Source organism: Folsomia candida, unplaced genomic scaffold (assembly GCF_002217175.1).
Source record: "Folsomia candida strain VU population unplaced genomic scaffold, ASM221717v1 Fcan01_Sc005, whole genome shotgun sequence".
NCBI classification, from domain to species: domain Eukaryota; kingdom Metazoa; phylum Arthropoda; class Collembola; order Entomobryomorpha; family Isotomidae; genus Folsomia; species Folsomia candida.
In genome coordinates, this window is record NW_019091197.1 from 9,605,416 (window position 1) to 9,677,504 (window position 72,089).

A 72,089-nucleotide genomic window follows, 5' to 3' on the forward strand; every position below is an offset into this window, starting at 1 on the left:
CTGGTAACAATTTCTTGCCGGGTAGTGATGAATTTAAATTTCGCAGAATTATTTGTTACTCTTTGGCGACGAAATCGTAACCACCGCGATAGAGCATCATAGTTACTACACGCGGTGATGATTTTATTACCAAATTATTTTGTGTGTGGGCAAACTTTCCGGATCAAATTTGTCAATCGTAGCAGGAGGTACAAACTCTTTACATTTTCCATACACATTTTATTCCAGGGTCAAATTTCCATTTACACCGGCCGAGGAATTGTGGTAAGCAACTAATCCGCAAATGCTAACAGTAAACAACATATAATATCAGCAAAACTTAATTTCTCCAGGTCGGTGCCACTGATGGGCCTGTGTGGTAAGTTATTGCTTAAATAAATCAGTTTCCATTCCCACTCACGAACTAATTGTAATCGTTCCGAAGGTTCTACGGGACCCAGTCAGAGCACAATGTGCTCTCACAGTACCAAATTTCTGGCGCCAAAAACGTTTTCCTGACCATGATCCAATCTGAAACTGCATACTGGTAATCCTCTAATATTCTACAAGTTGATGAGCTCTGTAACCAGTGTTGCAAGTGGTATAAACCACTTTTTACCAGACAGTGGGAAAAAGTGCCTTTTTCCCACCCACCAAAATCAGTGGGAAATGGGAAAAAGTGGAAAACAGCTAGTTCTTATGCAGATTACACTAGATGGCGCTCCATTTTTCCCACTTCCCAGTGGGACAAAGTGGGTGGGTAAAAGACACTTTTCCCACTGTCCTGGGAAACACTGTTTTGGACGGGAAATATGCAACACTGTCTGTAACCATAAAAAATTACTTTGAAGGCAATCATCCCCTCCTGCCCCGGCACCTTACACCCCAAATGCCGCCTTTGACGACCCGACCTACGCCCACTGCACTCCAGGTGATGTCCGCTGCCCAATGTCGTACGCTGTAACTGTCCGCAACTCTGAGAATGTGTACATCTACGGTGCAGGGATGTACAATTTTTTCAACAATTATGATCAGACTTGCTTAAACACGGAGGACTGCCAGACTTCAATGATCAATGTGGAAAACAACAGCAATTTCTATATGTTCAATGCCAACACCAAGGCTGCCATTAACATGGTGGTGGAAGGAAATACAAAAGTGTTGGCTAGATCGGGAGATAACACGAATGGCTTTTGTCAAACCATTAACGCATTTTTGGCACATGTTTAAACAATAAAGTTACCAGGATATATTTAATTGGAACGCTTTTGTAATATGTACCTTCATTACGTAAAACCACTAATTTCCCTTGTCATCCCATTCCCCCACTCAAATTTTTGTAAAATATTTATGCTTCACTAATCTTTACAATTCCAGAGTTTCGTAAAGATTCGATCAAAAATAAAATTTTTACGAGAGTTCAAAGTGAGGATCTCAAGAAAAGAGTTCTTTAAGTACAAAAATGCGTTCGGAAAGAATAAAAGATATTTGCAGAACAATATCATCAGCTATGGATGACAAATGAATTTCGGTAGTTCCAATTTTTATTCTGCAAATGTCTTTACTATTTCATATCCATTAACTCGTACAAGTCATTTGTGCACTGCATATAATGCGGCGTAGTTACGCGGGTGTAAATATCTTGGTGTAAATTTGTCACCGCTCGGTGTAAATTTTTCACCATATTGGTGCAAGTTTGTCACCACGTGGTGTAAATTTGACACCATGGTGGTGACAATGATTTACACCGCGACGGGGGAATCATATATGCACCCCGCACGGTGTTGAATTTACACCGGAATTTTTGGAGGTATGGATGAGCAAATAAAAGAGTGAAATGCATAAATTTCGAGACGCTCATAGCCTGGCACACTCAAAATAATTTGGAGACAAAAATTATTACCTTGATCGCATAGTGCCGGAGACAAGCGACACTAATGTTGCGGAGAAGAAATTATGTACAACCGCGTAGTAAAGTTTTGCTACCGACCAATAATAAAGTTGTCATCCGGCAGTAACAATTATCATTGCGCGGATGCAATTTCATTACTGAACTGATATATTTTCTTCACAGCGTTAGTGTCGCTTGTCTTCGGCCTTGTAGGCACTATGCGATCGAGGTAATAATTTTTGTCTCCAAATTATTAAGAGTGCAGTATACTTAGGAGTAGAAGGTCGCAGGTTGTCAACGCCAGATTTTGATGCCTTTTGGATATGTTGGAGGTCTATATGAGTGTACGAAAAGTGAAGAAGGGTTTTACTCCATGGCCCCATTTGCGCCCGCCACACCCTCTCAAAGGTGCAAAAACAGCGAGAATTTCCGCACTTAAAAAATCGCCAAAAATCGAGTTTTGTTCAGATTTTGGAAAAATTTACATTTTTGTGGTCCCAGATAGTTGCTTAATCATATCCAATAGCAAGCTCAACTTTTTTGAAATTTCGCATTTTTTCAAGTCAAACCCTTGCTCAGGAAATTTTCGAAAATAGTGAAAATTTTAAAAAGTAGAGATTGCTATTGAACATGATACAGCAACTATCTGGGATCAAGAATATGTAATTTTTTGAAATCCGAGCAAATTTAATGATCTATGTCAGCAGGAAATGAGCTTCGTTATAATTATCTGTTCAACAACCTTTAGTCTACGCCAAAAACGAATTGCACAGTAGAAAGATCCACAAATGAGAGAAAGTCGAGACAAACTGCTAAGACGACAAGGCGAAATTAGTGGGATAGCGACGACTGTCAAGGTCACAAAAGAAGGTTTTACTTGTTGGCAGAATGGTTGCGACATGATCGTAAAAATAACAAGTGAACGCATTATTAACAACCTTTTGAAATACTATTTGAATTTAGAGTAAATTAAAGTTGACGGATTATTAACAAAATTTCTCTTTGTTTTCAAAATTCCAAATCAAATAGTATGCTTAACGGATTCATTTTAACAACGTTTATTTATTAGTAACACACCAGGTTTGCAACCTATGCTTACACCTAATGTGTACATAACGTGTCTAATTTAACAATACGTTAATAACTAAATTCCATGTTTAGAAGTGAGTAACTTAATTCCGAATTATTTATAAAATTCCTATTTAGTAATAATTTGTTTACAGAATCTCTTGTACCATAAAAATTCATATCAACTCGATTAGTTATACTCCAATAGGTTCAAGCAGTACCCTACAATAGTTGTTACTCGAATTTGTCAGGAGGGTATATAAATTCAAGGCAGTGGCCAAATATTTTACCAAACGTCTTCTGATGTATTAACCACGTTTCGAGTTGTTATCAAAATTTTGAATTATTAGCAAAAATTTACTCAAATTTTTGCTGATAAAAAATTTCCTCAAATTTACAGAAGCTCATCATGTTAATCTTGTCAAATAACGGTAACTAAAAGTCAAATCTCATGCACACATAGAATTGGCCAACTAAATTTTTACTAATTATGGCTATCATTGAACAATACGTTAATAACGTTAAATAAATTACATAATTCGATCCTGTACTAATTAATACGAAAATTGAAATTATTTTGCAAAATTCTGCAAATTGGAAATTGGGGGCCCAAATTCAAGGCAGTCGCCAAATTCTGGTCCACAATAAATTTTAAAATTATTCCTATTGATATTTCACCCAATTTTGAGACAAAAATCAAATTTCTCAAAATTCGAAAAAACTTCGCACATTTTGTCTCCTAGCTCAAAATCCATCAATGCGCCCCCAATATTATTACGGATTCTTCATGTACACAAATTTACGCAAATTTTAAGCTATCATACATGAAAATCGACCGAAGCCGAAAAAACATATGGAAAAAAAACCTATCTATACCATGCTTAGATGGTATAGATAGGTACTAACGAGGTGAAATTATATAGACTAGTAAAATGGTGCCAGACAATACTGAGAAAGGCGGATTTTAGTGAGTTTTCCATTCTAACAAGGCAGAATTCTGTGTACACGTATCTCATGAACAATTATTACGCCATTTTTTAGTATAAGGCGCATTGGATAACCATTTGTATGAATAGGTAGCATTTCTGGGTTTCTTCGAACACGACGAATCATTTCATAACTTGCGAGGTGTTAAAACTCGTGGAGTATAGTAATATGTTCTTGTATCTACGTTCTTGTTCTTGCAGAACATAGTAATATGTTCTGCAATTTGCAAGATGTAGGAATGCAAGATGAAGTTCCACTTCTTCTTTCGTAAAGGTTAAACCGAGTGGAAGGTATTATTTACGAGTGGTATTTTCGTCATTTCCTGTTATTTTAGTTTACCAGTCTGTTTTTCTAAGAGTTATTTTCTGAGGTAATGAGCAGGGTAACGGTATACCAAGTAATGCATGGGTAAAACCAGGTATTGAAACCAACACTTTGTAAACCAAGTTACATTAGCTTATAAATGTTGACATTCTAATAAAGGATTACTTGACTTGATTTGTGCATTTTATGTATTATATTACTTCGGAACGTTATGGTGCAAATTTTCGCCAGATAAAGCCAGTATCTCCGTATAAGCCAGTATAGGGTTGGTGGCTGGTTAAAACCATTATACGCTACTACATATGAAATATATCTCATCAGCAAATAAAGAGCATAAAGCACAATATTCACTAAAAGATCGGAATACCACTGGTAATACCAGTCAGGTAATAAATATACCAGTTCGGCGGAGTTTAAGAACAAAAGTTAAAGATTGCCAAAAATCTACCCTGATCACTTAGCCTGAGCACCTTGGCAATTTCCATTAAACTCCTCCACGCAACACCAAAATGTAATTATCCAGGGTACGATGAATACCCAAATGTTGAATACATCGCATATTCATATTCTCATCTAGTTCTCCGTAATTGTGTTATTATTTACAGGTTTGAGAAAAACTAATTTTTCTTAGACGTTTAATCTGATGATACACATACACCAGCATTTACTAATTATAACATAGATCTATTCTATCGATTTATGTTACCAACATTATACAGTGGGTTGTCAAAAGTATTGGTGGTGTATTTTTCGTTCGATACCGTTTAAGATATCTTCGCCAAGGGATATCCATGGAATAAATCCTGGCTGTGGTTTATAGCCACACTAATGAGCTAGAAAGTACATTTAACAGAATTTGAAAATCTCACTCATTTCCCGGGAAATTAAGGAAAAACTGCAAAAATTTCATTAACAAAACGTTCCAAAAGTATTGGTGGTTTCTTATTTTTTATATCTAAAAGCCACAAACTTTTGAATTCGGAGTCACCAAGTTAATATAATATTCTTTATTGTTCATTTCAATTAAAATTGTTCTAGATTGGTCAAAGCACGCAGGATGTGCATGGCTGAGAAGACGGGTCTCATCCACATTCATAAAAGTGGCATTGGACCCACGAAAATCAATCTCCGGACCCCTGTTCAACTTCAAACAGTTCGGAATGTAATTATTAAGTGGAATTAGACTGATTCGGTGGTCAGCAAAGCTAAATTAGGCCCACCAATGGCAAATCCACCATGCCAAAGCCAAAAACTTATATTTAGCAGCGAGGGCAACCGTTTTGGGAAGGTCTCCGAGGTCATTAACACGTGTGTAGCGATAAATTTGTTTTGTCTTTGTAGTAAGAATGAAAGAAGGGTTCCACAGCTCCATTTGACAACATAAATCCCCACGCCATCACTAAAAAGATAAGGACGGCATTAGACTCCTCCAATATCATTGTATAAAGCACAAAAAATACCACCACTTTGAAAAATTACTGACATAAGATCCTCTGGTCCGATGCGGGTAAATTATGTTTTGTTGGAAGGGTAAACCTCACCATGTTTAACCAAAATCATATTACCGAATCAGAACAGATTTTGCCTCAAAAAAATGTGAAATAAGCTGGTGGTATTTTTTGTCCTTTATATGATACAATATGAGGAGTCTTCCTCAATCTTAAACGGTATCGAACGAAAAATACACCACCAATACTTTTGACAACCCACTGTATGTACATTCCAATAAATAAATTTTAAAACATACAGCTTTGCAAGGAAGAACTTCATGACTTTGTGGTGGCGGTCAGCAACGAACACTAATTAAAACAAAAATAATACTGCATAACATAATGTCGGATAACATACGTATGGATAGCATATCCCCATATGGATAACATAACATAATGTTTCGAATTTCTTTAAGTAAACACGAAACATCGGTTTGACAACTTAACCACCAGGGTAAGGGAAATCCCGGGGTTTTGCTTTTGAAAACTTACACCATCAATATATTTGGATAAAACTTGAAACGCTGGGTAAAATTTAAGAGAATTTGTAAAACAGTTTTATCCAACGTGACTAAATACTGCACCAAGTTTAAAGGGGTATCACTATAGTATTGGACAAAACGCTGAGGCGGAATTTGAAAAAAAACTATTGATAATTTTCCGAAAATAATTTTAATTTCCGATAGTCCAATTCAAGAGCTTTCTAACGGTGTAGGTATGTATGTAATTTCAGTGTGGGCTGGCTCGAAAGCCCACCCGTAGCGGTATCACATTTAAGGATAATTGCTCCCTTAAGTTACAGCTTATAAATTACAACTTTTGCCTTCGCAGAAAGTAGTTAATGCCAGCCATGCATTTAAACCGTGATACATAGAAATTACCATAATTTTACATTCCGAGTTGGCACCGATCATTAAATAATTTAATATCTTGGTTTCGGACCTCAACACAGAATTGTAAATAATGTAATATATCAATTTGATATTAATGTTGAAATATTTCGTGTAATAATGGACAATTATTCCAAGCGGTGTCTACGTCAACATTGTCAAATCTTACTTTCTAATTTATGCTGTCTCTGCTCTGCGAGAAAGCTTGTCGGACTCTTGCTCAGTTCCCAGCATTCTTTACATACATCCTAACAACATTGTGGACACCGTATATAGTTTACCAAAATGAGTAAAATCTTAATTTTCCAGCGAGTACAGCAGCACTTAAAATTAGGGAACCAATTTCACTGCATATTTGTAAAATTTGATAAGACCTCTGGAAAAATAACCATGGTTTCTAAAAGTCAGGCATTGATTGTACATAGCTTCACAATTTTGCAATTTCTGGTCATCACGGTAAAAATATGGTCTATCACTACAAGTGTGACGAGTCTTATGGAAGAAATCCTGGGAATTTCGCTTGCATCTTTGGCCCTTGTAACGTTTCTGTTACGATTTAACACATTCCCTGATTACGCACAAGCGCAATTGCTTAATTATATATTTATCACAAAAGGTTAGCCTTCTAAAAAATCCAAATATATAAATACTGAGGGTATTCAGGATTCTATCGAACTTTTAGAATTCTTGGTAAAATCAACAAATAAATAAGTACGCCGATCCCCAGATTTTGCAAGAATGTAAGATTTGTCATTCAAAATCATACAACCAAGCTTGTAGATACTTTCTAAGAACCTTGACCACATAATTTTTATTCAATTATATGTATGAATACGAAGAGAAATCTGAATACCCTCAGCATCTTCGATTTATCATCTTAAGTTTTGTATTCCTATGCATATAAAAAAATTTTTGGTCTGCAGATGACAAAAGAGGCAATAAGAAGAACAATTTTCTCGCCTTTCTCGCCATATTCTTCAAATGGGTCCATCTTGCGTACTTTAGCGTCTCCACGGCACACGCTTTACTAGTAATGTTCCTCCCCTGCCAACCTGGACTGTCCAGCTGGATGCTCTGTCCGTCAGGAAAAGCTTCCCCAAATTGCGCCATTGTAACACCTCTCTTTGCGGCGTTAGAGTTTCTGATCTTCATGCAAGGCGCAGTAAGCGCGGGATACTACCTCCAGACGATTCTCCTACTAGGAGCCACTTTTCTTTGGATTGAGTGTGGCACATTTATAAAACAATATGAAGCGGAAATAGGTCAATATTCAGGCTATAGGAGGGTGCAAGTTTTCGAAAAAGTATTGAACGCCTGCACTCGGGAGAAAATTTTTTTTAGGGCAGCCATTCTGATACCTACCCTGCAAATCGTGATTTCCTTCGCGGCAATTAAGATGCTGTACTCGGGTCATGTATTGATTGCGGGGGTGTTGCTGTGGAGCTATGCGGTAGCCCTCTGTTTCACCCTGCTAATGTTTTCCGTAGCTGCGAAGGTTTACGGAATGAGTCAAAAGTGGATAACACGTTGTCAGGGAGGTAACAAGAAGAAATATGCCAAAAAGGTGCACAAGTCGTTACCGCCAGTAAGGTTGCAGTTTGGTAATAATTTTGTCGAAGTGCTTACACCTCTCGTCGTTCAGGAATTCTGTTTGAGGCAAATGGTATCCTTTCTACTTGTCACGAAATGAGTAAATCACTAGGGGGCGATACTACATATGTAAAGTTGGCTGGAAAATATACGGGAAAATATCGTACATGTAAAAAAAAACGTTAAGTCGTAAACTTCCAAATTCGCAACAGAAGAAGTAGAGATACATAAATTTATTTATTTAGCAAATGCCAAACCTGCATTTGCAAACAATACAATCATGCATATGTACATTTGCAGGTATAATGGTTACTACCATCTTATATATAATATGTACACTCCTAGAAACCTGGAATTAAATTATTGCTGATAAGCGTGCACACATATGACTCTACCAGGATGGTAGTAACCAACATTAAATACGATTCAGTAATGCTGTGGTAAAGAATAATATACATAGATCGGAGTCCTCCGGGCTTGGAGTACGTACTCCGGCCTCCGGAGGCCGGAGTACGCAGCTTTTTCTGGAGGCCGGAGTACGCGGAGGCCGGAGTACACGTGGCCAGCCGGAGGCCGGAGTACGCGGAGGCCGGAGTACGCACGGCCGGCCGGAGGCCGGAGTACGGAGGCCGGAGTACGCAAAATTTCCGATCGCATAGATAGGAGAATTCCGGGCTTGGAGTAGGTACTCCGGCCTCCGGAGGCCGGAGTACGCGGAGGCCGGAGTACGCGTGGCCAGCCGGAGGCCGGAGTACGCGGAGGCCGGAGTACGCAAAATATCCGATCTATGATAATATACCCCTCAGAATCATACTACTTACTACCAACCTCTTAGGGAATTAATACTAAATAAATTCCAGTATGGGGCATAAATTTGGCAGATTTTTAGCAGTGTAGCACCCTTACTTTTGAGCAAATTAAAAAGGCTTTGCTCAAGTTTGAATATATACCTCGGTAAATACATATTCCTCGAAATAGACGGAAATTATTATCTGGGAATGGAAGTCTGTAATTATCGTAGAGTCCGTTTCATTTTCATAGCCAAATTTACCATCGCCTGGGTACAACTCATAATTATCTGTGTATATTATTATAAAGTGTGCAATCCTCCTTGAGAATTTAAGAATCTACTCATATTTAGAAAAGAAGTTTGTAATATGCAATGCAGATAGTATATTGATTCCCCAACCAACCAAGTGCAGTGGCCGAGACCATGTGTTAATTATAATTGTACACTAGCATCAGAAATTAGAGATTTAAAATGTAATTTTACGTTAAAAGCTTATCACAGCTTGGTTAGGAAGGCATTTGGCACATTGCCAATTACAAATTATGCTACAGCCAATTAATTTTAACCAAAAAGTTTTTACTTAAAACTACAAATAAAAATAAATTTAGAGGAGCTCATGCAAGAGCAAACCAACTTGGTTAGCGCGCAGACGGGGAATGAATTCATTTGACTTATTACATATTACATTGGATGATAGTGCGTGAAAATAAATTTATTGTCATTTCCATGGAATTTTCTGTGATGTCAGATTCATTTTTTACTTCATTTTTTACTCATTCCATTTTTTACCGTATGCTTACTACATGGAGCAATGCAAAAATGAAGTCCGATCAAGAGAAATGAAATGAATTTGAAGGAAAAAGACTTTCTGTGAATGATAATCTTTGGTCAGAAATTGGATTGCGGAGTATTGAATAAAAAATTGAATCCGTAGAAACTACATAATGTAAATCCGGGGGTCTCTTTACTTCGAAGTTGGCTTTGGTTCACGTACTTTACAAGTGTCACAATTGAGTGCATTACAAAGAAAAGAGCAAATTAAATATATACATTTTAAAATGAGGAAATGATATTTATGCTTTACATATGTACATTTATCAGACCTGGCCAAATTAGTAATTAACAATAACAATTAAAATTACAAATTAGTAATTGTAATTGTAACCATATTTGTAATTTCAATTACTTCATTTCAAAAATGTAATTGTAATTTGTATTTAATTGAGCTAAATTACTAGAATGTAATTGGTAATTTGTAATTGCACATTTCAACTAGGTGTAATTCTATTACTTCTTCAATTACAATTATTCAAACTCCATCTATTATGAAAGAAATCAATCAAAAATCTCAGATTTTGTCAAATCCGGTTTACATATTTCATTCAACCTGAAAATTTCATATCACTTTTTGGATTCATCCTCAGATAAATACATGGATGGGCAAAATACATTGTTCAATTACAGTATTTTGATCTCCGTTCTTCCAATGGTTTGGACTTTCAGGGCCCTTAAAGCTACAAAAAGTCGAGAAACTACATGGAGAATACAACCGTCATACCAAGTTACAGGTTTTTTGAAGAAATTAACTTTTTATCGCGGTCCAATTACATTTTTTTCACGATTTTCTAAAAATAATGTAATTGGACCGCGATAAAAAGTTAATTTCTTCAAAAAACCTGTAACTTGGTATGACGGTTGTATTCTCCATGTAGTTTCTCGACTTTTTGTAGCTTTAAGGGCCCTGAAAGTCCAAACCATTGGAAGAACGGAGATCAAAATACTGTAATTGAACAATGTATTTTGCCCATCCATGGATAAATATATTGCTCCGTGTTTGTGAATTTCTTCGTGGTAATCTAATAAATTACTAGGGCTTATTAGTAAGTCCTTCGATTCCAGTAAAAATAAATGATTAAATTAGCAATTAAAATGGAAAGTCCTAATCGACAGGATTACGTATTCACTTATCTTGTAAAGGCAGTGTGCAGATATTTTGAGATTTGGCAAAATCAATTGCTGCAAAATGTCAATTTGAGCTACATAACGACAGGGCGTCTTTTTAATCATGAAAAAATGAGTCTTAATCCAAAGCGCATATAGATGTCTCAGAGACCGAAATTTTGAAAATAATAGATTGTTAAAAGTGAATAAGTACGGAAATTATTTGAAATTATAAGATGGCTGTTCATTAAAAAATCTCAAATGTAATTTGGAATTTGTAATTGTAATTGCAGATAAAATTTTTCAAAGATGTAATTGTAATTGCTAATTGCTAATTGAGTTTTTTTCAGTAATTGTAATTTGTAATTGTAGTTGAGGGAATGCTGTGATTGTAATTATAATATGTCATTTGACAACCAAGTAATTTGGCCAGCTCTGAAATTTATGTAGGTAGTAGCGTTGGCAGGGGGCCGTACATGTATTAGGTATGTTATTAGTTAGACTGTGTTCTTCCTTATTCGCGGAAAAGTTTAGTTGGAAATCCAGAAATACATAAATTCTGCAAAATATACATAAGGGTCGGATAATACAGATAATAAAGATATTTGAACCCATATTTATCGCAAACCAAAAATAAATCTAGATAATGCGTAATTTACCATTCTGCATCAATCCTACATGGATGTAGGATTTTTGCATGTAAGTATACATTTTTTAAATATCTACATGCGTAAAGTGCGCTTGCGCCTCTGACATCGTTACTCAAAAATTGAACATCTGAGGGTGAAAAATTGTCTCCCACTTAAGTATTTATAATGTGCTCGAAATAATTGACAATCTATAAATCATTATTACCAGTGAAGTATACTTTAGGCTAACATTTCAACCTAAATCTTTTTGTCGAGAACCTCACAAAATCGCACAATTTTTCCAATGCTATTCACATATGTCGCCTAAAGCCTTCGAATCGATGTAATGAAGTTTATAAAATGTAGATAATAAACCTGCAATTTTGTGAATAAACACAAAGTGGTGCAAGTGGGGAAATTAAATTAATACCATAGTCCAAGACCTTCCTATTTAATTTTGGAGGTTTTGCCTCAGAACCCGGCTAATAAAAGATACCGCTATGTAGGTCTACATAAATTAAAATGATCGTTTACGATACATGAGCAAATTGCGGAACAAAAAATGAAGTAAACCGTTTACGCTATGTAGGTTTTTCACAGCTTGTGAAGGTCAATACTTTGAACACACATTAAAGTATCGTTTCCCATTAGTTTACCTGCTACATATGCCAACTTACTAGTTTGTGCTTATCTGCATTCTAAAATAACTGTGACAAACGTTTCTTGTACAAATCAAACCTGACCATATTTAAAGAAATTTAGTATTTTTATCGGTATACCAGTTTTGTGTTGTCGACATGTCGAAGTATAGAGCATGTGATCAATTAAATTTAATTAATCAATTAATTAATTAATTAAATTTATTTATTTATTTATTTAATTAATTAATTTATTTAATTAATTTATTTATTTATTTAATTAATTACTTTAATTAATTAATTAAATTAATTTGAGCTTTACAGCGCAAATTAATTCTCAGCATTCTCAGCATTATTGCGCTACTTATGTATCGTGCTTTGCCGCACTTTATTTGTATATGCAATGCTAACCTAGAGTTATCTTCTTTAGTTTTAGTCATTTGTACTTATATCTCATGCTCATATAAATCAGTATAATAAATATTATTATTATTATTATGATTATTATTGCCATTTTTGCGAAGTATTTCTCTCAATTTAAGCCTTTAATCAATGTCCTTTTGAGATAGTAATGGTTCCTGATTTAACTTCTGTAACCGTAATTTACGGGTTTTACAAACTCATTCGCTCTAGTACTGGCAATTTTTTTATTCTTAGTTTTGGATCGTTTTGAGGCAATTGACTCTCTTGTAGAATTAAGTACTGAACTATCAATTTTCGGATGAATATTGAGCTTAGTCATTCTTTTTGTAGTAGGTCTCATCTTCATGCATCGCAGAGACCGATTTTTGTACATGCAAAAAAATTCTGCTGTTCCTCAGCCTTATTGTTTTCTCGTCACATCCCACTTTCTTTAAAATTTCTTCAAGTTTTATTTGTTGTTCAACTAAAATTTGTATCTGAACTCTACGATGCTCATAAGTGACTTATGCCCTAGGTCCACTCATGATAAGAATTTCAATTCAAAATATTCTCGGGATCAACATTCACAACTAGTTTTGCCTCGAGCGCGCGCCGAAAAATGAGTGTGATCGAATTAATGGAACACCCCTTATTACATGGCAACGCTATTGAAACAATTCAAATAATTTGGACACAAATCGTCAAATGACGGAGGAGTACAGTACGACACCATTTTTAGGTAATGATTAAGGCAAAGTCACTAATAGGCAATAATTCAAACAATTGTGAATTAATGAGACATGACGACGTTATTTTTAAGAAATTAATATTTTCGTTATCTGAGCGTAAGAATTTTGATATCAATGATGTCAATTGCTTGGTGCATGAGTTTTTGACTTATTTTCCATTGTTGACGAAAATTTCACCTCAATCATTACACAAAAACCTTCCAAATCATTACACAAAAAAAGTGTCGAAACCTTAATCAAATGAGCATTACTACTGTAAATTCAACTTTTCAGACCCATTGAAAGTGATGGCTTCTCTTATCCACTGGCTTATCTACAATACCTATTTAGCTCACAATGCATTACAGAATAATTATGATTTACGCCAAGTAGGAGATGCAATAACAGTGCTATTTTTCAAAACCGGTATTTTCGACATTAGAGCCTTCAGTAATACCGGTATTAAATATTATATTATTTAAAATAATTTTAACCTTCAAAACCAGACATTAAACTGACATGTTGGCCTGTATACATTTTGGATACTTTGACCCTTAAGTTCACATATTTATGTTATTTGGATTTTTGATTCTTTGGTTGAATTGTTTTATATTATGATTGGAAACGTAAAACCAAATGGTTGCAAGCGCAATACATAAATAGTCACGAAAAATATTATTTTTTGGTTGGAACGAAACAGATTTTCGTTGGGGCCTATGAAATATCATAGATTGGAAATCTATGTGTTAATAAACGAATAGATTTCCAATCTGACCGACACCTGCGTTACATGTTTGGCGGATATACAGCAGTATATTTACCATCCAGTGAAAAAATAAATACCACAATGCAGTGGCGTACCAACGATGGTACACGGTGGTACCAAATACCAGGCCCGGGCCCGCAGGGGCCCGGGCCAGGTCGCTCGCTTTACACTAGATATTATGGCCTTCTTGACAATTGACGATTTTACAAAAATATATATTTCTAGGGCTTAGAATGTAGGCTAATTATATTCATCAAAACCGTAATATTGAGTTTACAGATTTTGTATTGAGCGATTCTTTTAATTTTTGAGTACTTTTCCATGGGCCTGATACATTCTACGAGATAGATTCAATGATCAATACGTCGAGAATGTCCTTCTATTTTATTATAATTATTTAGCGTTGATTTAAATTAAATCCGAAACAAAATTCCACCTTCCTGACTGGTCGATCTTTGGAATTTGAAGTTGATCTCACTAGTCATTTGCGCAATATTACTAAAACGACGTGTTAATTAAACAATGGCAATATCACATTTTTTTAAATTGTAAGTTAATGTTTTTTCGAAACATTTGTATTTTTCCATAAATTTGTTCAAGAAAGTGAGACTTGCTAATAATTTAAATTTCAATGTAAACGCTGTTTGATAAGATTCATTGCAAACAAGAAGCAAGCGACTTCTTGAAAGAAAAGAAATAAAAATGTCTTCTTGCCTCACTTGCCAAAACTATAACTGTTGGACAATTAAACCTGGAAATGGATCGACAAGAACTCCACCCGAAATTTAACTGCTATTTGTGGTTTCTCTAACAAAGAAAAACTAAATCTGGTAAAATATGTTTTTATTTAAAATAATTTTGTATAATTGCCACGTTTCCATCCCAGATGAAAACATTAGAAATTATCAAATACTGGATTTTAATGGATTAGATGATGAATGAGATAAGTTTGAATTATATTTAAAAGTGTCGTTAAACCCATGAGAAACCAAGTCTATGAAAGCATATTTTTTTGAATTTTCGAAACTATTAAAGATTTAAAAGTTTTTACATATTTCACATTCAAAAGGTTCGGAAATATTGATTGAACAAATTCTGGGCATTTAATTTGAGGGAATTTCAAGATTATTCTAGAATAAATAACTCGGCGACAAAAATTTTGGGTCACAGCGAAATCAACAAATTTAGAGTGCCTGTTCCAATTTTAAGCTTTGTGCGATACTACTGTTCACGAGCTGTAATCGAACCGTTCGGCTAACCTACAGTGTGGACTCAATAAAATTGTAGTCGAGTTGAGTTAATTTTTCTAGTTGAGGGAACCTTTCAAGCTAGTATTTGCAAGAATTTGAAATTATTGCAAATAGTAGCTAGTAAGGTTCCCTGAAGCCTGTATGAACATCAGAAATTCTGAATTTCAGATGTTCATAACTTGGCGTTTTCCTGGGCATATAATTAAACAGTGAAAAATTGTCGTAGAAATTCTGGTCGACCAGGGCACCGAAAAAAATTGACATTTCTCCATGAAGTACATAGCTTGAAAAGCTCCCTCTGCTGGAAAAATTAAGTTAACTCGACTAAAATTTGATTGAGTCCACACTGGTTGCCCGAAAGGCTCGATTACAGCTCGTGAACAGTGCTATTGTGCGACTTTCAATTTGGCACATAAAGTTTACAGTTCTCGTAAAAAATACGTTTACGTGATTAGTCACAATTTTTGCAGAAATAATCCCCCTTTCGCAAATAATAAAAACTGTGACCTATGAAAATTTAGCATTTAATTTAAGAAAATCATTAAATTATTATTGACTAGTTAGCAAAAAAGGCAAAAATTGCTAATGATCGTTGCAAAGAGTAACGAAAATAACAAATTTTTATTCAAAATATTAAAATAATTCTTATCTTGGGACGAGAACGTTACAATTATTTCAAAACTAAGAATTCAAATAGGTAAAAGTTGGTTAAAAAATAATCGCATTTTTGTGGCATCAAAAACTAAAAGGATGACGTTTTGCTCTCAAAAGCATTTTTAAAGACGTAACATTTAGTAAGGTTAAAACCTTAAAAATTTTACAAATTTTTAAATTTAAATATTCCAGATAAAAACTTTAAAATCAGCTTAAAGTACTATTTACAAGGTTATTTAGAGATTCTTTAGATGTCTGATTATTACGAGGCTTTAATTAATGCATGACTTTAACCTTACTCAATCAAATTTAAACAAAAAAGTTAGCAAATTTCCTGAAATCGTGTTTTTTATATCAAAATCAAATCAGCACGCGACAGAAGTGCATATATTTAAAGTGTTTAAATATGCAAAATTCATTCCAAAATTTACGAGAACCACGTTAAAGTTTATGTTTATGTATTTCTTGTTTCGATTGTTATTCCTAAATTTATAAATTTTTAACTTCCCCATTAAAAAAAATTATGCAATTTATAATTATGTTAAGCTTTTATTCCAGAAAATAGACCTTAAAATGCTGAGCATATGACATAATTGATTTCCAGATTGATAGTAACCGGTTTAATGGGATATCCGATTGCTAAGCCGACATATGCGGTGTGTGGTTCAACAAAAACAAAAATCGTTAAAAATGCAATCAGTTTTTTACTATTAACTTCTATAATAATAACAAATATATTGAACTTATGAAAAGGCCCGGTTCACAAGGCGTACCAGGCCCGACATTTTTGCGGTACGGCTCTGCCACAATGCATCATATGTAGTCATTCCGTTTGGTTACTTTATTTTGCGTGTATACGCAGACTATGTATGCATGTTCTGACTACATGGTCACTTTCTTTGTCTCACCCTCGACGAACTTCACCTCCACCACCTCCAAGCAACCAACCCTCCTTCGGACCCAAGCCCTTATTATGTTTCAGAACAAAGAAAAACACACTTTGTCAGCCAAGTAAGCGAGAACTCGTCCGATGGAGGAGTAGACGACCCTGCATGTATAAATAAAGGCATAAAGGCACGAAACACCAGGTCAAATATACGTTCCCCATGAGCAGGGTTTCGTTTTTTCCCGTTCAAAAATATTTTTTGCCACGGCAGGTGGGAAAAATGGTTTCCACCGTCCAAAAAGGGATAATTATGGAGAAAGCAAACTTAATTCTTTAATATTCTTGTAATTCGACTTCGAATTCGTCATCTGTATGAAATTCTGAAAATTTTGGCGTATAATACGCCCACTTTGTTTTGAACAGTTTTGAATTTTTTCCCCATTTTGTCACATGCTAATTTTAAAGATTGCTCTATATTAACCGTATCACGAACTAATTTCCTCAGAATTTGATACACAATACGAATAAGAACTCAGATTTTGAAAATATCAAGTTTTAAAGAATTGTTTTGAATTGCCCCAGAGGCACAGTTTTCCCCGTTTTTTCCATTTTCCCATTTCGATTTTCGATTTTAGTGGGTGGTAAGAAGCCATTTTTCCCGAGTCAATTTGTCTTTACGAATCCAAACCCTGCCGGTCGAATTATACGTCCCTGTAAAAATAAGGGGACAAAATCCTACTATATACATATCTTCCAACATGAAAAGAGATGATGTGCACACAAGGGACCGTCCATGAATTACGTAACGTAAGAGGGAGGAGGGGGATTCTACGCTCGAATGATATCGTACCTATGTAACCCATGTTAAATGGGGGTCTAAAAAATCACGATTTTTGCGTTACGTAATTTATGGACGACCCCTAATGAAGCTCAGGCGTGTTGCATCCTCACTTTCTGCCACAAAACCAGACCCTTTTACATTTTTCAACCTTGAGCCCAATATTTTCCTTCCTTACGTTGGTTCAGTGTGTAGTTTAACTTAAGGGACGGAAGGCCATTGAAACCTTGGCATATTAAAGAGGAGAAAAATCGCTCAATTGTGTCTGCCACGTCAGAGTAATCCCACTCTTTTTCACTGATGAAAAATACTTTCGTGACGAAAAATTCGAGTTGAAAAGTGGTTAAGTGAAAGTGAAAATTGTACGAAATTCGTGTCCTTGACAGAGCTCAATTCTATAAAAAATCTCATGGTGAGTTAGTATCTTTTTGCATTTGGGTAATAACGTAAAATTACTTTTGTACGGTTGTCTTGTCTTAAAAGATTTAGTGTCAAATACGATTTTGGTTAATTTTTGATACTCACACAATATAATTTTTGGGCTAAATTATTTTAGTAAATATGGATTTGACCAGAGTAAGATTATCATCTAGTGAGGAAACCTGCTTAAAAATATACGTATGATACCCAGGAAAATTTTATCATAAAATTTTTATGTAATTTGGAACGCAACTTGTAATGTAAAAATCTTTGGTTAAACACTTTCCATAGAGTAAAGCAATTAACTAACTCGTCACGCAACCCAGTTTCCATTCAATTACCTAATTTTACATATGATCACTCATAATTAGACAGCAAACTTTTGTTTAGTGATTTTAATTGAATAGTTAGTTTCGGTTTTCAAAAATCGGGGGTCAAACTGTACAGCGATTTAAAATTACAGGACTGAAAACCCGACTTTATCCGGATCGCGTATGTACACTACTTGTAGCAATTTTCGTGCTGTATTTGTGTGGAGCCTTGATTTTTTTGCAAACTGACAATGCGATGGTGTGAAGTGCAACTCTCCGATTTGGCTGAAATTTTAAAATTGAGTGGTCCAAGTCAATACAGCCAACGTTTGTTGAGGCAGATTGTGCGATGGTTGGGATTTGTCAAAATATTTGAGGTCAAAGTCGAAAAACGGACGATTTTAACCAAGCGGAGGTAGCAAACTTCACCTCCATTTTTTTCAAAGCGAAATCTCGCCCGTTTTTTGGAGGAAATGGAGGTGAAGTTTGATTCCTCCGCTTGGTTAAAATCGTCCGTTTTTCGACTTTGACCTCAAATATTTTGACACATCCCAACCATCGCACAAACTGCCGGAAGAAACGTTGGCTGTATTGACTTGGACCACTCAATTTTAAAATTTCAGCCAAATCGGAGAGTTGCCCTTCACACCATCGCATTGTGAGTAAAACTTGAGATTTTTAGAAAGGTATAAATTTTCTACCAAATTTAAAAAAAAACATTTTTTTCTAGTCAGGGTTTGACGACGACTGGATGGAATTTCACAATGAGGAAGATCAGGTTTACGTTGCAGACCGCATAGTGAAGCAACGTGTCAGGAGGGTATACTTACACAAACTTTCTATGCCAACATGCTTGAATAATACATACTAACCATGGGTCCTGCAGCGTATTGAAAAGTTACTAATTAGTGAGATATGAATCTTTTACTTTTGCAGGGGATGGTCGAGTATTTCATAAAATGGAGAGGATTTAGCTCTGCGTAAGAATTGTTTAGTTTCAAAAACTCGAGTAAATCACGTAACGAAGATGGGGGTTGTACGTAAATAATGCTATGCAAAAATCGCGATTTTTTAATTCCCCCATCCCCCACTTTAAAATGTGCACTATAGGTACCAGGGTAAGGAAAACCCCAAGGTTTAGCCGCCATTAAAAACCCATGCCCAGTGGGTTTATCTGGGTTTTGCGGGTACTCGGGGTAGTCCCTGTTTTGGGGACAAACTGAGCCAGTGTCCCATGTATTCAGGATTTCGAAGTTGCGAAAACAATCTGACGTTCAGTAATTTCGCAAAAAAAAACAGCTAACTAATTAAATTGTAATAACTAATTAACTTTTAAAATTGCGAATAATTTATTGCTTGCACTCATAAAGCAATTTATTAAATTGAAAACCCCGACTACCCGTGGGTAGTGTTCATATTTGCTAACCCAAAACCCACCAAAACCCACAATACCCCAAGAACTCGGGGTGGCATACCCTGGTATCATGGGGCCTTAGACCCCCCCTCTTGCGTTACATCATTTACCGCCCAATATACTGTATTTAAGTGAGACGTCTAAACCTCCTACAGCCTGTGTTTCGTTTCTTGCGGGTTTGCTTCATTTCTTGCACTGCAACAAAAGAAACTGCAAGAAATGCAAGGTGAAAAAAGACGGAAAAAGTGCTAGAAACGCACGCCATCTACCGACACGCCATATGAATTATACTGGCGGGAAAGAGTTTCTTGCCCCTTGCATTTCTTGCAGGTCAAAATAACTGCAAGAAACCACTTTCTTGCAGGTGGTTACCTGCACCCGAAACAGGGATAATTCCTTCATTGTTTTTATCAGGTTGGGTATCATTATATTTTTCTCAACAAGATATCTTTAGAAATTTCAAAATCTTTCAAACTATTCCCATACGGTTATTTTGTTGTTCGCTAATTTAATTTCCTACATATTTATATTAATTTTCCAACCCTGATTAATAATGTAAATGTAAATACGCAGTTACAATACGTGGGAGCCAAAAGAGAACGTTTTGGATTTAAGACTGATTGAATTGTTTGAAGAGAGTGAGATGACGGACGGAACAGATGCCGTAAGTTTCATGTCATTTAAATTTTTGTCGACACATTGTACTGAAACAAATGGCGGGAGTGGATTAATGAAATCAATGAATACTTACCACACTGTTGGGTAAAATTGCTAGTAAGGAAGTCAGAAGTTGTGACTTCCAACATCTTTATGCCTATGTTGCATATGTTGGAGGTCTATATGAGTCTGCGAAAAGTGAAGAAGGGTTTTACTCCATTTGTGCCCGCCACACCCCCTCAAAGGTGCAAAAACTGTGAGACTTAAGTAGTGTTGCGGATGAGTTGTAAATGAGTTGTAGATGAGTAAGTTCACTATCACAACCTGTGCAATTGTTGCCGCTGCGGACCTTAAGGGTCCCAGCGGATTAATTACATAAAGAGTTAGCTGGGTTGTATTCCATTTATTCACTTATTATCCACGAATCCAACACACAGCTGGCCTTAAACACTAGTTTAATAACTAGACTACATTACTAATTCTTACACACTAACCTAACCTATGCTAACCTACTGCTGCTTATCTCTCCTCCTGCTCCTTCTTGCTGTCTCTCTCTCCGCTCTCTCCTATTCACTCTCTGTGTCCGCTGTAATGCATCTCTCTTTATTCGGGTAAGAGCCCGGATCTAAATTAAACTTATTGGACACGAGACTATATTGGATGATAATCTTTCTCGTCGTCATCATTACACAGTAATGTGACACATATTTCGTGTACGGCGACACAATATTGAAATTTGAAGCCTTTTTGAACTCCCAGATAATTTTGGATGAAATTTTATGAATTTCAAATTAATATAAAAATCGTAAATTGACAATGTTTAGGCCAGCTTGTCCTAAACTAATTTAAAACTCATCTTAAACTCATTTACAACTCATTTAAAGTTCCACTTCTAACTAAAAATGTACAATTTTTATATTAATTTTAAATTCATGCCATTTAATCTCAAATTTATCTACGAGTTCAAAAAGGCTTCAAATTTCAATATTAGACAGGTTGATCAATAGTGATAGTGAATTTACTCATCTGCAACTCATTTACAACTCATAGGCAACACTAGAATGAACGCACTAAAATCATAATCAAAAATAGAGTTTTGTTCAGATTTTGAAAAAATTTCCATTTCCCAGATAGTTCTTCTAGTACTCAATAGCAAACTCAACTTTTTTGAACTGAAAGGTTTCCTGGTTATAAATAATAATACAACTGGTATATAATAAATGTATCACGCATCAGTGGCATGGCAGTTACTACAAGAAATTTATGATGAAAAGTAAAGTTAAAATTTCGAACTCTAAAATTAATAGAAATCATTGAATTGTTTTTTTTATTAAAAAAAACATTTTTTTTATTAAAAAAAACATTTTTTTTTCTAGTCTGACGACGACAGGATGGAATTGCCTAATGCGGGAGATCTAGTTTACCTTGCAGAGCGCATAGTGAAGCGACGTGTCAAGGAGGTACTTATACAAATTTTGCAAATTTTCGATGCCAACATGCTCGAATAATAAATACTAACCATCAGAGCCGTAACGCCAAATTCACGGGCCTGGTACGCGTTTAATTACCGGGCCTTTTCATAGGACCAGTATCTTCGATTTAAAAATAGCAAAAAATCATTTGCATTTTTAATACAACCAGGTGGGAAGTAGAAAATTAAATTACAAATCGCATAAAATAGAGTATGCATAAAATGCCTTAGGATGTCCTTAGCATAGGATTAGTTATGATGCTTGCAAAACCTTGAGCAATTTAAGAATTTTTTTCGCAGTTTTGCAATTTTTCACAACTATGCGATTCAAATTTGTAACTGAAAATGTACTTTCTAAAATTCCAATCCATTTAATTCTAACAATTGGTTTTAGAAATGATGTAAAAATTCAAAAATATACAGCGCGCAGCGTTTTGAATAGCCAACATTTGGTATAAAAAATAATTTTTAAAATTATCGTAGCATTAAATTAGGTAGATCCTCCACTTTTTTAAGGTGGTCCTAAATTCTTAAATTCTAAGGAGGACAACCCTTCACCGACAGACTCACCAATCTTGATGCCCTTTGGATATGTTGCAGTACTAGGCGAGTCTAGCACAAGTGTGGAAGGATTTCATTCCATGGCCCCATTTGCGCCCGCCACACCCACTCAAAAGTGCAAAAAAAGAAAAATACCCTGTTTTGGTTCATTCAAAAATTCACCAAAATCCAATTTTGCTCGGATTTTCAAAAAAATTACATATTCTTGATCCCAGATAGTTGCTTTATTATATCCAATATCAAACTCAACTTTTTTGAAATTTGGATTTTTCCAAGATTCTTCCTCGCTGAGAAAATCTTCGAGAATAATTGAAAAATTAAAAAAATGAGTTTGATATTGCATATAATAAAGCAACTATCTGGGATCAAGAATATGTAATTTTTTTGAAAATCCGAGCAAAATTGGATTTTTGGCGGAGGTTTCAGTGCGGCTAGTTTAGCATTGGGCGCTCCTTCAAAGGGGTGTGGTGGGCGCAAATGGGGCCATGGAATGAAATCCTTCCACACCTGGTACTACAACATATCCAAAGGACATCAAGATCGGTGAGTCTGTCGGTGAAGGGTTGTCCTCCTAAGTGTTAATTGATCTATGTATAACGTTTTCACTAATTGCGTCAGTCATTAATTTCCATACATGTTCACTCAATTGTGCAATGCACGCAGCTCCTAATCCAATCGCAAAGAGGGCAAAATGCATCTCAACTTGCGCCCATGAGAACGGAACATCTTTCCGAACTCTCATTCTTTTCAGGCTAGCATTATATTTTAGCAGGATATCTTCCCGAAGATTGTGTACACTAGTGGAATCCGAAAACTTTTGATATCGATTAATCCAATAAGAATAAATCCCAAATTCATGAAGACTTGCTAAAAAATTCCCAAAAACGTGGCCAACTCGATCTCTTGATGAAACCCAACCGCTTCTAAAATCTACGAGATGCCAATCAGTATTCCGCACTTCGACAAATCTTCCCGTTGCCTTCATCAATGTCGCAAATATTCTCAAATTGTCGGAATTCTGAAAAGTTACAAATTTTCCAGATATCTTTTTGCTACCAACAAATCCTTTAAAGGCAATGGCAAGAATTGTTCTATCAAATATTCCTTTCCAAATTATGGTATGAATGGTCTCAACTTGCCCCCTTAAGTTTGGGACTTTGTCTAATAAATCATCTACTGAAATGCTAAATAGGTTATCATTGGGCATACGAAATGTGTATAATCCAATCCCGGCAAAATTGACAAGCTCTCTCAAATTATTTGGTAAACTCACTTTCACATCGGAAATTAGAAAAGAGTAGATTAAGTTGGAATAAGAATGCATTAATGCAATCATCATTCCTGACCATGTCGCGATAATAAATAATAAATGAGCCCAATTTAACCCTTTTTCTTAATTGGGATCCGCGAATTTCATCCGTTTGCCCAACAGCGATGGCGAATATCCAAATTAACGTTGATCCCAGTTGGGACCACGGCTTCTCGAGTAATTTGCACAATAAAACCGATAATAGGACACCGCCCGAGAGAAATGAAATCCAAACGTAGATATCGAATGGTTTCGTAAGCTTGATATCGGACACGAGCTCAGATTTATTGACAAAACTGGAGTAAAACAGGCCATCGTGTTTTTGCCCGTGAGTAACAATGTTGAGTAATTTTTGTCCTGAAATTTCGTGAAATTTGACATAATTCAAGAAACCCAACCTTTTGTTTGAAGAGTCAATTTTTACAAATGTTACATTTGTTCTAATCGGGAAATAAAATACTAAACATGTCCTGTGTTCGTATGCTGCAAATATTTTGAAATGGTGAAGGAATGAAGATGTCATATCGCTACAGACACTTTCCACGAGTGGTAAATCCGAGGTGTTTAATTTGCCAATCAATTTATTAAAGTAGGGTAGCGTAATGTCCTCATAATCTAAGTTAAACCGACCTGGATTCACTAAGAAATCCTGCAATGATGAAATTGTTTTGCAGCCATGTCGACATAACTCCGAGAATGTGTTTCCCCTTAAAATGTGGACACTTTGTAAAATATTGTTTCGAAATTGGGCTAAAATATTGGGCTCAATTGGTGACGTCGCAACGATTTGGGGGAGGACATGAGAAGTTCCTAGGGTGAGATGGAAATCGATAAAAATACGAAATTTAGGCTGTTTTGTGAAGGTTGAAGTTTTTAGGGTATCAAGAAAATCAGCGAATTTGGAAAAATTTATGGGTAAGATAGAAATTTGGGCGGAACATGCATTGCAAATTTTACTTTTTGTCGGTACACGGGTCAAAATTTGCGAGATATTTGTCCCGCTATTGACGTATGTTCTTAAAACAGGGATTGGGAAAGATGATTCTTCGAAACTAGGTGGAAAAGTAAGGTCAAATTTAACCAGTTCTAGGCAACAAAATTGGCTAAAAATTTTCAGAAACCAGGCAAAGCTTAGCATTTTTGAACCGTAGGTGTCGATCTAATAATGAGGAGAAATTATGTAGGGTAAGAATGCCTATTCCACTAGTTTTGCATTATTAAGTAGCGCGAGGGACTTTAAGTTACTGTTTTGTCTGTCCGTCCGTTCATATGTGGACAGGCAACGCCTCAACACAGTCCTGCCAGGTTGTCGCTGGGATCATAATTTCTGGAACTATTTCGAAAATTGGCCGTCCGGTCAAGAAGTGTGAGTTCAAATTTTACAGGTTCTTAGTTTTATCTCACTGTGCATTTGAAAAGTGTTCCAGGAAAGTCATAGCAATCAAATTACTTTTATTTCTAGACAAGGTGCTAAATAAATTAAATTAAATACAGTACACTCTCAATAATTTTTTGAAATATTGTTACCGGCTGTAGGTACTATGCAATTCTACCGCGTGGTAACATTATAGTAACAAATTGTCTTCTGTGGGTAACAAATTGCCTCCGATTTTGTTAGCCGAGCGGAGACAATGGGGGCTGAGCGGGGATTTAGCCTCTGTGTATATATTACCCGTCGGTAATAAATTATTACCGAAGCGGTAGAATTGCATAGTACCTACAGCAGCCGGTAACAATATTGTCAAAAAATTATGTATCAATCATATTATTTCATAGATCATAATATGTATACTTCCAGGGTGCGGTGCGGTGCGGTACGGACAACAAAATGTTTATGCACCCTGGTATACTTCCCAGAATTATGTAGACTATCCAACAATACAACTCTTCTTTTTGACATTCGCTTTACACGGTTGAAAAATTAATCGCTTCAAACTTTATTAAACTAGTCGCCATACATACATAAGCACCGCTTGTTTTTATAAGAATTAATCGAATTAAATGTCATTAAAATAAATACTCTGGTGTTTTTCTGCAATAGGAGGAAACGGATGTTATTTATTTCCCATTAATATGGGACACGTAGTAACCAAAAGTTTGAAAAGGGCTTATCCATATATTACGTCATTGAAAATTCTAGATTTTAGCACGCACTCACCCAACGTAAACATTAAGGGATCGGGAATTTTAGCATGGGAAAGATACGAAGACCTAAACCACCCACTCACTAAAATGATGACGTAATATATGGACCTTCCCAAACAGTTAGGCACACAACTTTTGTGTCAAATAAAGTTGAAGTAAACTTATTTTTCCTACTAGACTTGTGTTACGGCCGGGGCTTATCAACTTCAGAATTATCTTCTCGTGATAACTAATTTTCTGGTGATCTGACCTCGTGCCGTAATGAACTTATGCGTAGACTTGACTTGGACTTATTTTACTTATTGGACTTTATACTGGACTTGGACTTAAACTGGACTTGGACTGGTCTAAAAACTGGTTAAATACTGGTTAAATGCTGGTTTTATGCTGCTTTAGTGCTTGAGTTTGCTTAATGTAGAGTATATGTAATTAAATAACTAAAAACTTTTAATTAGAACCTTCTCGTTAATTAAATTTTAGTATTTCTTCGAATACTTCTATGCTACAAAAAATGGAGCTTCTTACTCGCTCGACTTACTACAAGAGACTAACTTAACTCAACGTTCACTTTCTCATTCACTCGCTCGCTGACAAATGACGCTTCCCTTCTCCCACTCAAACTCACGTCACCATGGCATCTACCACCTCGTTATGGGGCAATTGCACACTAACATTCATACGTACTAAAATCTTAACTAAACAATCATATAAAATTACATGAACTTAATACGCATAAATTAACCATAATTTAACTTATGCCTCGCCGCAACAACTTGAATAATAAATTTAATCCGAGTTAATTTTTATTCGAGTAGATACGCAAATAAGCAAAAAGTTCACATAAATGCTGAACTTTTAGGATTTGCAGAGATACATGCATAATTAAATCGCTTACACACAATTTTGCATGCAATGGTGATTAATTGTTCTGGGTTGAGTTGCATCGCGTTATTTTCTGCTGTGTACACATGATCTGATAAATTATTCTCAAATTATCAGACTCACGTGTCCTCAGGGTGCCTTCAGCCCTAGCCACAATTTGATGCATTGCAGATTCCGTTGACCTGCCTTTCATATAAGCGTACTGATTGTTGCCCATCAGTCCCCCTGTAAGCTCAGGCGTCCTGATGTGCCAATCAATCAGCCGTTCCATGGTTTTAAGGAAGAAAGAGGTTAGCGAGATGGGCCTCCAGCTATTTGCCCTTTCGTAACTATCCTTTCATGGCTTTGGAATAAAGATGACTTTGGTCTCCCTCCATGGCCTCGGAGTGTAGCCATGTTGTAAGCAGGCCCTCATCACCGTAGTTGGAGGTCCACTCACACCAAAGCTGACCACTTGGAGCATTTTAGGAAACACGTCATCCACTCCCGCCGCCTTATAAGGACCAAATGACTTAATGGCCTTTTCCACCAACTCCGGGTTGACATAAGAGTCGATCCTCGCAGTGGTTTCCACTGTTAGAGACATTCCCCTTTCAGCCCCTTTCGGGTCTGGTGGGTAATGTTTCTCTATCAGCACTTGAAGTGATTGTTTCACATCCACCGTATAACCACCATTCGTATCCTGAATACGCCCAAGTCGATTGACTTGGTCATTCTTCAGAACACGATGCAGCCGAGATGTTTCATGAGTGGATTCAATTTCCCCACAATAAGTCCTCCAGGAGTCCCGCTTTGCCGTCCGGAGTGCATATATGTATCTGTTCCTGACGACGCAATAAGCCTCCCAAGAGTCCTTACTCTTGTCAGCAATATACACCTTCCAGTGTGTACGCGTTGATTTCCGCAGAAGGTCCAGTTCCCGAGACCACCAAGGAATTACGCGTTTCCTTGGTTTCACTAGTTTGAGAGGGCATGCCTCATCAAATCCCTCCTTCAGAACCCGAACTATCCTATCAACATGCATGTCTATTTCCTCCGTAGAGGAAATCTCCATGCCGTCCATAGTGCTCAATTTCGGTTTCACGAGCTTTGCGTAGAGCTCCCAATTCGTTTTCTTTTTGTTCCGATAATACATTGGTTTCGGTGGACCCATATCGGCTTTAATAAACCGATGGTCGGATAATGATTCCTCATCATCCACCCTCCATAGATGGCTGGGTCCGCACGCCTGCTCTTGTAGACAGACTGCAGAGACACAGTCAGTACGCTTATATGAAGGGCGTCTATACAGAGGCTGCCCTTCATCAGATTGTTAGCCTTGTTGAGGGGGCCCTTGACTCTGGGGAGTACTGCATTGCAGTGATGCTGGATGTGAAGGGCGCTTTTAATGAGGTTAGATTGGATTCTATTATCCGTAGCCTTAGGAGGTTTGGCGTCAATGAGGTATGTATTCGATTTATTGAGCACATGCTTCGGACACGAACCACTTGGGTAACTGACGCTACTCATGAGATTGGGAGGGTGGTGGAGAGGGGGTGCCCTCAAGGGGGCGTCCTTTCACCACTTCTCTGGGATCTTGTCGTTAGTGAAATCCTGGAAAAACTGCATCTTCGTTTCCCTCAATTGTACTCACAGGGCTATGCCGACGATCTCACAACTGTGGGGCGGGGCATTGACCTTGGTACAGTGGGGAGTCATGTGCAGAGAGCAGCAAATCTTGTTAGTGACTGGTGCAAAGAGGTGAGCTTGTCAGTCAATGATAAGCTTAAAAAAATATAAAAAATATACTTACATAATAAAATAAACCACCCCAGGGACAAGTTTTAGCGATAAGATGCTCACACAAATTTTTTTAGATACGCGAGTTTCGAGAATATTAAACATTTTGGGACATAATCGATCATGAGATCTTCGAGAACTATTTACCATTGTCAAATAATCGCATAAAGTAGTTCAGAATAAGTAAATTTATTTATTCGCATAATGGGATTATGTTAATTCAGTATAAAGGTACAATTCTCGCTCAATTCTATTTATAAAATTTGCATGCGTTTCTTCTAATTATAGATATGCATGCAAAAAATTGCATGCAAAAAAATTGGCATCCAAAATTTTATGCAAAAATTTCATGCAAAAAAGGCGTTGGGTCAACCCCCCATGGAGTTTGACCCCAGCGCAATGAACCTTGACCCTCGTGCATACCCATCATTTGAGCACAAAGTGGAGGAGCATATTTATTATGCTAAAAAATGAAAACTGCACATTTATGTATAATTATTTGCATAATGCAATGTTGGCAAGAAAAGAGGGTGTTTGATTTCACAATTTAATTGCTTAATTATATGTACATGTCTTGCAAAAGTTGGCCCATCTCCAGTTGACCTTCCATTACGCCCAGTTTTATTTGAAAGAAGAATATTTAGACATACTTAATCTTATACTTCCACTAAATTGATTATTTGCCAGTTGTAACTCGATATATACATATTAGGAAGATGAAGGTGATTTTACTAATTTGTGTTGTTCTACGAACCGTGAATTCTTATGCAATCTGTGATGGAGATAAAACTTGTCTGCAATGTATTAACGTTGGCTGTGTGTATGGAGTGACCAGTTCAAGTACTGGAACATGTTTAAACCGTGATGAGATTCCGGTTTGCAATTTTGGCAACGTTCCGAAATCAGAAAGCGTGCCAACGGTCAATAAGTTTGGTATGTACATTCATTATTGCACTTTGGTGAATTTCTTATTGCATAGATATGTATACAGAAATTTCTGAACGAATTTTAGCAACAACTCAGCCAAGTACCCCACCCCTATTTCAGACATACTCTAAACGTGGACAACATACAACTAAACTACAATTACAAAATATGTATTATCATTTAAATTCTTATACATGTAACAAAATTTATGTACAAAATTTTATGTTAACCGTCAAGCGTAACAAGATTTTTTGTAAATCAAGCTTGATGTGAATAAATCAAATCAAATCAAATACAACTGTTAAAGAAGAGATAATGCATACTGCCTTCACAAGTCTGCAGTTGAAATATTTTGGCTATTTATTCCATTATTTGACACTTTAATATTCTCAGAGAGGATTACAACTTCCACTAGAACTGAAAATCAAGTATATACATCGGAATTACCTACTTTCACAACGCTTACAACAACCCAAATCACAACGACCAATTATCATTCGCAGGAAACCTCAGAGGCTACAAATCCAATGCAGCTCAACCTGAAAACATTAAAGAGACCACCACTGATACAGCAATAAATACAAATGCTGCTGGTAATTTACACAATTTATAGCGTAATCCTGTCTTTTCATTCATAAATAAAGTCTTCGTCACAGGCAAAGTGGCAGTGCACACGACAAATTTTCCAATAGTTGAACCAACCACACATGTGGCAGATGAGATACAAATTGAGCAACCCACAACGTCATCCTTATCGGATGCAAGCAACACAACTTTGGGTATGATGCTTTAAAAAAATGCATATAAAGTGTGACCTAATTGTCTTATGTACATAACCGAATTCTAAATGGCATCACGCCAGCCTAACTCTTGATCCTGACACTGGAATTCCCAGAAACGTAAATATATCAATATTTATTAAGATGTACTGTGCACAACCTATCCCAATATCCTCCATAGCTTCTAAACAAAATATGCATATGCACTTATTGTTCTATTATATCCTACACTTTTCCACTTCTAGCGGGAATAAGAAAAACGTGGAGTACCTACGATAAACACATGCAAAACGCGAATCAGAAATGTGCTTTGGCTGAGTTTCAAGTGTTAAAAGTTAAAAGTTGTATGAACTCCATTTTGCAAATAATGAATGATAATAATTTTATTACAAATAAATGCAGAGAAAATAGGTTGGATTAGTAATTTTATTTGATGATTTCCAGGAAACTGTTGTTTTTATTTTCAATCATTGAACATCATCAATTCTAAAAATGACTAAAATTACTACCAAATTACTACTTTCGAACGTTCATTTACTTATATTTCATGCATTCAAGACAGGGCCTTTTTGGGGCTACGTCATCGAATATTAACTCTAAAAATGACTAAATTCACTAAAATGACTACTTTCCCTTGAACGTTAATTTATTATTTGTCGCTTGCTTCTTGTCTTTGGCGTTTAGGTGGGGGAGACGCCTGCAGAGCAGATTGTCTAGCAGCTCGAATTACATCAGCGACTACGGTTGTAGTCAATGGCTGGACGGTGAGTAGAGAATCTGGATCAGACGTGAGCTGCTTCACGCAAGTTGTGAGAAAGTGTCCTGAAAAAAATTAATGAATTATATAGTTTATTTATCAAAAAATATTAAGTAATAATAATAAAAAAATACAAAAACCTACTTTTGATGCATCATGCATCCTATTAACAAGAGCTATCGCATTTCAATGCAATAGCTTGTTTAAACATCACAATTCAACTCAATCATACGCCTCATTATATGGTTAAGATAAGTTTTTTCACATTTTGACATTAATGAATCCTAATGCCTAATGTTAACTTATGCTTCCTTCTTTCTCTGTACTATTAACTTCACTTTACTTTTTCATTACCTTCCCATCGATAATTTTAAGTTCAGGTGAAAGCCGGTAGTTTCACCATGTCATCACTTTTTCTATAAGCCTGTGGGAGGCGTGACATCCTTTCTCAATAGGAACATAAGATGCCAATGAGACACCTATCAGTGTCTCAACTACAATGTATTAGATTCCGCTTTCGCCGATCCGTCTTCCAATGTTTCGAAGTAGTCGATGTCAAATCAAAAGAAACAATGGGAAATAATTAGCCCATCACTCAGTAGCACACAACGATCTTTTCGACTTCTTTACAAGTCGAGCAATTACTTACCATTTAATGACACTGTCTTGTTTATAACCAGTCATCAAGTACAAATTATTCAACTACTAATACATTCGAAATTGTGAGATTTATTTCACTCTAAATTTAATAAATGATGAGCTCTGACTACCTACCATTTATTTTAATTTATACATATGTTTTCAGTGTACGAAATTAGTGCATAATTTATACATTTTTCGAAATCCTCCAGACTAGCTCAATAGCATGACAAATGCCGGCCAGTATCGTTCCACCCACCCAGAGGAAAAAGGTCGTCCGAAACCTTCCCTTCAAGTTTACTCTTCTCGCCCCGGTCCTTTCCACTGGATCCCCCATCATGGCTTGTCCCTCACTACCATTAATTTCTTTGCTTGCATGGTTGAAATTTTCATGACGGTGTAACAAATAGTAAATCCCAGATTCAAGCAACCTCTTAAAGTTCTTCACAATCCTGTGGTGCGATACGGTTCCAAACCTCCAACCGATAGAGGCCACGTGAAATTTTTCCCGGCTTACGTGGAATATGGGTATGGAAGGATGCTTCCTCTCAAGCTTGTACTTTAACGCTTCCGTATCCTCCTTTGACCCGACATAGACTGATTGTTGGCATAGTAGTAATTCTTCATGAATTGCGGGCCAGATTTGTGCGATTGAAAGTTCCGGTTTCTTGAGGTCTAGTAGGGGGATGAACTTTAGTGGGAAAGAGCGATGTCTTGGGTCTATGATATCCTTGATTATTTTGTCCTTGTAGCTTTTAAATCCCTTTTCATAAGCTGAACGAACAAGAATTTGCATATTCCTGAAAAATGAGTAACTTAGGGAGGAAAGGTAATCAAGTTGTGGGGTTTGTGTCGGGGCTGATAAAATAGAATAGCAGGACGATTTCGTTATCAAATTTTTCCGTACTTCCGTTCCATTTTCAAGAAATGGTAAGACAGCTATTAGGTCGAGTACCTGTTGAAATCTTGGATCTACCTCGGCGTTCGTGAAATTTGGCAGTTTACAAGAAATTTCCTAGAAATGATTATTTGCGTCAATTGAAGTTAATATATTTATTAAACAGTAACTATAACTTAGCTTACCTCGTATGAATCTGGATAGATGAGCTCGTCTGGAACGTTTAGGCTCATGATAACAAAGCTTTTATACCCACTAATAATGACGGATATGGCTAGCACCCAAACCCCTAGAAGCAATCGGAACCCGGAAAAATTTGTGGGCTTCCCGTTAAATGGTTTGACCTGTTCGAGCAATGTTGCAAGTGCCCAAAAATATAAGGATTTCAACCCCGGGTGTCTTTTTTCCGAGCTCAAAGTAACCAGGGACACGAAGCTTCTTGCTGCGCCTACAAATAGAAAGATGGCCCCTGCCAGACAAATCCAAGTGTACAGATCAAGGGGTTTAATGTACAGGTCGAAACTTTGCCGGTTATTGGAGTGGCAAGTGAGAAAGTGCAGATCCTTTTCTGCGACGATGATATAGGTTGAACTCCAATGGAAAATATCCCAATCGCCTGATGTTTCGCCTTGGTTAATGATAGGAAGGCTGCATTTTACTTCATGTGGACTCCAACAGTACGGAATTATGGAAATGTTGGAAGAAGGAGCTAATATTTCAACAAGTATGAACAACGCAGCGTTTGATAGCTGCCTTACATCTCTTGAACCTAGCTTGTTTCCTTGCAGGCTGGGAAAATCACGGGGTAGTCGAAACTGATTCTGCTGTAGGTGAGTTGACCCAAAATAGCGAGTAAACGCTTGGAGCGGTCGGGAGTGGCAAATTAATACTTTCTGAAAAGGGTATGACACCTGTGGTGCTGCCACACAGAAGATGTCTCGCTCAGATTTGTCGGATAAGAAGAGCAACCCGAAATTTGGGATGACGGCCAAAAGTAGGACATTTGACTTGAGGTGAGCTAAATGCCAAAATCGATCAGGTTTTTGAACCTTTTGAAAATAGTTTTGCTGTTCAGTCGTGACGAAGATTGCGTAAAGATAACTAACTTGGTTAGTATCCCACTTTTCTAATTCCCGCTGTCTTCGTTTAATTTCCTCGTGAACCTGAAGAATGTGGAGTCTCATGAGAAGCCCTAATGAGACAGCATCCCAAGGTGGGTTAGAGTAGAATATATAAAAATAACAGAATTTCCTATGCCGGGTGTAATAACGTGAATAGACATGAGATACGGTTCGGTTCTTATGGGTTTGGTATTCTGTGGGTAGTGTAAAACTGGGTGGGAGGATGGAAAGGAGCACGGGACCAGTTGCGTAAGATAACTCAAGGGAGACCGAATCTACGTTGTTGTGCATAACGTGCGTAGTGCAGGGGATGAAGGACGAAAGTATTGCATTAAGAGAAGGTTGAGAAAATGTGCCGTAGTTTGAACGAACCAAATATGAAGCAGTGCTTCCGGCACAAGATGTGATAGGAATTAATCCAGCGGTTAGAATAAATAATATGGTAAATGTAGGCATTTTCGGTTTAAATATTTGGATTTTTTAAAAAGGAATTATGGACTAGAATTTGGGTCGTGTCATTGTTTTTGGTCTTAACCATGGAATATAGCAAATTGTTATCCACTTTGTGCACAAACATAGTTGCTTAGTTATTTAGAGATTCCAATCTTGAAAAAAAAAACAATTTTATCAAAAAAGTATAGTGCCTAGGAACGTGCATAGCAGACGTTGGATGGATACGTGCATGAGATCCCTATCGATCTAACTAGGGAGACTTTCCAGATGATAGTCCTGTCCAGGGTACCCACTATGTTTTTTAGAATCTACGAGGACCCTAGATGAAGTATCCATTCGTATTTTTCTGGAAATCGCATATTTGGCGCCGTGGCGTGGCGCCAAACTTAAAAATCTATGTTTTCGACAAATTTAAAACCTCCATAACTTTTGCAATTTCCGTGGGATTTTCAAAATTTTGGGCTTAAAATGATCACAAAGGTCAAAATTTTAAGAAATGTATAAAAAATGAAATATTTTTATTTTTGAGATATTTGTAAACAAATTTCGACAAATCCCAGTCTCCAAGAAAATCGAAAAATTTTGAAAAAATTTGAAACAATCAATATTTTGAAAAATGTCATGGCATACGAAAGTTTAACTCTTTTTCATGATTTTTGGAAATTTTTTTGAAAATCCGCCCAGGATTTCAAAAGTTATAGCGGTTCTAAAAATAAAAACATACAAATTTGGCGAATTTGGCGCCACGCCACGGCGCCAAATATGCGATTTTCAGAAAAATACGAATGGATACTTCATCTAGGGTCCTCGTAGATTCTAAAAAACATTGTGGGTACCCTGGATAGGACTATCATCTGGAAAGTCTCCCTAGTAAGTTGATTACACCAAGCTGAATTTATATATCGTCGTACTAATTCTCAAGGGAGCTAAGTGCAGTGCTTTGATTTCACATCTGTCCTTATAAAATTAAGAGTCGACTGCAAACACGTCTCCATAAAATTAGTTAAACTAAGTTCACCCGCAAGGTGGAGGTTTGGTAGAAATCTATTCAAACTATGACATGCCGAGTGCGCGGTACTATCTATAAGGCGCTACTGTATAAATAATTAATTTCTATGACTGAACGATTTCGTCAAGTTTAAAAGTATTCAAATGTTTGAGATGGGCTTGATATTGTCGGGTGCAAGGGTGGAAGTGGTTTTTAATTCATGTAGATGCGAGATTGTGATATGTGATAATTTTGAACTTTGAAAAAACTATTTTCCTTCAGTTTCTTAAAACTTGTAGAGCTTGTGTGCTTGGGGATTTCATCATATAATGGAATATGTTTAAGCAGTTATACAAAGTAAAACTAGGTCATTGATTATCCTCCTAATATTTAAGTACAACGGCAAATAAAAAATGCATTGTTTCCTCAGTCATTTTAAAATTAGACGTTTTGAATGAAAAAAAAATTCAAATGGCCCGCCCGCGCTCAAATGCGCGCACGCAGAAAACAACAAAAATACGGCGTCAAACTGTCTTACCTAGAGTATAGCCAGACCTAAATACGTGCATACAGACTTATAATGCGATGACGCTAGCGGTCTCGCCCAGCTTTCAACGCAACTACTTTAATTATGTAGCCTTAGATAAATAATTAAACACGTGTTTTAGGATTTTTAATAAGGCTCAGTTCAAACGAAGTTATGCCTCTAACATTTCCAAGAGCCTTCGGAGTTATGATCATTAATAAACTAGATACATATGCAGTTTTCCGTAAACTAGTTAGGCACGGGTATATGTACAATTATGTATTGTAAACGTTTATTGTAAACGACCCACGTTTATGGAAATACATACATAATTGCATGCTGATCACAAATAATCAGGAGTATGTATGTACGAGGGCTCCTCACTAAGTCCCCAGAGTCTACACTAAGGAGATGGGATGTAGGGCTGAAATTTCATTTTTATTATACGCGTACATCGTGTAGATTTTAGCTAGCCAAAAATCACAAGAATCGCTGTGTTCGTTGTCCTATCATTTGAACATAAGCACAAAAGTCGTAATATAAACTTCAATTTGCGAAAAAAGTGGAAAATGGTATGACTCTCTGAAAATTTAGGAAAGCGACGCAACTGATTTCGACGGCATAACATCAGTGGGGGTGTAACATGGATTCAGCAGTATAACCATCAATGCAATATGTAGCCTATTCAGTGGATGGTTGAAGGTCAAAATGGGGAATACAGGAAAAATAGATTCTAGGTACTTATTGAGGAGCCCTCGTAGTTATTTGTTTAGTTGGATAATCAGGTATGAGATAAATGTTATGAACATTATTGAAAGTTTCGCTAATTTCGTGCAATTGGTGCACGGGTTTCCTGTTGAACCATGGCACAATACAAACATAATTTAATAATGTTTACATTGCTTCGAACTTCCGCACATTTAACAATTTCATGTTATATTTTCTCCACTCAATTGACGAATCTATTTAACCATACACACATACGATAAATATTCTCATCAGAACATAGATTTCAACAATTTAACAATATTTCAAACAACTAATCTACACACATAAATATGTAACAGAATATGTAAACATAATTCTACAGTAGTTGATGCATATACGAACCGTATGAAATTCCTTTGAATAACTAATAAAATCAGGATTTATTTATTCTAATAATTATTCCGAAAAATCTAATAATAAATGTTTGTCATAACTACGAGATAGAATATCATTTACGTGCTGAAAATGAAGTAATTATTCAGGAAAAAGTATCTACTCGTGTCTTTAGCCCTTTAACGAGTATAATTAACTACAAGAAATTGCATTAATGTGGGCACGTTATAAGCATGTTGTGGTCATTGTGCGAGAGGATGAATTCCGTGGGTTTAATAAAGCTCGAAAATACAGAAAAACCCTAAATTTAGCATTGTTTTGTATTGGGGAATATCCCATTTTTCGGCAAGAAAATGATCAAATTTAACATTTGGTTGGCATAGGAGAAATCCCTCAAAATGAAAGAAAAATTTACGCCATGGATGAAAAAATCGTGAAAATCAATGACCTTCCGGAAGCGACAATTGTCTTCCTCCCGCACCATGACCACAATTATTCAAGACAACTTTTGTCCTCCATGCGAATTAAAAGGATAAAAGTATTCGTAATGCCAAGGCAACGAACAATTACTTAGGCAGGGGTTACCCCACCATTATCTCCACCCTTCAACTGGTGCAGAAATCGTTTCACCACAAAAACAAAATATGCCTGAATTCCTATGAAAATATAATAACTGACTAAAATCCAAGCTCCAGCGACACCATGGCCAGCAATTGCTAGAATCACGAGTAAAGTCAGAACTTCAGGCGGGACGAGCAGTAGGGAAATATAGTTCCAAACCAGCCAAGGCTTCATCAAGCGATGGTTTCGCTACATTTTTGCATAACAATTATATTGATAAGTTACATACGTAGGGACAGATTAGTGTTGCATAATTATTTGAGTACATGAGTATATGAGTATTTGAGTTACTAATTATTACTCGACGAGAGCAAGTAATTAATGACGCTTTTAAAAAAATTGAGTAAAACTCACTGAATTTTGAGTAAAATTGCCACCAAGACAACTATTGAGTAATCGACTACTAGTAACCAGTATTTAATTAATTAATTATTTATTACGCCGGTAATTTTAATTGTAATTAATTACCCGAATGATTAATGCAATTACTACTTGAGTACAAAGTAAAGTTGAGTAAAATTTACTCTGACAAAGTCAAAATTTATCCAACGATCAAAGATTTTTGCTCAACCTTGAGTAAATTTTAACTTTGTCAGGGTAAATTTTACTCAACTTTACTTACAGTGTACTCAAGTAGTAATTGCATTAATCATTCGGGTAATTAATTACAATTAAAATTACCGGCGTAATTAATAATTAATTAATCAATTACTGGTTACTGGTACATATGTACGCATTAATTACTACAATACTGGGCCAGACTACGCAAATTGTGGCCACAAATACAAACTGTACTGTCCGACAACAATACACGAGTACACAGGCCAAAATCAAGTACGGTATATCAAAAAAAATCCGGATACATCCCAACGTAATGTAAAAATTTCCTACAAAAAATGACAATTTTTATCTTAGAAAATTATGTAGCATACAAAAAATTAATTTTGCTGATAAAATATTTATACGATATTCTTTAAAGTAAAGATGTTCAGTTGGATCCCAAGCTTTAATGATGAAATTAACGTCTATCGAGTTCCAAATAATGGACCCCGCGCAACACACCTAAAATTAATTAAATAAATTAGTACCCCATTTCTTCTTATATAGGTAAAATATGCTTATTTACAATATTCAAAATTCCGATGATATAGATTCTTCGCTCCACAGAGAAAATTTCACGGCAGCAAGAACATCATTGCGGTGACATTATTTTTTAATGGTATACAAATTTCATATATTTGAAGAAGGCTTAACCGCCTTCAAAAATTTAATAAACGCAATTAACAGGAAATTGAAGGTGTGCAACTAAATTACGCATTTATTAATTTGTTGTAAAACATACAGGGTGAAATTATTTTACGTAGGCCAGCCTGTAAGGAAAAACAACATGTAAATGAGGATAAATGTTCAGAGGGATGTGGGTTTGCGGTGTGTCTTCCTATCTGTGTATAATTCGTAATAAAATTTATATGCAGGGTAAAAAATTGCAAGTCAGGCATACCTACATACGGCGTGTACCGAAAGTTTCTTTCCTCGACTCTTCCGCGCGATTTTTGGGCAATAATTCGGCTACAACTTTTGCACCTGTTATTTTTTTGAAGTTATTTTTTTGGCAAAATGAGGTCAAATGTCAAGCCTTCTCGCGAATATAAAAGAATCCGAATACAACAGTTATCCATTGAAAGCTAAGGTGTAATAGAAATCTGTGAAAAAATAAAAGTGTCCCCACCGACGGTAAGACCATGGAAAGAGAAAAAAATATTTTGGGGGCAAACAAAGGTCAGGAAGACCGACAGTGATCTCACCAACAATAAAACGTCAAATAAAGTCAAAATTTTATCGGACAATTGGTACTTCCACCAGAAATACCGCAAGAGTCATAAACTTCAAAAACGGTACCAAAGGAAAAAGAAGCACATTTCTGAGGCAACTGTTCACAGGTATCTCAAAACAACAAGTTTAAGTCAGAAGGCATATCGGAGTAAGATAAAATCCCTTTTAAGCAAAAAGAATATTGAGGAATCGCTAAAATTCGGAGAAATTGTCTAAAAAAGTGGGTTCTTGGCCTGCGGGAAGATGGGGTAAAAACATCCTTTTTACGGATGAGGGTTGGATCAAATTATATCAACAATGCAGTCCACAAAATTTGAGATATAGGACGGAAAATAGGAAGGATGCCCCACCCATTTAAAAGCCAAATCACGACCTCCAAATCTTGGTCGCTCGTTGATTTTTTGCGGGTGGGGGCGCAGAGCTCCATTTTTGGACGCAGTGCGAAAAAGTGAATGAAGCCAATAATCAAAAATAAATTCTCCTAGCATACTTCAAGGCCATGGATACCAATATATTTAAGAACTCAATTAAATGTTTTAATATCAAAAAGAACTTACCTAATTTTTAAGAACAATTGATGTAATCCTGGCAAAATTACTACTAAACCTAGATAATTTTGATTTAGATTTCAAATGAATTGCGTACTGATACACAACTTGTTAAATTAGAGAACTTAAATTAACGCAGCATGAATTGTACACGATTTTATAATATCTCAAATTTAGGCCGGGTCTCTAATTATGACACCCAGATTTGGATTTTAGCCCCGGCTATAAATAGGGTATTTACGGTATTTGTGTTAGTTTTTACAACCAAGTTTATTTCAAATTTTGAAATTCATGATATTAAATAAAAATACGTAGCATGATAAATCGTGGTGTTAAAGAATTATAGTAATTCTGTTACTAAATGAGTTAATAAATATTGTTCTATGTAATCATAACCATCACCAGACTAGTAGAATTTCTACATGTTAAATAAACCCCGTTATGTACAAAATTATATATTATATGTTCAATTATATTTGTAGTTCTAGCTAAACTCAATCATATTTGTCCATGTGCCGGCTTATGTGGGTATTTGCAGAAGTACGTAATTAGTTATTAATTTGTTACGCGAATAATTAGTTCCTCCCGGGCGCTCTATAATGCCACGCTGTGACCGAACTATTTCTTACATGTATAAACCTACATAAATTTAGTTTCTTGGAACGTTGAAGCATATTATCGTCATATTGGATGTTAGAATTTCCCTACAAGTTAATCCAGAAGTAGGAAAACATTAATTGTTACATCGGCCTAAATTTTGGGTATAATATTCTCTGGAATATCATTTATTTCGGGCGAAAATTAATCTTTTTTGCATTTGGTATAAAATATATCAGAAACTTTTAAACTTTTGGAACTAAATACATAGTAGTATTTCAATTCTAAAACACTTTTACAACACTTTGAAACACTTTAAAATTGGTGTAAAACTTGTATCGGAATACCAAAATGTTGTTCAAAATTGAACGTTTCCTATTACTCTTAATTTTATCTGATAAGTACAATCCCTCCACTGCAAACGATATCGGGAAAAACACACAAGTCTCACTAACCGCTACTTTGTCCTCATTTTTGGAAAACTTGAACTTCTGCACAGTCCAAATATTTTATGAGCGCACCCATTATACAAATGGGGACCTAATATCTCGCCCAATTTACACCTTGACGCTACTTGACCTCAACCTTAACTTTGTCATAGAAAACTTGGGCGAACCACAAAACCGATATGTCCGAGCCAACGTTACGCGCAAAGATAGGTTCGAAATTATTGAGAATTTCCCCTTCAAGGAGAATAACTTCACTCGTATCTTCTCAAACTGCCATATCGCCCTCTTACATTCGTTGCGGGGAAATCCCTTCCATCAAATGTGGGGGATGGCGGCCTTCAATGAAGATCCAGACTTCGTCGTCATCCACGACAGCGGATACGCAGACCGATTAAATAATTTTCATTTTGGCAATTATTTATCCTTTAGTTCGCGACTTAGTCTCACGTCAATCCTTTTATACAGCGATACGACTTCGAACCAGGTATCAATCGTGTGTCACACGTGTCTTCCACGTCACGAAGTAAACGATCAGAATGATAAGAGCATTTTCCACCAAAAACTATACCCCTTAAAGAAGGACTCTACATTATCACAGGTCCAAAGACAATATAACCAGCTTATGAAAAATATGAACCACCATGCAATAAAATACTATCAAACTTATCGTAAATTTTGGGAAATTACTTGCAGTTTGAAACACTGTGGGTTGAACACACCTCACACAACGTGCCCCTTGTCCGAAGTACTCTTTCGATTTAATCTTAGCGCAGCAACTTCATTTAAAAATGTTGTGGGGTCCGTCGCGCCAAACAGTTTTCATGGGTGGGAAGGCCTACAGATGAGCATCATGTTGCCCGGCATAATCTTCAGGCATACTTGGATCAAGCACAGTGTGGAATATCAGACCTTGGAGTATACAATTTACGCTCTACCGACTGAATTAAATGCAAATTCTTTACTAATGATTTTTGATATTTTATCCGTTTCCTTGCTAACATTTTTCGGGGGGTGTTCCAGTTTAATAATTTTTAACGACAGGAAATTCGTATTTTCCCCGGTCATGTGGACAATAAGTATGTTTCTTCAACAAGGGACAAACATAGTGATTAAGGCCGGAGAAGCTATCACGTTTTCCAGACTCCGCGTCTTTATGACGTATTGCATCGTCGTGATTTGGTTGTTTAACTCCTTCTTTGTTGGAAGTATGTTTGGAGGGGAATTCTTCTCCCTCTTTTCGTCTAACAAGGTTCCCCAAATACCAAGCAATTTAAAAGAGTTAACCCAAGCGAAAGATGTTCCAGTTATTTCATTTTCAGCAACTTTCGACGTCGGGGCAGATGGAAATTATACATATTGTAGTACCATCAAAGACACCACTATCCCACAGATGACTGAGCGGGTCGGATACTCGCCGCAATTTCGCAAAGTGTTGAACGATCTGAAAGAAAAAGTGGACTGGGTTCAATTAAATTTATTTGACTATGCCGATTCGTATCGTTAGGTTATACCGTTTAATGTTAGTCACAAAGAGCACAGACCCCAAATTTTCGGCATGGTTGATCATTCGTTTATGCACCGAATTTTGGAGACCAGCTTTGGTGTGTTTAAAAAATATTTTATAACCTATAACCACAAAGATATTTTAGACACTGAGTATCTCCCGTGGGTAACATCAAGGGCGCCTTTCGGGGTAATATTTGAACAAAATCTTGCCTACCTGACGGAAGCGGGGATCGTGGACAATTGGAGGCAGGACTATCAAATATATTTGTTCCTCGATGGAGTAAAAGAATATCATGATTATTGGAGGGAATATGGAACGCCGGAAAAAAACCATACAAATTATTTCCAAAGGGCGATTCTCAACAAGAGAGATAGCAACTCAGCTGAGCTCGTCAGGGAAGGATGTCTATCGGGTTGGACAAGATTAAAATGCTTTTTCTCCTGTATGGAATATGTTTATCCATTTCGATACTTGGTTATATAATAGAAAGATGTACAGTCTCTAAAATTGTTGTCTTCGACCAGAAAAATATATGAATATGTAACATGTAAAAACAGTTATCATAGTCTTAATTAACTTATTTAGTATATAATAAATTAACGCAGATGTTACAAAATTAGAGCATACAATGCACCAGGAAAACATCTATTGGTGCCTGAAAGAAGAAGTGTGGTAACAATATTAGCGCCATAATTCGATATTTATTTTTCAAATATTTGGGCAGGGTTACGTATGTGCAGCTGTTAATTTTTTTAATAAAGTATTTATTCGATTATGTACACTCTCAATAAAGTTGACCGAAAATCGCACTAACACAACTAGTGGTGTAAATTTTAGTCAACGTTGAGAGAAATTCCTACTACGTTGCCTAAAATTTGCTCAACCTTGACTAAATTTTAGAGTGTAATATTAAGGAGACTAATACATTCATGTTCGCAATAAATATATTTTTCTACACTTCACTGCTTTAATCTATATATATATTTACAGTGGGTTGTCATAAGTATTGGTGGTGTATTTTTCGCTCGGTACCGTTTAAGATATCTGCGCCAAGGGATAACCATGGAATAAATCCTGGCTGCGGTTTGGAGCCACACTAATGGGCTAGAAGGTACATTAAACAGAATTTGAAAATGTGACTCCTTTCGTGGGAAATTAAGAAAAAACTGCAAAAATGTCATAAAAAGATGTGCCAAAAGTATTGGTGGTGATTTATTTTTTATATCTCAAAGCCACCATTTTTTAAATTCTAAGTCACCAAGTAAATATAATACTCCTTATTGTTCATTTCAATAAAAATTCTTCTAAAATGGTCAAGGCACTCAGGTTGTGCAAGACAAGAAGGGTCTCATCCACATGCATGAAAGTGCCGTTGCACCTACGAAAATTAATCTCCGGACCCCAGTTAAACTCCGGACAGTGCCAAATGTGCTTATTAAGTGAAATTGGACAGGCTGGGTGGTCAACAAAGCTAGATTAGGCAGATCAATGGCAAATTTGCCATGCCAAGGCCGAAAAATTATATTTTAACCGTTTTGTGAAGGTCCCCGAGGGCAAAAAAATCTATGATAGATTTGTGATAGATTTGTTTTGTCATTGCAGTAGGAATGAAAGTAGGGTTCTATAGCTCCATTTGGCGACAAATCCCCACGCCATCACTGAAAGTGGCTGAGATAAGGACGGCATTAGAGTCCTTAAATGTTATTGTATAAAGAATAAAAAATACCACCAGCATGAAAAACGAGTGGGACAATATCCCTTGGTCCGATGAGGGTAAATTATGCTTTTTTTGGACGGATGGACCTCACCACGTTTGGTGAAAACCAGATGAACGAATTGGAACAGATTGTGACTTAACAAAATGTGAAACAAGTTGGTAGTATTTCTTGTCTTTTATATAATAATATATGAAGAGTCTAATGCCGTCCTTATTTCAGCCACTTGCAGCGATGGCGTGGGGACTTATGTCGTCAAATGGAACTATAGAACCCTGTATGTATTGGTGGGGTGACGATCCTGCCGTAGTTAGACTGGACCGTCAGCTGCGCAAGCACTAGGGCTTATTGCAGTCTCCCCGTATACACCGCTTACTGTGCTTCTACTATAGAACCCTACTTTCATTCCTACTGCAATTACAAAACAAATTTATCACGACATTATTTTGACCTAGGACACCTTCACATAACCGGTGGCCGTTACAGGTAAATATGATTTTTCTTGCCTGGCATGGTGAATTTGCCAATAGTCGGCCTAATCTAGCCTTGCTGACCACCGAGCCTGTCCGGTTCCACTTAATAACCACATTTGGAACAGAGGTCGACGCCGAGAAATTTTCGGCGGCGGCGGCGCCAATTTTCGGTGATTTTTCGGCGGCGCGGCGGCGCGGCGCGGCGCCACAATGTTGAAGGAATAGGAAATAAAATTTTTCGGCGGCGGCGGCGCCTAAAATACTACCGGCGTTCGGCGGCGCGGCGGCGTGAGATTGGCGGCGTCGACCTCTGATTTGGACCTGTCCAAAGTATAACTGGGGTCCGGAGATAAATTTTCGTAGGTGTAACGGCACTCTCATGCATGTGGATGAGACCCCTCTTCTCCGCTATGCACAACCTGAGTGCCTTCCCCATTTTACCAGAATTTTTATTGAAATGAACAATAAAGAATACAATACTAACTTGGTGACTCCGAATTAAAAAGTTTGTATCTTTTAGATTTATAAAATCAGAAACCACCAATACTTTTGGCACGCTTTTTATGACATTTTAGCAGTTTTGTCTTAATTTCCCGCGAAAGGAGTCCGATTTTCAAATTCTGTTTAATGTGCTTCCTAGCCCATTAGCGTGGCTCCAAACCACAGCCAGGATTTATTCCATGGTTATCCCTTGGCGAAGATATCTTAAACGGTACCGAGCGAAAAATACACCACCAATACTTATGACAACCCACTCTAAATATATGTAGGCGTCATGTTATGAATGTTTTGGGAAATGGGCCCTCTTTTGAATTTGAAGCTGGCCGCCGGTGTGTTTACCAGGCATCCTCACGTGGTTGAGCGTGAGGAATCCTCACTGAGGATGCTTAAAAAAACCTAAAAAATCACAAAAAATCGAATTTTGTTCCGATTTTTTTACTCCTAGATACTTGCTTTATCATACCCAATAACAAACTCAACTTATTAGAAATTTTGCATATTTTTGAAAAGTCTAGGGTTATGTATCGAAAAAATGTGAAAATTCAAAAAAGTTGAGTTTGATATTGGATGTTATAGAGAAACTATCTGGGATCATAAAAATGTAAAAATTATTAAAATCTGAGCAAAACTCGATGTTTGACATCAGCTTTTGCACACGAGAACAGGGCTTTTTTGCGTTTTTTCACACCTTTGAGTGGGTGTGGGGGTCGCAAATGGCCCCATGTAGTAAAATCCTTCTTCACTTTTTCTTCACTCATAGAGATCTGAAACATATCCGAAGGGCATCAAAATCTGGCACTGACAACCTCTGACTTCCTACTCCTTAGTATAGAGTTACCACACGAACGGAATGGAAGAATTCCGTTCCCTTTCAATTTCTTATCGCAAATACACCTGAGGTGAGGTATGCCCGACCGGAATGGAACGGAAGCGGAATGGATTCTGTTCTCTTCGTGTGTGAACTACATTAACTATACTCGCGCCAAGGGAATGGAATTTCTTTCCCTTACCTTGATCTATACCTTTAATTTGTGACATATAGGGAATTATTGGGTGTGCCCATTTGACATGTGGTTACTGTTCTTCTAGCTTGGGGGAAGTAATGGGTGTGTCCCTTTTATATACAGTTATCGCTCTATTGGGGGGAATGGGATGGTGTGCCAGACATTAACTGGATGGCGATAACCACATCCGAATGCGGCAGACTCATTCATTCCCAAGTGCGGCCGGATAAGCACAATGAAATAAATTACTTTAATTTCCCTTCCTGATAAACAGCAAATCATGGATAACTGGATTATCGACTTTCATATGCAAATTACTTTCTCATCTTTCACTTCCATTGCGGACAAACTACTTTCACTTCCGTTGCCAACAGACATTTCCAGCTTATAATATAGATGAGAACCGGGTGCTACTGTAGCATCAATTTTCCACTTCAAGAAAAAATTGGCTAAAACTTTTAGACAAGTTATAATTTTTTCTGTTTATTACGTAATGTGAATCAGGTATACCTAAACCAGTGTGCATGACAAAATTTATTTAACATCATCTGCTTGGCCAATTTAGGAATGGGAATGACACTTCTCTTGCATATAAATTGGAACCCCGCTGCTTTCAATAAATGCTTGAAATGCTTCCCGAATTTCCCGCACCTGAACTTATGATAAAACATTTATATACAACTTTTTAATGCCTGGTTATTCAGGTTTAAGCTGCAAACCAACGTACCACACGCTTATACACGCCGCAGATTTTCACACTTTTAAATCCTTCACTCTGTAAGATAAGATCTTGAAAGGATCCCGCAAAATCATCATGCTCGACGCAAGTGTCTCTGAAATGTACATCTCGAGCACCTGAAATCCATACATACTTAATTCACAAAGCAACTTGCACCTTGATTAAAACTTAGGATTAAAAGTTTGGATTACAGTGTATGATTTTATATAATCCAGTATTATAAGCGTTTGTTATACAAAACGGTCTGCAACAGTTTACACTAATTGCTCTTGTAGCCAATCAATGCAAGAACTTGAACAATATGGGCAGAAAGCAGATGCAGAAAACGATACACTGATCAAGCGAATGTCAATATTCATTACCATTTAAAAGCGCCATGTTTTTTACGACGGCAACTAACACGGACGCAGCCGTAACACCCACACCGGTAAAGGTGACCTCTTCTATATCCCAGTTTTGGTACGGTAATAGCATTTGATCAATCTTCTGGATGGCATTGTTCCTTCCAAGCCATACCGTTAGCTCAAATTTCTTCACAAATGGAAATAGTTGAACTATCGGTTCACCGATTGTGATTAAATCCGCCAGCCAAATTCAATCAAATTCTAGTCTGAGATAAGTAACTTCTCGATGTCGCTTCCAGAGATTAAGATAAGGCGGCAAATTCAACCTCTCAAACTCACATTTGACGACGATATGTACGGTTTTCAGTGCTGGGAGGTGGTCCTCGTTGAAAAAGTTTTCAAACAAATACCCTTTTGCTGGACGGATGTTGAGAGAGACAAGTTTCGACATAATGGGAAGGTCCAGCCTCGAGTTCTACTCAAATTATCATACTAATAAACCCAGCAAATATTGTTTTTCACGCATTTGTGTTCTGTCTACCTGTGATATGTCAATTTTTGTATCCCCATCCGCGGCACTTAGTTCAATCTGAACCAAAGAATTCTTCACCTGCGCCAGCATTTTGATCGCAGCCACCAAGTCGACACATGGATTTTTAGAAGGGTTGAAGTTTTCCAACCGAATAACTTTTAGATTTTTGCATCCGTCCAAACTCGGGTAGAAAGGCGAGCTGGCTTTTAAAGAGGTCAATTTAGGTGCCGAATCTATCAAGATTTGTAGGAAAGGTTGAAATCCATGAAATCCATGGGTACTATCTTGTATAATGTAGCCACAGAAACTGAACGTGATGGAGGTCAGGTTAGCTAGAACAGCGAGTTTTTTAGTATAGATTGGTGGAACACATGGCTTGCTCCTGTAATTGTTAACGACAGATAACGAAACGTGTTGGATACTGGTCGCAGGGTTCTTGACTTTCCTCAACCCTGCGATAAATGCGTTCTGGGATCTCCTGTCAGCGACATGGAAGTCAACTTCGCGGGTAAATTGTAACATCTGGGCCAGATCTTTGAAAACTTTAGTGACAATGCTGGACTTCTTTCTGGTGGGAATGGAGGGGCTTGAATCCGAGATGGAGATTCGTCGCATAAGATGTGCAGACACGGGGGTCAGACACAATTTTGAACCATCCCAGTGGAAAAGTTTGCTGACAGAGAGCCGGGTTCGCTTTCCTAACAAACTGCCCCCGATCCCGGCCCAATTTCGGCATACGAGGCGTGCCGTCCTCAAATCGGTCGTATGAAGTTGGGTGAGAATGAGCTCGAGAATCTGGTGGACATTGAGAATGTTTTGAACCGAGTTATTCGACACCTTTCGCAATAGTCATTTCTACTCTGATTCTGAATGTATGTAGACTGAAAAACACGACGGGAACTCTATTTACATTCAAATTTTTTGAATCTAAACCCGCATTTTTCAGCCCAGTCTCATTCTTGCAGTTGAATGTAGAAATACTCGTTCAAGTTGTATTTTCAAAATCCGCGCCTTTTTCAGAGTGATTATACAACTGATACTCGCGAAACCTAAACATTCTACAATATGTGAATGTGAATGTAAATGTAGCAGAATCAGAGTCAAAATGACCATAGCTAAAGGTGTCTATTCTAGGAATTTTCTTAACTAACCAACGGATTCCGTATAGCTTTCGACATCGAGCCCATACTACCGAATGTTGGTCTGTCCCCCATTTGTATGTCTGTTGGTGTATATGTAAGTGGAAAAACAAATTACATCTTAATAGTAATTTAAAACCCTAGTTTCAAGACATCAATAAAACCGTATTTAGAATTAAACTTTGAATCATATGTTGTGTGAAATCAAAAACACTGAAATCAAAATACAATGCCATTCAATATGAACAAAAATGTGAACTTGTCAATTTTTGTAAATAAAAACTATTAAATTTAAATCTGCGCAGTTAGAGTTTCGTCACTTGCCAAATAAATTCTTGCTTGAACGAGACTCGATGTTTCAACTATACCCGTTAATCAACGTCAGTTTCAAAATCCTAAAAATTAATTAAGTATAAACAAAGAGAAATCTTTTGTTCGTATTTATTTAAGAACGCGTCCCTTGACCTGGAATTCCTGCAAATAGAATACGGATATTGGGCTTGGTTGCAAAATGGGGAGTGCATGAGATGGCTATTGCTTTTTATGTAGAGAGAAAAACTTATCTGAACTTCCTCCTTAAATCAGATTTATCTCGTTTAAACATCCCATGGTCCATAACATTTATAGTCTAACATACCAGATAAGTGTCATATCCTTTGGCAAACTAGTTGTGGCGGCATAAATAATTATTACGATGTAATAAATCAGTATGCATACATATTTACATATAATTAATGGCTAGCTTAAAATGCAGGAGACAGATTACGGGCGGCGAAATAAGTCTCAAAATAAGCACTTATTTTTTAATGAGTTCCACGAAATAGTTTTTGTGGTGCTGTTTATATTCAGTTGGTGACTCAAGCTTGGACGGTTTTCTTTGAATGACGCATCCGTCGATATGTAGACTCAATTGAAACATTTATATTTGTCGTGGCCGCATGGCAGAAAGTGGATGAGGTCGATATTCCTTTTATTGCGACATCATATCTTATCTGAGAAATAATAGAAACCCTTTTTATGTCACGATTACGGTTCCATGAAATGGATCATACACTTAAGTATCATATGCTGTGGAAGCTGTGGATAAAGTTACATAGACGTGACTAAAGTACGGTGTAAGCGAAAAATATTTGGAAGCCTGTTTTCCATGTGACGATATCTTTATAAGCTTTCCACTTTCATACGTAAAACAACTCCAAACGTAATTGAAAAGTACAGCGAGTTGAACATCATTTCCCATGGCATACTTAAGTGTTGTCAGACTTGTTTACCAAATGTATATACAGATAATGGCAAAATGTTTTATACCTGTCCTGCGATCAGGGAAGGATGGTTCTGAATATCCGGAGGAAAGTTGTAAATCGTTCGTTAATTGCAGGAAAGTCGGGTTGGGAGTGCACCTTTGTACTTACCCCCGGATACCAAACTCCCACAAATTCAGATACGTCTTCATTGGCGCGTAATCAAATAGTTTCCAGTAGTAATTCCTAAAAAAAACTTTATAAGGTTGAAATTTAACCCCTAATTCGATGGATAACATGATTTTGCGACTTTTGCGCGCAATCACCCCCAAATGTTATAGATACTTACCTTCGCATCTATGGCTACTATCTAGATTATTACAAAAATTTATATAAAAGCACATCATGTATGTTAGGTTAATAAGAGCGCTCGTTTTATTCTGACTTAATTATTACTTATTTTGGAAATCAGAACAATCCAAAAGAAATGTACTTATTTTGCAGTTTGGGGTATTTTAGGGTATTTTGTAATTGCTATGTTTCTTTATAAATTACGTCTTTCAAAATACTAACTAGTAAGAACAGTCCAACAACTATACCTACATACCCTCATTACCTGATTAATAAATACGGTACATGCAATAGTAGTCAGATAAGAATTTGTTAAACCAGTCAGTATCGTAATTTTTTCAGCATGTAAAACTAATTAACTTACTTAATTTCAAGCTGAAAAGTAGAGATGGGAGCATACATATTTATCTATGAAAGTTATGTATGTCTTATAGAATGAATTAGTTCTACTTTTGCAAAATGTCTAATAGCTTTTTTATCTGCTAATAAATTACTTAAAGTGTAATCTAGCTGGACGCCAACTTAATTATTTATGTATGTTTTTACGAATGTTTTTTAATATTATAATCTCCATCATTGGAGGTCATTTGCTTCAATATGTTTCAGTTGCCTATACCAAAATTTGATGGGAACGTCCTCCTCTGCTTTTACTTAATTAAATAGGTATTTCAGCTTAAATAAATCAATAAATGGATTGGTAATATAATTCATTAGAAAGACCGAACCAATTTCTTTGTAGCTAATGCTTACGGCTTGCTTGGGTTGGATAAAATTTAAAATATTTTAGAGAAATAGTAGACTAAAAATATAGGTTGCAAAACCTTGCCGACATCCTATCTTGCTACAAAAGCTACATTTATTTTCAGATATTACTTGCTACATATCATTTAACAATTTATTCCATAACCTGTTTATGTCATAAGACAAGATACTTACTAAAGCAGGTATACCTTGGATCGTTCCACTTGATTGTTTCATAGATACTTTGTCAAGAATCGAAATGCCGACAGATCTAATATTTTTCGTTGTGGAGAAAGCCTTTCGAGTAAATAGGTATTTATTCAAGACACCCCTTGGTTGGGATTCTACTACGAAGCGATTCACTTTTGACAACAGAAAGCCAAAGAATTTCTTCTGGTGGTACTTCACCATGTTCGTCTTATTCGCTGGGGTCAACGGAAGTTGTTTTATGTATGTCGTTTTAAGTCACCTAATTTCCCCACGGCCTGGCCTTAACGTGGGGTATGTTGCGATGTACGTTATCGACTGCCTCACCGTACCGTTATTAGGCGGGATTACTCTGGTCGTTTTGACTCTTGGCAATGGCACTGTAATTCTGATTAATCGAGAACTTGAAACGTATGAAGAACTGGAAGGACATTCAAATATGAGGAGACCAGCAAATATGACGAGAAGAGCGAAAGGGAGATTTTTCAAAACGAAATCAGGGAAAAGCGGGATTTTTGATAAACTCAATGGCATTCTGAATTTCCCAGGAATCTATTCTAACACTGGAAGATTGGATGTGTCAGGTAGTATTTAATTTTTGCTAGTTAAAATCTGGTTGCGTAACGTTATCGAGGAATGCTTCTACAGGACTCGTATATCTTATCGGTTTCATTGGATGGACGATCACGTGCTATGCCAGTTGTCCGGCTGCCTTGCTGCTAAATTTGGATATATTCAAATATGTCGTCTCTGATATGTGGAAAGCCTTTGGTATTGTTGACGATGGAATCATACCAAAGATCTTGGGCCTGTCTTTCAGGATCGCGGGGCTCCTTGTTTTCTGGATAGAACTGCAAAGAACGGTGCCATTTCTTGTTTACTTGCTCGTAATTCCAGGACAAGTCGCACTCAAGAGTATCGATATCTTCTTATCGTACGCTAAGAAAAATGTGTAAGTCACAACTATTAGGTGTCCGAGGTCCGAATGTAAAAACAATATTTTACCTTAAATAGAAATGATCCCATGGAAGCAAGGCTAGACTGGATTTTTCGCTATCAAAAGTTCAGATTAATAATTAACTCGGCCCTTGGTCATCTCTTAACCATGACATTTGTCTTGATGGTGCTCGGATTACAGTTATCCGCAGTATTAAACTAGTTGACGATTAGGTTTATCGGCTACGAAGCGAATCCCTTGTTTTACGCGATATTTCCCTTTTTTGCTATGGTTATCATGCTAGCTATTCAAATTTTGTTGCCAGTTGCGGTTGGTTTAAATTCGAAATCTGTAGAGTTCTTACGCCTAATGAAAATTGCAGTTGCAAACGAGAATCGAGACAAGAAGAAATATGTCTGGAAAACTCTCAAGGCCATGAAGGATATCAAACTATACTGCCGGATTTCGCTATACGTATCTCTTCAATTTGGATAAAACAGTGGCAAGGACGTACATGAGCACAATTATGGATTGGACGATCACACTTCTGATGGCATTTCCTGCTTCATAAGGGAAAGTCCATAAATTATGTCACGCGAGAGGGGGGAGGGGGGTCTACGGCTCCAATGATATCGTACATATGTGACACATGTTAAAAGAGGGGAGGGGGGTCTACAAAATAGCGGTTTTTGCGTCACATAATTTATGGACCTTCCCTAAGGTGGAAAGTGATATTTAAAGAAAAGCTTTCCTTACTGTAAGTATTAACTCAAAGTTTAATGAAATTAGGCTGGGTATATTATCCACCTAGTTAAACATTCTTGGTAGTATTAAAATTTCACAACTAGATATATTGTTACTAGCCTATAAGCCCGTCTTAAAGACGGGCCACATTTTGTTTTACAGTAATGTAAGAAAATTATAATATAGCGTTGTACAACTAACTGATCCCTATAAATATAAAAATTGTAAATTGACAATTTTTAGGCCAGCTTGTCCAAAACTCATTCACAACTCATTTACAGCTTATTTACAACTCATTTAAGTTTGGCTTCAACCTAAAAAGAGTACAATTTTTATATTTAAGGTAATTTTATATTTTGCTCTAAATTTTGAACAAAAAAGATAATCAAATTTTGTTTTTAGATTTGGGAAGGCCTATTCAATTTGCCAATTTTTGTGCTAATTTACCAGTCAAAAATAAATTTTTGACTGGTTGAAAAAAAATGGCAAAAGTTGACACTTACAATATGGGGACACTTCTTATTTTAAATTCATAACATTTCATTCCAAATTTATCTTTGAGTTCAAAAAGGCTTAAAATTTCATTATTGCACAAGTTGGTGAATATTTATAGTGAATTTATGGCCAACTCATCTACAACTCATTTAGATACACTCATGGGCAACACTACTTCATCGTGAAGGAAGCCTCGTTTTGCCGTAAGAGGGCGAAGCTGCACAGGTATGGTAGAATCACATTTATAACCCATGTATACCTGAAGCTCTTTACCTTCAATTTTTCCACATTCATAAAAGGTATCAATATATGTAGTTGACAACTTGCGAGCATCCCTTACCCAGCGTATTCTGCTTGACTAAATATGTACATATGTATGTAGATGTCATATATGTATACTGTAGCTGTGGTACTGTGGAATTGTAGCTGTCACCTAGTAAAGTTATGATAGTTCCCTGTTCAATCTCGTTTACTGTATTGCCTGATATAAAGCATACTTCATAAAATGCTTATGCTATTGATCGGTGGGTTGGTAGGCATTTATTGAGATGTTATTCCTTGATCAGTAGCATTTAGTGACTACTAATGACTAATTAATGAATTGTGGTGCAAAACAGTTCAACAATCCACATAGAAACATAAACTGGAATGTGCGCGAACGTTAACCTGTTTCAGTTTAATTGCTCGTTCCATAGCATCAAAGGTTGAAATCGGGTTGGCATTGGTTGAGTATGTGGGCCAGATACCTTACTCGAAAATTATTCGCATCGAAAATTTCGATGCGAAATTTTGATCCTATCAGGGGATAAAATAATTTGCATGATTATTTGTTTGTTTCGATTTTTTTTGATAAACAGACATCGTTCAAAAACCTACATGGTCTTTCGAATGCTTCTGCAAAAATCCAAAAAATGTGTCCATGTTCGAGGCGTTGTCGGTCGTCACCGAATGAAGCCCAACCTCTCGACAATTTCAAACTCGATCAAAACATTCATAAATGCTTTCGCGAGATTTGCGCCTGTGTGTAGGCCGTCTAAGACGACTAAATAAAAGGAATGGTTTTGATCTCCCAATCGTCGGAAATGTATTGGATAATTATTCCCATAAATGGCCATTGATTTGAAGAAGTCCAACAGTCAATTATCAAACAAAATTTTGCCTGAGTAGCCTTAGAGAGACAGCAGAGCCAAATTATTCGAAATACAATTTTGCATATAAAATATGTAAAACATGTTTAATTATCACATACATTTAAAATAGCTTTTAGTTTCGCTTTTACCGCATTGTAAATTTCCATTACGTCAGACTTAATTGTTGTTCGTTCAGGAATTTTTTGCTTATTTAGTATTTTTAGTATTTTCACCATCTTTTGAAATGACTCCTCTTCAACCAGCGAGAACGGCTGATCCGATCGTACAAAGAATTCTAATACCTCCAAACCTCTTGGGTGAATTTCTAAAACACAAAAAATCGAAATTTAGGATCGCGGCTTTAACTAAATTGTTATTTTTTAAAATTACTGGCACAGGCGCCACCGAATTCGAAACCATATATCGCTTAATTGAAGTTGCTTCATTAATTTCTTTGCTAATCTTGGCAGGATGTTTTTTTTCAAGTGTCGCTTCATATTGGAGGTTAGTTCTCCTTTAGCTTTGGTGTAACTTTTGCTAAATAGGAATTCGAAACAAATATAAATATTTTTTTGGAATTTATTAAGTACAAAACTTAATTCTTAATTATGTATTTACCTGCAGGAATTACACTTAAACTCGTCATCTGACACCGCTGCAAAATGCTCGTAATAATCTGATCGTAACTTTCGCTTGGCTGAGGATGAACTCCTTTCCGGTTCGACATCCTGATCAACGGTGCCAGACTTCAAACTTCATTCAACTTTCCGAAGGATGTTAAAAGCATTAGAAAAACGATCGTTTTGCAGCAGCGCTCACCAAATTTTTCCCGAAAGAATGTTTTGTAAAAAAAATCCTACATGAGTATACTCATGACTCGACTCAAACTAATTTTCCATAACTCAACTCAAACTCATTAATGTTCAACTCATTCATTTAAAAATGAGTGGAGTCATAGCCTCGGCTCAAACTCAACTCGAACTCAGTAACTCATGAGTCAAATGAGTTGACTCGAACTCATTGGCAGTCCTAAATGGATCCTTCATTTCGGGTCCTAGTAGATTCTAAAAAACATAGTGGGTACCCTAGACAGGACAATCAGTTGGGAACCTTCCCTTGTAAGTTCTCACCAAATTTATTATGCATCTTGTGCCAACACAGGGTTATTTAAATATAAATTGGACAAGTCCAATTTATATTTAAATAACCCTGGTGCCAACATATCCAATTCATTAATAACTCTATTGGTATCGATATTGGCAAGGGACATGATTCTGACATATTACGTTTTACACAGACCGTTCGTTACAATATCTTCCGTTGACGTACGATGCAGTCCCAGTCGGTCGGGGGTTTGGGTTGTTGCCGGGATAAGCATGGCATAATACATTGGGTGCGTCCAACAATGATAGGACCAAGCGATTTTTTTCTATTTCTCTTCTCATGTTATCTTGAATGAACTGATATTTGGCATGTTTCTGGACATTATCACCCTACATTATCACCAGTGCCATTGAGAAGCTCTGGGGTAAGTTGACACGAGTAGTTTATAGTCAGTGGAAGCAATACAATAACGTTAAAGCGTTAAAAAAGCCAATTTTGTTATCTTTGGACCTTGTTGCCCCCCTAAAGTTGATAAATTTGATTCGTCTCTACAAAAATGCAATTTTTAACGCTATTCGGTGTGATAGTGAGTTTGCTAAACGATAAATTTGTATTTGACCGCTGACTGAAACGAATAAGCCAAAAATGGTGAAGTGGTCCTATCATTTTTGGACACCTCATTTTCAAACATTTCCATATATCGCCGGAAGTTCGTGATGGATTTAATCCAAACTTGGTGGGATAATGTAGGGTGATAATGTCCAGAAACATGCCAAATATCAGTTCATTCAAGATAACATGAGCAGAGAAATAGAAAAAAATCGCTTGGTCCTATCATTGTTGGACGCACCCTACACTATCCCACTACAGTCCCAAAATCACGATGATTAGCATATAACCAAAAACCAACACCCAAAGTGGACAACATTAAGCTCAGTTTAGCACAATAAACTCCATTGTACACCTCACAATACTTGCATTCGTTGGGCAGAGGTAAATATCTACAAGATTAATATACCACCGGACCGTCGCAATTCTCGAAAACCAATCTAATCTAATTCCACATTGTGTTTGTCAATGACTCTTCGACCACAGATAACAAGCATCCGGCGCCGCACACTGTCAATCTGCAAATCATTATCTATTTATATAACCATCGTTCCACCGTTGGTGCACTTCGCACACCTAAATCCTACTTAATTTTGCATCAACTATGAATACGTCTATGGTACGTAAATCAATATATTTAAATACATAACACTTTATTTTGTCTCGTGTTTAAACAGGCGAAAGAAGAAAATCCGAGGAAGCCGTCAATCTATGTCTCGCTACGATTTCCTTGCCTGAGACTGCGTTTAAAAAAAGGCAAAAAATTTTTCCCTCATGATACATGGCTCGATGTTTTAAAAGCGTACAATGTGGTGAGTCCAAAAATATTTTAAGTTAACGTTGAGTTATTATTTTATTAGAAACATTTTGAACATAGCGCGAAAACCTCCGAGATAAAGAGGTATACTGCATACAAAAATTCAGGCTTAGTAATGTCCCCGAAACGAATGCGGCCCATCTGACTGACAAAATTGAAGGTTTGCGGGCTCTCTACAAGAAACAGCGCGAGTACCGGTTGTCCTGTTGTCTCATAAATATTGTGGAGAAAACAGAGGTAAAGAATCGAAGCCGTGGGCGCACCAGGTTGCCCATATTTCCTCAGGCCGATACTCCCAACCTGAGTGGAGAACAAAAATCGTTTTACGATTCTCTAGGTAGCGCCGGTGGCAGTCGAAAGTTTAATGAGGTTCGTATGCGAATAAATACCAACGTAACCTATAGCTAAATTGATAGTAAAGAGGAAGTGTAAAGTGATTATCTCCGATTGGGGGTTTTGACCGGAGTAATTCTACATATACACCGACGCACAAAAGACATGGCACACAAAGCATGGCAAAATGCTCGTTGGTTAGATTTGGCTAATTTTTTGATATATTTTAGCCCTGACGGTACTGAACAATGTTTAAGTTACCCTCAAACCGAAATTCGACCTGCATGACCTTGTTAGACGACAAAGGTCACCATGTCAAGTCTAACGTAGCCCCATAAATGGGGTGTCATTGGAAAGGTCTCGGCGGGAGGATTCAGAAAGTATATTCTTTATGGCGTCGGGGACCACCCCCTGATTAGTTTGAGACCGATGAGTGTTATTGAGTTTTGGTTCTGCAAGTATTGAGACGTTAACGCAGGAGGAGATTGAGAGCTAACACAGCAGCAGACCGACGAAACTCAATAATATTCTCCGACGTCTAAATCAGCGTGGAGTGGTCTCTTACCCCACAAAGTATATATTTTCTGAATCCTCTCACCGACCCCTTTCCAACGATACCCCATTTATGGGGCTACGTGAAACTTGACCTGATAACCTTTGACGGGTTAAAACAAAGTCATCCAGGTCGAATTTCGGTTTGAGGGTAACTTAAACATTGCTCAATACCATCGGGGCTACAACATATCAAAAAATTGCACATCGAACGAACGAGCATTTTGCCATGCTTTGTGTGCCATGTCCTTTAGCGGACCTATGTTTTTTCGTTTTCCACAGAATGCGCATGTTTACGTCTTCGGCGGGATATTAAAATTCAGTTGTTAAAATCAGGATTTTCCAAAACGCTCCAGAGATTTTTCTTCCTTCTCTGTTTAACCTTTCATATACTAAATACAATTTTTGCTCAGAACTACTTCCCTGAAAATATAAAAATTCCTTTCAATTTTTTTCGAAATTAGTAATTTTTATCCCATTGCTTCATATTTAAAAATGCAAAAAACCATACATTTTTGAAAATGTAAAGCTTTTTTGAAAATTCTCTGTTTTTACCTGAAAATTAATTTGAAACTTCCGCCACCAGCGAAAATATGTGTTTTCACGGAAACTCAAGAATAAGTGCGTGAACGATTTAAAATAAGTCCAGTCAAAATCCGAGATATTCACTTCACACACCCTCATTGTAAGTCTGCATCCAGGCCCTGAACCAGGACGACGATGCCGTTAGTCAATACGGTGATGAAGATGAAGACGCTGAGGCTGAAGAGTTTAAGAAGCGTGTTCTAGCTCGAGCAAGAAACATATCTCCGACAGACGTGAGACAAACAAGTTTGCCGCTATCTTATTCATTCACTTAATTTCTTCATGACTAATAATTAAAGTACTGGCTGGGAGGAGGCGAGTGGAATCGGGAGGACGAAGACTGGAATGATTGTAAGAGCGTGGTGAAGGACCAACTTTCTCCCCTGAACGTCATCTTTGATGATATTTTTAAATATTGATTGTGCAATTTGATGAATTCCTAACATAAATTTCTCCTTACCATATTTCTTTTAGCGAGGAATCGATATATAATCGAGTCTCTATATGTACATAGAAAAGATAAACCCGATTAGGGAAATAAATACATGAACACAGGGGTTCAATTGGTAGATAATCAAATTTACAGGGCAGTGTGAAAATTATATTTTCCCGAAAATTATCACAAGGTTTCTAAACTGTAGATCTTTATGTTCAAAATTGAGTCAGTGCAAACATCCCGATGTTGAAGTGTCCAAACGCCCTGGAGGTAGTATCTACACTTGTTTTCATACTTCCAAAAAATAATGTCCATTATTTCCAATCTGTTCTTCAGAATAAATATTTTGAATATTATTTTTATTTCATCAAACAATTTTAATCCGCTCAATAGCTTCCATACGACTATCTTTCACCCCATAAGTATATTTTATCCTCATACCTGAATTTGCAAAACAACGCAATAATACTACTCCACAATCCGGTACTCTGCACCATGCTGTATTACATAAGTCGCGTAAACAAGATCCCTTTAGGGATCGTCCATATATTACGTCATCAGAAAATCGTGAAAAAACCACCCACCCACCCTAAAATCATCAATCGTCATCACTGCTAAAAAGCACCCACCCACCCCTTATGATGACGTCAACATATTAAATCTTAAAATCCTCAATCGTTACTATGAAATTAATTATTGGTTCTTTAATTATTTTTTAACTTTTAAGGGTAGATAAATTCAGCTTTATTGACTAGTACATTTATAAGTAATATTTTGGTTCAGTTTAACTCGTTTTTAAATATTATTAACTTCTGTATTTTATAATTGTGCAGATCTTTTTATATATAAGAAATGCACAGACAAAGTTTCGTTTAATTCAGTTTAATGTGATTTCATATTTCGCCCCACATACTAAGTTTAGAGAGAAAAAAATCCTTTCATTCACGTTAACTCATTCATATTCATTTACTATCATAATCACTTGTATGAATGAAATTGAATATGTAATGTTGTAAATGAGGGTGGCTCAAGTGAACTGTGAATATATAGTCACTAACTTGTGCAAGACTGAATTTTTAAGCATTTCTGGAGTCTCAGTTAACTTTTATTCAAAATCTGATCTTTTAAATTGTGTGCGTTTCCATAAAAATAATTTCCTGGTCGGACGAGTTACATTCTCCTAGGCATAAGAAAACTTTATGTTTTCCATATTTCTATTAGAAATGGAAATATTGTTAATTAGGAAAACCTCAGTTTGTAATTTTTCATAATTTTTATAATCACTTATACAATTTTGATGGTAAAAGAGTAGGTTTTAATTTAAATCAGTAGATTAACAATATAATGCTTTCTTTGTTTCATCAAATGGGTGTTATTTTTTGGCGAATTTTTTTCGTCAAAGCGGTTTTCGCCAAACTGTCCCACTTCCATTTTTTCATAATTCGAAATTAAGAAATTGAGTTCAAAATTGAAATTTTCACTTCCTATCAGTTGTAACTTCAAATTTGTAATTCAAAAGATTTTTGTGGTTTTTAATGGAAACGTTTTATTCGCAAATTGATCTCATAATTTTAATTTTCTTATAATTTTTTTATAATTTTCTAATAATTCGAGATCATGAATTTAGTTGTTCATTAAGAAGTTTTCGGCAGAGGAAAACTTCCTCATGAAATAAATTATCTTGACTTACCAAAAACAAGGAATAATTTTCTACGATAGGGGTTCTTAACGTGTGAAAAATTATGAAATTGAAACAATTTTTACGAAAAACGGGAAGTTTAAATAAACGTCATTTTACAATTTTGTTCATAATAGTTTAAAAATTTTAATTAAACTTAAGTTGGAAAGTGTTTCTGGTTTACATAGTGAGCAAAATAGTAATTTTCTACTATAGACAATTTTCTAATGAATGACCAGAGTCCGGAAATGTATGTATTTTCAACTTATTCAATAACAACCCGATTGAATTGAAACTTTGGGATCTTGCTTATGGTCATGCATAGGTCACAAGGTCAAAAAAATATTTTTATATATTTTGCATATCTCGAGGTTTTGGTACATATAAATATGTTGTTACATATTTAAGCGATTTTGCTAAAAATGTACGTTTTTTACCGCACATAAATATGTTTTTACATATTTTGGCGATTTTGTCAAAAATATATATTTCTTTGAGACACATACATATGTTTTTACATATTTCAGCAATTTTTCCAAAAATTAATGTTCGTTTTTAGCCCGAACCTGGGCTTATGTACCCGTTCTGTCCGTCTGTCTGTCTGTGTTGCGATAACTCAAGAACGCTTTGGCCGATTTGGATGAAATTTGCATCTATGGAGTGTGACGTGCTGTATAGTTTTTGGGGTTGATCGGCCAAGTGGTTGACCGGTGGGGGTCAAATAAGTGGGTGGGGTATTATGCACCAAAATTTCAAAATTGTAGTAGAAAGCTGAAATTTGGCACATAGCTAGGTAGGGGGTCCTAATGGAAGAATGTGAAGTGAAAGTGGTAAAATTTTGGTCTGGATGGACCCTACGGGGTGACCCATACTGATTTTTCAAAATCATCCAATTAAGTTGAAATTTGGTACGGAGGATGCTAATGGCTGCTAATGAAAGAATCTAAAGTGAAATTGAATTTTTTTTCAACCGAAGGAACCCTATGGGCTGACCCATACCGATTTTTTGAAATCATTCAATCGAGCTGAAAATTGTTACAGAGGTTCCTAATAGCTCAATACGGAAGATTATGAAGTTAAATTTGAAATTTTTTTGACTGAAGTGACCCTAGCGGAAGACCCCCACCGATTTTCGGAAATTAACTTAGAAAGCTAAAATTTGAAACAGAGATCCCTAGTGCTTTTTCATACAATAACATCAAGTTAAATATGAACAAAAAGGTTACCTGAGAGTCACTAGGGGATAACCCATACCGATTTCTGATATTCAGTTGAAATTTGGTATGAAGCCGAAAATAACTATGATTAGCATTTAGGTGGGATAAATTTCTAAATTTTTATATGGGCGACCTCCACTGATCATAATAGGAAGTAGTCGGGTGAAAGAACAATAAATATGCTTAGAATTTGGGGGGGCAAGTAATACGAAGAATTGACCGGTAGTTAATGCAGAAATTAGTGACAAATAGTAGCATATAAATTTATATAAACCTACGGACAAATATGGGTGTACTAATAAATCCTGGTTCGGGCTAAGCAAAGCTGTACTGATAGGTTATTTCAACTTTGGCCTAAAATATTTTGACAATTTCCAATTTGCAATCATCGCACAAACTGCCTCAAGACACGTTGGTTGTATTGACTTGGACCACATAATTCCAAAATTTTAGCCAAATCGGAGAGTTGCACTTCACACCATCGCTCTGTAAGTTTCAACACCCAGAGGAACTTAGACTCCATAATTTGATGCTATTAGGAACTTGTAAAGTTTTCAGATATAATTGAATAATAATACTTTCTAGCGGAATTTGTCGGTTATATTTCTTAATTTGTGTTTTCCTTTCTAGAAGGAAATTATGCTGGTGGACTGATAACAACAACAACAGGAAATAGGCATCTATATAGGGAATTAAAGAATGATATGCAAAGTTGTTGTTGAAGATAACCGTGTGGGTTGTAAAATTATGAGGGATTACAGTGTAATATCTCATAATTAACGACCAGCTATTCTGTTCTCCAAGTGCGACATGAGGCTCAAATGCTGCTTCCCAATTTTTAGTAGCAATGGGGCCTCTCATGCAAATAATTTTTTTAATACGTATTAATATCCATAATTTGTATGATTCCAGTTTTACGAAAATAATTAGTTAAAACGACAACCAATTTTCTGCGAGTTACTTCTGTATACTTATATCTAAAATAAACAGGTTCTCTAATTTGGAATATATATGAATAAAAGCGTAAAAATGAAGAGTACGCTTTTATAAATAAATCCACCTTCATGTCATGCATATCTGCTTCTGACGATTGGCAAATTTAATTATTTCACCTGCTATTTGTAATTAACTGGTCTGCCTTTTTTCACCGACCGAATTACAATCGTTGAGTTTTGTAGTAATTGCACAGTAAAACCTATATTTTATTACTCACTCGACTATTTTAATGACTATGAGTCATGGTCTATGACAAAAATAAAACTTCCCTAAAGGGAAATAAGTCATACTTAAATACTATGTAGTTTTGACGGAGCAATTCCTTATAACACGCTTGAAGAAGAAAATAGCAGGTTGACTTACCTTTAATATGGGTTAATTTTTCACCACGTTTAAAATGATGGAGCATAATTAAGTGAAATAAGACCCTTCCTCCAAGGGAAGGAGTTCCTGCAAAAGGGTAAACTTTCTAGGCAACCACTTTCCTAGCTTGCCTTCAGAAAGTCATTCACCCTCTAATGCGGTCTGTTAAGCCTCTCAAAATGGAACCTTTTTTCAAGCTACACCAGGACTGTCAAGCGAGTTGTGTATACCAAAAAATCAAATCTAATATTAGTAATCATATGGGAAAAGGAAAAATCATCTACCGAAATGTTAGAACTTTAATACTGAGCTATTACTAATTTTTTTTATACATGGTATTACTTATCAATTCCACTTTGGTAGAGTCACCAATACCACTGTAGGAATGAGAAATAACGGGTCTTGGCAAAAATATAGTAACCCGGCCAGAATCGAACTGGCACCACTCGATTACCGGACAAGTATTCTACCTTTAAACTACGAGGACCACATATGATTGCCCCCGTCAAATCTCACTCACACTCTTTTAACTACACTACATATTTTCCCCACATATGATCCTTCGGAAATTAGTTCGGTCATATGTGGGGAAAATATGTAGTGTAGTTAAAAGAGTGTGAGTGAGATTTGACGGGGGCAATCATATGTGGTCCTCGTAGTTTAAAGGTAGAATACTTGTCCGGTAAACGAGTGGTGCCAGTTCGATTCTGGCCGGGGTTACTATATTTTTGCCAAGTCCCGTTATTTCTCATTCCTACACCACGACGTAGAATTATTTTAATACTGGATTTCTAAGAGTGTAAGTCTACAGATTTTTAAAAGTTTACCTAATACAATGTGTTTGAAAATCTTGAGGTAAGTCCAAAACTACCTAGTACTCGCTTAAATACTGACACAAGAACAAGTCATTGTAGCGAACTCACAATGGAGGTCTCCCAACGTATGCTCCCAGATTTGGACGAAACTGGTGTCAATCGATCACAAGTTTAATTAGTATGAAATTTGCAAATGCAACTATCTGCAAATGGGCAGGTTTGGCGGAGATATTTGCATAAACAGAGGCGAAAACGCACCCAAAATGCCACCAATTTTACATTTTTCGAATTTTGTCTTACAAATTTGTGAGTTTTCACCTCCTTTTATGCAAATATCTCCGCCAAACCTGCGCATTTGCAGATAGTTGCATTTGCAAATTTCATACTAATTAAACTTGTGATCGATTGACACGAATTTCGTCCAAATCTGAGAGCATACGTTGGGAGACCTCCATTGTCAGTTTATCGAATTTTGAAAAAATAACGATATCACGAGAAAGCCCATAAAATTCTCTTCAGGATACCCCAACTAGTTTTCAAAATTTATTCCATATGAAGCGGTACCAGCCCGAAGTCTTGGTATCCACTTTTCACTCCCAGTACGCACGCGTCCCAAGGAATAACGGTCTCATTTCTAGACGATTTATTTTTTCTTGGATTCCAAACGTATGTACATACGTCTAGCTTAAGTTTTGATCATAGGTCATACTCATGTAGGTTGAGGTTCGGCGACAGTGAATTTTCTACTTGATTCAAAATGGAGTCAGAAATTTAGCACTTCAACCACGCAAATACTCTTTTGGCCTCATGAGCAGGACAAAAATCTTGATTGAATGTCTAGTCGGCATTTTTGGTTTGTGAGAGGTCCAGGGTTCCAAAATTCCTTTTTCCAACTTCAAAAAATTATTTTTGACGCGAAACTCCGCCCTTAGAGGAAGATAATTCACTTTTTCGGCCCCATCCAACTTACGCCAAAACAAAAAACCACAAAAGGAAGATGGCGGGTCCTATGAAGGTTTTTGAAATTTTTATGAATAGGCTGAACCGTTGGAGTGTAGATAGAGTCCTTCTGCTAATTTATTCATCCTCAGCCATAAAAAATTGATCATGTGATTAAAAGTATCGGTTTTCATTTTATAAGCGCGTGCCCCATGATCAGCCCCCAGCTTCTAGTGAGTCTATTTTTTACTTCGCGTGAAGTTAGCAAGTGTTTCTATTTACTTCTTAACAGTATAGGCCTAAGGTCCAGTTCAAGGGCCTTGGACGTGGGTTTACTTCACACGTTCATTTACAGGGCCTTTTTTCCTTTGGCCCGCCATGGATTCAGAAGAACTTGGTTTTCCCGTACCTTACGAATTTTGGTGACCTTTTTGACCGGGCCTTCAACTTTTTCTATCTGTCATCGACACTACCAACGTCAGTCGACAATTTTATGGTACATTCAACCACCCTGCGACAAATTCCGATTTTTATTGAGCACTTGAAAAATGTCGAATTTTTTATCTCAATCAAATGTTGCCGAAAAATTGCAACACGCTTTGTTTTCCGATCTATCATTTTGGAATCATGGTTTGGAAAAAATTTCGAAACATGATTTCTTGTAGTAAATTGCATGGGCATTTCAATAAAAAATAGTACAACTTTCAAAAAAATTGTTCCCTACTTAATTTACCCGGGAGACCTTGTTTCAGTTCTGAAGCGAGTACTGTTGGAGTATCTTGAAGAAAATTTTATGGGCTTTCTCGTGATATCGTTATTTTTTCAAAATTCGATAAACTGAGTTCGCCACAATGACTTGTTCTTGTGTCAGTATTTAAGCGAGTACTAGGTACATGTGTGCAACTCTCACCGCCACCAACGCGCTGGTGATGGTGATTAGACTGCTTCATCTTTGTACATAAATCACTAAATAAATATTATTACGCTTCATGAACATCATGCAATTTGGGTATGCATGAAAATGAGAGCGTGATCTCTTTTAAAAGGAGGTGAATTTTAAGGTGCGAGGTAAGTTTATTATGAATTTTATCAGATGCAATTTATAAAATTTTAAAAATTTCCTGGAAAACCGGCTTAAAAAACTGATTTACAACCAGTTTTGGAGAAAACGGAAAACCGGTTTCACAAAAATTTTACAAAAACCGGAAAAATCGAAAATCTGTTTTACAAAAGTTTGCCAAAATCGAAAAAACGGAAAAACCGTTTTACCAAATCTTCCACCTTTGCATGCTCTATAATACATACCGACAATGTCATTTGTTTGTGATGACTAAAATACACATTGTGTTACCAAGAATACCAAGAAAACCATTGTAAAATGAGTTTCTAAGAAATTAAAAACATTTAACGACAAAATATTTATTTCTATGCGAAATGATTAACGCTCCTTACATTTACATAAGTTATTATATATTTTGCTCTACATTTGATAGTCCCTTCTAGCATTAGACTAATCAACTTTTTGGAAGGAGCTACGATTGGCAATCTTGCATAAAAATATATAAGTCAAAAACAACTTACATAAACACACGCTCTTAAGAAAATCAGTTTAGCGCGATATTGATATGTGACTTTACCGCTTTGGTAATGATTTGGTAATAAATTTAAAAAATTAATACCACATGGTACACAATTTTATACTGCCTAGTAATAAAATGATTACCACATAGTATTATTTCATTACCGAATCTATACCAGGGTAGTACAATCGTTTAATACCAAGGCAGTAGAGTCACATATCAGTATCCCTCATTTTTTTAATACCCAGTTTCTAAGAGTATACACATGTCCATCCGTAATCGATAATAATATGCATACGAGCTAAAAGATAAGCAGGCCTTCATCACCAAGAAAAATTTACGTACGTACGCATTAAGCCGAAACAGAGCGATCCATCCCTACGAGTTAATTTATTGCCTAATTTAATGTACCATACATACAACACAACGTATCCATTTTCTCGGAAATGTGCGCATTTACCCACACAAATTACGCAATTTTCTCCTCAACACGAAATATTATTCAAGTTTCAAGCTCACTCACAACGCGCAGCTCATCATCACTCTAATTATTCTTTCGTGTCATTTCAAAATAAATGGATAATTGTTCAAAATATCGACATGAATCGTGCCATATTTCGGTTCAATCTAATTATTATTCTCGCAGTTGGAATCGTTATGGTTCCCACGCTGACTGATGCAAGTTGTTTCGAAGCTTGGAGTCGATGCACAGGTTGGAGTTCGGGAGGGACAAGAAATGTGTGGAAAACTTGTGCTGGTCGGTGCCAATTGGACGTGCGTCAGGTATAAAAAATGACAAGCTGACAGGGTTCGGATAACCCAGGGGTTTTTTGGGTTTTTGTAGGCTTTTGTAAGTTTTTTGGGGCAAATTGAAACAAACTACTTCAAAATACATATTAGACTAAGACTCGTTCAATATTCGGATTCAGCATGAAAGTTTATAAATTTTTCATCTGCGACTTGACGTTTCACGACAAAAGTTTATCTTTAAACCAAATAAAAAACTTGATTTATTTGTTAATGATACTTGGAAACTCAAGTCGCACATGAAAATTCTCAAAATTTCATGCTGAATCCAAATATTGAATTAGTTTTAGTCTAATATGAATTTTGGAGAAGTTTGTTTCAATCCGCCCCAAAATCTTACAAAAACCTCATAAAAACCCCCAAAAACCCACAAAAACCCCAAAAACCCCAACCCACAAAAACCTGGGGTAGCGTACCCTGAAAGCTCTTTGCTTGACCTCCTTTTGAGAATTTATATGTGAGTTCAATACAAAAAATCTTTCAGGTGCGTGCCTTCCAACCGATGGTGGTGCTTATATCCAATGTCAATGTTCGGGGAGAAATGTTCCACGAAGCACAAACGTTATGGACAGGATCACCTGCATCTTCGGACTGTAGAATTATTATGGTGAAAAACTAGAACAGTGAGCCGTTTAATAAAATCGTTTCTTCCAACACATTTAAATTTTGTTCCTTTTTTTTGACTACTCAAATACAATCCTTACATATCTCAACTAATCCAGCAATCTGCAAATCATTTATGGAACGTTCATATATTGCGTCATCATTTTAGTGGGTGGGTGGTTTTGGTCTTCCTATATTTCCCATGTTAAAATTCCCTATCCTTTAATGTATACGGCGGGTGGTTGGGTCTTAAAATCAGATTTTCACAGCATTGTAGACTACACTTTGTAGTCCCACATATAGGGTCTCTGGAGTCTGGACACCCTATGCTTCCCAATACATGCTAAAGCCACTTTTGAAATTAGCCTGGTGGTGATTTTTTTCTTATAGAAAATCAAAAAATAAGACATTCTTGTTCTTTCACATTTTTCGAAAAAGTGACTGTGAGACCGGAGAGCCATGTCCGTCTGTCCGTCTATCGATTACTCTCTTTAAACTTGTCCTATCGACTTGAAATTTAGCACACGTTTAGAACATGCCAAACTAGGAATCAAGTTCGAATATGAGCAAAATCGGTCAAGTGGTTGACCGGTGGGGGTCATTTGAGTGGTGGGGGTCCATGATGTAGAATATTCGAAATGGAGGTAGAAGGATGAAATTTGGCATGGAGGTAGCTAATTGCTTCTAATGAATGAATATGAGGTGAAAATTTTTCATCCGAAGGGACCCCAACGGGTGACCCATACCGATTTTTCAAAGTCATCCAATGGAGATGAAAATCAGCATACACTGTTAAAAATCTACTCAACTTTTTTAAGGGTTAATTTTTGAGCAACACTGTGGATTGTAAAATGCATACTGCACAGAGTTAATGTGGCAACCTGTTACCAGATTACTAAAGTATTGACCGGAGCCAGAGTAAATGATAAACATTTACTCTCGACAGTATGACTACAATACTCCACAGGGTTGACTTAACCCACCACGGGACTATTATTTGAGCGGGTCACTCCACTCCAACCACAAAGAAAGGACAGCCATATTTATTGCCACATTTCTTTTATTTTCCTGAAATAGTTTCCTCCTCGAAGTTTCCTCCCGATTTTTTAACTAAAAGTTTTTACAAATTCGAGAATTTTTGATTTAGTTGTACATTGATACAAACCAGTAAATAATGGCGTTCGCGGAAGTGCAGCGTGTCCTGATTCATTGCGGATTGGAAGATTACATCGCCAAATTCAAAGGTAACTACAATATTTTTGCTCTATTATATAATTTCCCCGAATACTGTTAAATAAATATACATTTTGTTATGTGTAGGCTGTAGTACGATTTTAGTACTGTTATCTCTTTTCAGATAATCATATTACAGACGAGGTACTTTTGGACTTAACGAACGATCATATTGCAGAATTGGTTTCCAGCATTGGTCATCGAGCAAAGCTGTCCAAAACCATTCAACAATTAAAATCTGGAGATGTCTACGTATGTTATAGTTGTAACGCTAAGTTTTGTAATTTAAGTATATTATCCAACCATTTAAAGACAATTCATAAGCTTACGGGCGAAAGTGAATATCAATGTCCGCATTGCAAAGGTCTTTTCAATCGTAGGGCTTATCTGAGTCACTTTAGAAATGTTTTAAAGCTACATAGCAAATTTTCATTAGGAACTGTAACGAATTATTTTAATCGTGAAGATGTTAATATAGAAGAAGACCAGTTTGTGTCATTAAGTAATTTGGCACCCATCAGTCATTCAAATAGCTCAACATTGCAATTAGAATATTGTATCTCTAAACTTTATCATGCATTTTAGAGTCAGGAAAAATTCCAATAATAACTTGTAAGAAAATAATTTCAGTAGTTAAGGAAAGTATGGAGGAAGTAATTAGTGCTTGTAATTCTACACTTGAAAACGAGTTTGAGAGCGGAACTATCTCTCTCACACAAAAATTGTCAATCAAAAATGCAAATCTAGGACTACTTTCGGTATTTGATAAATTCAGTTCGAAATATAAAATGGATAAATATTTAATCAGTAATAATTTAATGATTGAACCGAAAGAGGTAGTGCTTGATAGCGACATAGCTTTTCAGTCGAGAAATTTAAAATCAAGGCGACAACTTTATAAGCCAGTAACAATGCAATATATTTCAATCAAAAGTTCAATTGAGCAATTACTTAGAATACCAGGCTTTTATTCAACTTTAGAATCCAAAAACGGCTACAACAGTCAATTTTATTCCTGCTTCCGTGAGGGGAAATTAATTAAAAATTTCGAATTATTTAAAAATATAATTTTTATAAACTTGTACTACGACGATGCCGAAGTAGCTAATCCTTTGGGGTCAAAGAGTGGCAGACACAAGCTGGCGAATTTTTATTTTTCAATTATCGATATGCCACAACATTTCCTTTCCAAATTAGAAAATATAATACTCGTTGCATCGTTGAAAACAGAAGACTTGAAATTATGCTCTGCAAATAAAGTACTGGAAGTACTCGTAAATGAATTAAAAGAGCTCTGGGAAAAAGGAATTTCGTTTACTCATAATTCCGAGTTAATTAATATAAAAATTGTTTTGGCTCAGATTTCGGGGATAATTTAGGCCTGCATTCTATCCTAGGATTCTCTGAAGGACTTAATGCTAATTTTCCTTGTCGTAGATGCAAAATGTCGAAAAAGCAATGTCAGACAGAATGTTTCGAAAATAAGTTGCAACTAAGGTCAATTAATAATTACGACGAGGATGTTGCAATTAATAATCTGAGCGAAACGGGAATCAATTTTTGTTCCATTCTAAACTCACTTCCATATTTTCATGTGACGAAAAATTACGTATTTGACATTATGCATGACCTCTTTGAAGGAGTTCTGCCCGACTTATTCAACCGTTTAGTCAATCACCTAATTTCGTCCAATAAAATGACTTTAGATAAGCTGAATTACAGATTGGAGTCGTACGACTTTGGCCGTCATTTCAGCAAAAGTAGGCCATCTCAAATCAAGCAGTCATTTTTGAAGGGTGAAACCATGGCTGGACAAAACGCTTCACAAAATATTTGTTTAGCATTGTTTCTTCCCATTTTAATAGGTGACTTGGTAAATGTGAATGATAATATATGGTCCCTCTTTCTCTTACTTAATGAAATAGCTAGGATTTTATTGGCAAATAATATCACAAGTGGTGGTCTCGTGTTATTAGATTCCTTAATTGCAGAGTTTATGCACTCTTATCAGAATATTTTTAAAAGGACATTAAAGCCAAAGCACCATCACATGCTACATTATGCAGCAGCAACTAAACAAATCGGTCCACTACGACAATTTTGGTCCATGGCGTTCGAGGCGAGACACAAGTTTTTCAAAACTACCGCACATGTAATAGGAAATTTTCGTAATATTTCAAAGTCATTATCATATCGTTTTCAGTTGTCTCGTTGTTTCAAGTTACTTTCTGTAGGAAATTTTACACCTCATACTTTCGACTGCGAGGAAAGTGAAAGTATTGAACTGAATGATATTCCTGAAGGACTAACAATTGCAATGAGATTTGACAAATCTACATCCTCAGAAATTAGTGTAACTCGGAAGATTACGAAAAACAGCTCAATTTTTGAAATAGGTGGGTTTATTTTATTGGAGTATTGTAATCAGTGTCCAGTTTTTGGTCGCATCAACAAAATAATCCTTGAGGACGAAGAGTGTTATTTCCTTGTAAATAAATATAGTAGCGAATTTGTAGTCGAATTTGCAAGTTTCAGAATAGAAGAGTCTTCCGACAAAATTGTGGTAGACAGCAACGATGTAAAATATTTTCAATGTTTTTATCCAAGTATTACCTTCATTAACGACATAGAAGAATTTATTGTACTTCCTTTAAAGTATGTATAAATATTAAGAATTACTTCCGATTAAATAATT

At 36.4% G+C, this 72,089-nt stretch overlaps 5 protein-coding genes across 6 annotated transcripts in view; 3 read left to right on the forward strand and 2 right to left on the reverse strand.

The window, feature by feature from the left end:
- The window catches only part of LOC110849613 (probable glucan endo-1,3-beta-glucosidase ARB_02077), a 5,613-nt gene extending 4,135 nt beyond the window's left edge, over nucleotides 1–1,478 (forward strand). The window contains exons 15-18 of the mRNA XM_022097043.2: nucleotides 229–264; nucleotides 333–358; nucleotides 425–526; nucleotides 831–1,478. Of these exons, the coding sequence (XP_021952735.1) occupies nucleotides 229–264; nucleotides 333–358; nucleotides 425–526; nucleotides 831–1,209 (543 nt within the window). The 3' untranslated portion in view covers nucleotides 1,210–1,478. The remainder of the gene's footprint in view (nucleotides 1–228; nucleotides 265–332; nucleotides 359–424; nucleotides 527–830) is intronic.
- Nucleotides 1,479–17,889: 16,411 nt separating this feature from the next.
- On the forward strand, nucleotides 17,890–28,055 carry LOC110850202 (polycomb group protein Pc). Of its 2 annotated transcripts, XM_035852067.1 has the most exons (7): nucleotides 17,890–18,153; nucleotides 18,625–18,653; nucleotides 19,203–19,292; nucleotides 19,409–19,452; nucleotides 20,460–20,550; nucleotides 21,920–22,003; nucleotides 25,683–28,055. In XM_035852067.1, the coding sequence occupies exons 3-7, from the start codon at nucleotides 19,224–19,226 to the stop codon at nucleotides 25,749–25,751; spliced, it is 357 nt and encodes a 118-aa protein (XP_035707960.1). In that variant the 5' UTR covers nucleotides 17,890–18,153; nucleotides 18,625–18,653; nucleotides 19,203–19,223; the 3' UTR covers nucleotides 25,752–28,055. The 2 variants fall into 2 exon arrangements, with proteins under 2 accessions (XP_035707960.1, XP_035707958.1); XM_035852065.1 differs by lacking the exon at nucleotides 18,625–18,653.
- Nucleotides 27,249–28,064, reverse strand: LOC118435925. The gene has a single exon (XM_035852455.1). The coding sequence runs from the start codon at nucleotides 28,062–28,064 to the stop codon at nucleotides 27,249–27,251; it is 816 nt and encodes a 271-aa protein (XP_035708348.1).
- An 18,614-nt stretch (nucleotides 28,065–46,678) lies between these two features.
- On the reverse strand, nucleotides 46,679–48,961 carry LOC118435762. The gene is made up of 5 exons (XM_035852176.1): nucleotides 48,894–48,961; nucleotides 47,752–48,537; nucleotides 47,229–47,685; nucleotides 46,855–46,982; nucleotides 46,679–46,778 (listed from the first exon to the last, which is right to left on the reverse strand). The coding sequence occupies exons 1-3, from the start codon at nucleotides 48,954–48,956 to the stop codon at nucleotides 47,461–47,463; spliced, it is 1,074 nt and encodes a 357-aa protein (XP_035708069.1). The 5' UTR covers nucleotides 48,957–48,961; the 3' UTR covers nucleotides 46,679–46,778; nucleotides 46,855–46,982; nucleotides 47,229–47,460.
- A 7,849-nt stretch (nucleotides 48,962–56,810) lies between these two features.
- On the forward strand, nucleotides 56,811–59,519 carry LOC110850538. Its single transcript, XM_022097970.2, has 5 exons — nucleotides 56,811–57,059; nucleotides 57,118–57,252; nucleotides 57,318–57,626; nucleotides 58,844–58,960; nucleotides 59,027–59,519. The coding sequence occupies exons 1-5, from the start codon at nucleotides 57,045–57,047 to the stop codon at nucleotides 59,144–59,146; spliced, it is 696 nt and encodes a 231-aa protein (XP_021953662.1). The 5' UTR covers nucleotides 56,811–57,044; the 3' UTR covers nucleotides 59,147–59,519.
- Nucleotides 59,520–72,089: the final 12,570 nt, after the last annotated feature.

What these genes read in the sequence shown, in the direction of transcription:
- LOC118435925 (XM_035852455.1), bottom strand. Translation starts at nt 28,064, where the DNA reads ATGGGTCCACCGAAACCAATGTATTATCGGAACAAAAAGAAAACGAAT.
- LOC118435762 (XM_035852176.1), bottom strand. Translation starts at nt 48,956, where the DNA reads ATGGGGGACAGACCAACATTCGGTAGTATGGGCTCGATGTCGAAAGCT. An exon ending in AAGCTATACGGAATCCGTTG is followed by an intron (nt 48,538 to 48,893) that starts GTTAGTTAAGAA and finishes AATGTCCACCAG; the next exon opens with ATTCTCGAGCTCATTCTCAC. An exon ending in CAAAAATTGACATATCACAG is followed by an intron (nt 47,686 to 47,751) that starts GTAGACAGAACA and finishes TAATTTGAGTAG; the next exon opens with AACTCGAGGCTGGACCTTCC.
- LOC110850202 (XM_035852065.1), top strand. An exon ending in TGAAGCAACGTGTCAGGAGG is followed by an intron (nt 19,293 to 19,408) that starts GTATACTTACAC and finishes TTACTTTTGCAG; the next exon opens with GGGATGGTCGAGTATTTCAT. An exon ending in TGAAGCGACGTGTCAAGGAG is followed by an intron (nt 22,004 to 25,682) that starts GTACTTATACAA and finishes GTATACTTCCAG; the next exon opens with GGTGCGGTGCGGTGCGGTAC.
- LOC110850538 (XM_022097970.2), top strand. An exon ending in TTTTAAAAGCGTACAATGTG is followed by an intron (nt 57,253 to 57,317) that starts GTGAGTCCAAAA and finishes TTTTGAACATAG; the next exon opens with CGCGAAAACCTCCGAGATAA. An exon ending in GAAACATATCTCCGACAGAC is followed by an intron (nt 58,961 to 59,026) that starts GTGAGACAAACA and finishes TAATAATTAAAG; the next exon opens with TACTGGCTGGGAGGAGGCGA.